Source organism: Centruroides vittatus, unplaced genomic scaffold (genome assembly GCF_030686945.1).
Source record: "Centruroides vittatus isolate TY-2023 unplaced genomic scaffold, ASM3068694v2 contig_487, whole genome shotgun sequence".
NCBI classification, from domain to species: Eukaryota; Metazoa; Arthropoda; class Arachnida; order Scorpiones; family Buthidae; genus Centruroides; species Centruroides vittatus.
In genome coordinates, this window is record NW_027122275.1 from 817,629 (window position 1) to 871,472 (window position 53,844).

Here is a 53,844-nt window from a genome sequence, read left to right on the forward strand (position 1 = left end):
TTTTTCTCTTTTTCTTTTTTAAATATAATATAATAATAATATTACAATTAATGTAATCATTAACTGTTTTAAATTTTAATTAATTAAATTATTCTAATTGTTAAATAACTGTAATTTGTTTATGTCAATTTATTTTGAATTCCGTACAATTTTTTATAAAGAGAAATATTGTTAAATGATATAAATTTATTTTAATAAATCAGATTTTTATATTTTTATAATAAATAAAGTTCTGAATTAAAATTTAAAATTTTAATTGTTTTTAATTAATTTAAATTTTTGAAATTTTAATTAAATTCTTAATTGCAGTTACATGAAAATTTGATTATTATAATACAATGCTTAAAGGCAATTAATCTTTGTATTACAAATTTATAATCTGTGTCAAGTTTATGTAATTTTAATTAGGAATTTATAAACTTATTTATTTTTAAAATAATATAGAAAAAATTAATCATAAACTAGTTTATAAATTTTAAGTTTTTAAATTGCTATTTCTATAAATTGTAATTAAATTCTTAATTATAATAATGTATAAATTATTTTTATAATTTACTAAATATTTTATAAGTGTAATTGTATACAAGAACTAAGAGTTTTCTATTCAATCTCTGTGAAAATTAAGGTTTTATATGTTTTTAATTTTAAAAAATGGCGTAGATATTCATAAAAAATCATTTATTTATAAAATTATATCATTTTGATCATTATTTCTTCAAGTTTTTCCCTTCTCTTGCCTCTTAGAAGCTAGCAGGAGTAATATGCATCAACGTATGTGCTGATGAATAATGCATCTCGATAGCTTACATAATTAAAATTAAGCTTATTTAACATATTACAATTAAAAATGATTGGAAAATTATATTAATTGCTTAATTATTTATAAAATAAAAAATGACATAGTATGGAAGCAATAAGCACCACAAAAGCCGGATGAAACCAATTCACCTAAAACTTGACCAAGAGGACAGGTGAACATTCATCCTATCGACCCCTTTTCACCCTATTAATGACAGATTGGGGATGGCAGGTGGTTCTGTTCCCCACACGACAGGAAATGACCCTCAGTTAATATCGTGAGAGTCGATCGTGTCGTTTTCGTTATACTAATCTATGTTTTCCGCTAACACCACGCATGGCCTGGTCGACAAGGTCACAGTACAGGGTTAGATGTACCGTATCATTTACTACATGATCGAAACTGGGCGGGGGGAATTGGAGAAAAAGAGCAGAAACTCCCCCTTAGTATCAGACTCGACCAACCAACTTTCTTTCGACTTCATAAATTTTGGATGCAGTCCAACACGATAAGTGGATATACAATAGCTGTGATGATATTGAGAAGTTTTGCAATAAAAGTGACCGAAAACGAGAGCCTGAGGTTGAAAAAGTGAAAAATCGTTTATAGATTAGATGGATTCGAAGAAAAAGATTGGACCTATGCCAAAGTGTAGATAAGATGATTAAATTCTTTTAAAGATAGTTTCCAACTCGATGTAACGTTCTTGTTGCCCTACTACAACCTACCACTCTCATTTTTCAACTTCTTCTACCGTCTTTTTCCTTTTTTTTTTCTTTTATTTTTCTTCTTCTATCTTATATAGAGTCTTATATAAAAATGGGCCTTTGGTAAATAGACTTAATATCTTATTTTTATAGTAGAAAAAACTTTATATATTTATTTTTTTTTAGTTTTTCTTTGAAGGAGTTACGCGACTATTACCGAATTTTATCCTTACTGTAAATTGTCAGATGTCATAAGCCAATTCGTAGAAAAAACCTAAACATATCGCCAAGAGGTCTACCACTTCTTAATCTCGTCAAACATTTCTAATCTTATTTACAACTTATGTTTTGTTCCACATGACTTATATAAAACATATATAGACTCTACAGAAGAAAAATTCGAAAATTTCTTCAATATTTTTTATCAGAAAAGGGAGAAAAATTATAAATTTCCTTTTACATCACTTATATTTATGTTATGTAAAGTGAAAAATTTGATTTTATATAAATTCATATAAGTACATATATCTAAGTTCAGTTATTGAAGTATGTTTACCGATATTATTTTTACATTAAAATTCTATCAATTCGTTTCATCTAAAGATGCGAATCTATAGAGAATCTCCATTCATTTATTTATTTCTTCCACCTCTTTTCCCCCTCCTCCTCTTACTTTCTTCTCTCTCGTCTTCTTCTTCGTGTTCTTTTTAGAACTGAATTATTGTGATTTGGTTTAACGTTTCAAAATCTTCCATTTCGTACAACAAGTGATGTATTTGACTGAATTAGATTTGTAATCCGAGCACTCGGGAAAAGAGAAATCTGCTTTGCTATCATATCATAAATTCTGCTCTTTCGTTCCACTCTAAGCCTCCATCTACTGACATTTATTTATGACGAGGCGTACTCCTTCTCCTTTAGACATTTTCTTATCGCTCTAATGTTCATGTTTATCCGGCTATCTTAGATTTATTAGAATGCTTTCTAGAAATCGTATCAAGTATGCCATGAATATGAAGTTGGGGTACTTTACCTGAATGTTTATCATTTGAGGTGATTGTAGAAAGGTTTATTAATGCTATTATTATCTGGAAATTACGTTAGATTTTTAAAAAATGATCGCATTTTCTTCGAAGTAAATTATCCTATGACATATACTGAGTTTTACCGCTCTGTAGCTAATAAAGTACTTTTATAAAGTCGAAAATTTTGATTTATTTCTCTTATTTTTAATCTTCTCTTTCTAGTTTATGGCTTACTTTTGTAAATTAAATCATTTTAAATGTTTTAACGCAAACATTTTCAAATATTACTTTCTATCTGAAGAAATATTAAATTATTAATTAATATTTTATACACTATATTATTTATAAATAGTTAATATGTTATTTTTTAATACTTTTTAATTAATAAAATATTTAAAAAGTACTATTTTTACATCGATTTTAACGGGATTTTGTTTTGTAATGTCATAGCCTGTAAATTCCTCTTTCCTGCAATACGAAGAAATATTGCAGCGAAGCCAACATTAACGATGTCTTTTAAACCAATATATTTTTCTAAATAAATAAATAAATAAATAAATAAAAATGATTTAACACGTTGTAAAAATTGAATATATCTTTTTAGTATCAAGGAATTTATTTATTTTGAACAAAATTTTCGAAAAATTCTCTTCTTAAATGTATTTTCTTTACCGATTTTCGTAAAACTTTATTACATTGGTGTTATAGAAAAAAACAAAGTCGATTTTGTTAATATTTTTTTAAAACGATGAAAGTTTAATCTTTAAAATAACTTCTGGAGACAATATCGAAGAATCAAATGCTGTAATTTTTTGGATAGAATGTTTTCCAAACATTGTATTGAAGTAAGGAAGGAGAAATGGTAAACGGTGAAGAGAAAAAGCTATAAAAATCCTCTATAGTACCAGTTAAGGATAAATTAGACGGTGTGAGGTAGGTCATTAAGTCTGTGGCTACAAAAATGCAGCTGAAAACGATCAACACCAAAGCAATCGCACATTTACAAAGAAAGATTGTCTCACTTCCTTTCTCTCTTTCCCTTTCTCTCTCCAGGTTAAAAGAATAACAATAGCTAAAAAAAAATCTAGGAATAAATTGTTAAAGTATCATTTTATTTTTCTATGAGAAATACCAAATTTAGTGGAATTTTTTTTTCGGTATTCTAGCAAACCTTTCTACTATTTTTTAAGCATGTTTCCCATAAATAAGCAAGCGAAAAACCATCGAACGAGATATGTTCAAAAATACTTCGTTTTTTCTTCTTCTTCTTGATTTATCCAAAATTAAATTTTAAAAATATATAAGAAGAAAAATAAATAAATTTATATAACAAATAAAAGTTCGATTATTTTTGAAAATATTCAACGAAGAAGGGAGGAAAAATAGGGCTAAATGCAGTTTAAATTAAAGAAAAAACGCATTCAACTGTATAGAATTTGTATTTATTTATTGCTCGTTTAAATCAAATGCTCAAACTTAAAAAAGAAAAACAGTATCTATGTTAACAATTTGCTGTTTTTTAATAGTATCGATTGTTTTTTTTTTTAATATAAACAGAAGCAGTGCAGAGCAAATATTCGATGCGTGATCCTATCTGCATACATTGATAAGTATATTTATTTATCGTGGTGTGTTAGCAATCGATCCTATATTTGTACAGTTAAATCAGAATTTAATCATTATATGATATCTCTATGTATTTATTTAACTTTAACTACGCTTTCTGATGTTTTTCGTATGCTTTAAGCGAGCTTATTTGCCATAAAAATCTCTTTTTTTTATTAAGAATTAATAGTGAAAAAAGCATAAAATAAATAATTTAAAAAGGAGAAATAACATAAAATTTCCTATTTCAAGCTTAAACTAAACTTAATTCTTCTTTTTGTTTCTATATAGATATAACAAGACAATATAATTTTAATCTCATCCTCCTCTTCACCTCGTATTTGCTTCAAACTTCAATTTTTTATATATATTTTTAAAGATTTATATGTTTCGTTCATGTCAACAAATTTTTTTATTCTACTAGTTAATGTTTTTCCGCATCTAAAAATTTTATTTTAGTGAAAATACCATTTTAATCATTAAATTAAAATCACATTTCGCTTCTCTAGTGATGATAAGTTTGTCGCGTATATCGTGATAATTCCTAATAAAAAGTGATTTTTGCTTCAAAATAAATAAATTAATACTCTAAATACGCTTTTAAAACTTAAAAATGATTTTAAAATATATGATTTTACCTATAAAAGGTCTATAAATTATTATAATACTCTTTCATTATATGTACCTCTTTGACACTTTATGGCGATACATATAATGAGAAAGTGATATAACAAATTTATATAGCCTCTATAAATAAAATTGTATATTTAATAATCATTTTAAGACGTTGAATTTATTTATTTTAGTAAAATAAATCTGTGTTTTAATCATTAAATTTGAATCATCTCTAGTTTCTTTGGTAGCGATAAGTTTATCACGTGTATCGTGATAAATCATAATAAATCAAAGCTTTTGCTTCAAAATAAATAAATTTAACCTTCAGAAAGGCTTTTAAAACGTTAAAAATGTTCTTAAATATATATAATTTTACTTACAGAAGGGTTATGGTTTGTTATATCATTGTATCATTATATGTATCACTTTGACATTTTGTAACAGAATTTTTATCGTTATTTTCTTCATGAATATTTAATTTGTTGTTATATAATATGAATTAATATATTTTCAAAGCAGAATTCTCTTCTAAACACATAAAAAATGTAATTTTTAATAATTTATCAATTACAATTTGCATTAAGAATAATTTACATCATTCTAATTTTCGTTTTACCTAGGTGTGACCTAAAATTTCAAAGTAATTTGTTTTTGCAATTATGGAAACGTTTCCAAAACAATTTTATCTACCAAAAAGCATATATATTTATCCTCGATAAAGAGAAAAACATTTTAAATTATCAGCAAAAGCTTGTGAAATCGTAATTCTTCAAGTACTTGACTGATAAATCTTACATAATCTTAAGTAACATCTAGCTGTAACCATGTTGATAAACATAAACGATACTTAAGAATTACATAAAATAAACATGTTTATTATTAAAATAATAATAAAATAAACGTTTATTATCATAATTATCCTCTTTATTAACCTCTATCCTTCGAAGATTACAGATTTTTTTTCCTTCTTATCTTGTATCTTATAATCTCTAACTTTCAAGTTCTCAAATTTTATTTTATAACTAATTTACACTTAAATTTATCAGCTTAAACAGGAAAAAAAACTATAGTTTTCCTTAGTTAAATTTATGCAGTGTAGTTTAAAACAAGTGGATGTATATACTCGCGCTATCATAATTAAGTGATAAATGTATATATTTCTTGCATGTTTTGATAGTTGATGCTTTAATCAAACCTTGGCAAAGGGGAAAATAAAAAAAAAATTGGAGTTGTTGTGAATATTAGAGCATCTGGTAGAATCTCTTAATGTGCTTGTAACACAAGCTCGGTGATGAATGCCCAGCTTTTCCCCGGAGGAAACAAGATTAATAATATTACGACGGCTTGCAAGTCCCATTAGTTCGGATGTTCTAAGCAGTAACAATATTTAATCCACTGCACTAGGGGGTTGTTGAACAAGCGATAACAATCTACCTTCAATACACCAAGCCTTTATCGTTCCCTGAACGTAGATGAAATCGGGAAATTGAGCGAATGAATTATTATTGGAATTTGTGAACTTTGTTACTTTTACTTGTTTAAATATAGTTATAGTATATAATGACTCTCGTTGTATGCTTTAATAGTGAATATTGAGAGAATTTATGCTACCGATTAGAATTTACAACTTTATTTTCGATCTAAGGAGAGCGCTTATCACTTCTGGTTGATTTTCTCCTTAAAAAAAATACTATTTTTCATGTTTAAAAATAGTATTTTTTAAAATATATTAATATATTTTCTAAGAATAAGTTTCATATTTTGTCTTCGATTTGTAGGAAATTTGATTTGAAAAGATGCTCGATAAGCTGAACTTTGTAATTTTAGGAGACTTAATGATGTTAAACATATTTCTTAAATAATTAATTAATAATTAATTTGCTTTAATAAAATTAAAATACATTATAAAGTTATCAAGAGATTGTCTCCGTCTTAACCTGGAAAATTTACGGTTATCTTTTTCATATTATTTAAGAGTCGCGTATAAAAATATGTATTTTTATTTTAAAAATCGTATAATTATTTCAAAAATAAAAAGTAATGTTACGAGGATTTAACCTTGATAGAAAATCTTCATATTTTATGAATCAATTGCGTTAAATTTTATGCTTTTACATAAAACTATTCTTCATAATCTAGAAATTTAACATAAAAATTGCTCAATTTTCTTCGACAGAAATAAATTATGTAAAGATATTCAAACGTTCCATAATAAATTGATGAAAATATAAGTAAAGCATTTAAATAAAGTCAAATTTTTATACAAAAAAAGAAAAGAAAAAGAGCTGTTAAAATACAATTCGTTGGACGAAAAAATAAAAAAATAAAGATAGATTACTAAAATTTAATTTATTTCTTTTGATGTTATCCTTAAAAAACATAAGAATTAAATCTTAAAAATCTTCCAAAATTCGTTACAGGATTTCTGTTAAGTCGATTCCAGTTAATCAGCTCTTATTTATTTATTTATTTATTTATTTATTCCGTACATCAATAACAAAGCATCGTTTAGGAGAACGTGAACGTATGCAATATCAAACATTCCGCTAATTCTCTTAAGAATAAAAATAAAAATTTAAGAGTAGTGAAAGGAAAGAAAGAAAAAAAAAATTCAACATTTATCGTTAAATTTTAATGAGAATTATCAGCAAGAATTAATTGTTGCATATACGTTAATTAAAGAGATTTTTGCAGGTGTAATCTGCTTAGGGCAATACTCCTGTTTGGTTGGGCACCACCTGCCATATCAGATAATCACGAAGCCACGCATTCGTGCAGTTTGTCGATAAAGATTGTATTGATTCGTCTGCTTACAGAGAAACTGGTTGGAGCAATATCATTTAACATGGATACAGCTACAGAGATTGGTTTTTTCGTAGAGAGTAAACCATAAATAGACCTTTAAATCTTTAAAATGTATCTTAAAAGTTCACATCTCTATAAAATATCTTCATGCTTTATTAAAGTTAAAAAAACTCGAGTATAATGAGGCAAAAAACTCAATTAATTCATTTTCGACCTTATGTATATTAATAATTTTACTAATTATGATTATTACTTATGCCTAATTATATAAATACACATCAAAAACACCCATAGGAGTAGATAACAATGTTACTGTTTATAGACATTATTTATGCAATATATAAATTAATTTACAAATATATTATTAATAATATAAATAAATGAATGTAATACTATTCTGTTTGAGATACAGTGACAACAATAATCATACTTTTATTAATTCTCCATTCATAAATTTGTCATTATTTATTCAGACCGTGTCATAAGCTTATTACTTGTAATTTACTAAACTTCAGCATATTTATAAACTTATATCTATAATTGTGTTTTCTTAATAATATATCTTATTAAATTTTTGGCAAAATAAAACTGTTTTCTTTTAATTAAATTTTATTAAATGCGTTTTATAAGTTTAATTTAATAATTAAAGCAATTTTTTTAAAGGAGTGGTAAAGTGTTTGCTTCTCCTTTAACCTACAATACATTAAGGAAAAGACACCTTCAAAGGGGACTTTTTTAAAAAAGACTTTATTAATGCTTTATGTTATTTTAGAATAGAAATTTTAAATCAAAATAGTTTTATTTACTAATTTGTTTTTTTATATTTAAGATGATGTAACAGGGTGATTCCTGGGGTAAGTTATAAAACGTCATTAATTTCAATCAAGGGAGAAATCGTGTAAAGACAGCTAGCAAGAGCCCCTTTTCTTGATGCTAGCTCTCTGTTTCTCCGCTAGATGGCAAGCGTGAGTCAGAAGGGATATTGCTACATTACGGGTATCATGATTGTAGTATGAATATTGCATGATCTTCGTCTAACGTATGGTGCCAGACCGCAATTTCTCCATTGGGATTCACCAAGACCCTCACACACCGGGGATATGAAAGGGGTGTCCTTTCTTCTTTATCTTCTGTTTAATAATTGGACATTTCGATGGATAGAAAAGTCTGTTCGAAGTTCACTCCTATCGTTTCTTCCACCTTTAATTACTTTAATAATCTAAAACCAGTTGTAATCTTGTTCAGAATCAAGATGTGATCTTCGGGTTTTAATGATTAAATTGTCATTTTGATTTTAATTTCTTCACTGAAAATGGATAATGATCTATTTGACTTCTTAATATGTACTGTACATTAAAAATTTCATTTAGCTATAAACATGGCCTGTGTTTAAAAAAACAGATAAAAATGCTCTTTATCCAGAAGGATAATCCTTAAGAAACGAGATATTATATTTTCCGCTGATGAAATGATTATTTTGTTTCTAAAAATGGATGGTAATGATGTTTACTTTATTAAATATACATATTAAAAGTTTATTCGAGTAGATAATAGTTAAAGAAAGAGCAATAAGATCGTCTTCTTTAGTAGAAAACAATTTAGAGGTAAAAACGACATTTCAGAAGAAATAGCACCAATTCGAAAACGTGATCGTGTGCAACAAGAATCATTCCAGTAGTTCCCTTACACGTCACCAGGGACGTTAGGTGAACATGAAGTGGCAGAGCAATAGTGATTCCATGTTTGCCAAACATTCCCCACGAGACGAAGGAGGTAATGAAGTTAAACCAGGGGCCTATACTACCAAACATCCATTACTTCCCTTAATGTTAATTTTTCATTCGGCGGGGACTAGAGAGGTGATATTTTTACCTTCCCCCTAGACATCACATGTTAGTGTTCGGTAGGGGGAAGGAATTGTTTTATGATGTACGCTTTTCCAACTGTCTCCGCCCATCTTTGCTTGTAAATCCGACCGACCCACCTCGGGCTATTGAATTAGTCTCTTTCGTTTTCCCCAATGCCGTAACATCCGGGATTTACTGAGATACAGTCACGTGAACCAAGCTCAAGTTAGGTTATTGGTTGCACTTTTGCCAATGGGAATACAAATGTTACATTTTTGAATTGAATTCTTGAAGAGAGGGAATGATAATCTTCCCTTTTTTACTTCCTTTGTTTGTTTAAAACTCCACATAATTAATTAATTAATTAATTAATTAATTTTAGTATGAATAAATGACTTAATTCTATTACTGATTTCTTAACACGTTTAACATAATCTTGAGATTTTAATAGTAGAGATTTTTGTTATTTCCTACAATTTTTACGTTTCAAACAGCAATCAATTGCTGAAATCTCTCTAAAGCTACATTTCAGTACAGAAAAATTAATTAAAATTTAACTAATTTATTGAAAGATATGCATTAATCATTAAAGTAAATATCATCATCCAGCTTACATTTTAATCATCTGTACCTTCAGCTATTTCTATTTTTATTAATTATTAATCATTAAATAATTATTTTGCTTCTTAAATATATTAATTGTTTTCTAATTATTGCCTAAATGAATTCAGACACTTCTTTATTGTTAGTTGCATATCTTAATTGCTTATTAATTATTAATCGTTTATCTTAATTATGCATCTTCTAACCATAACCTTAATTATTTTTTTTAGTTTCTTATTTACTTTATCTACTTCTTAAACATTAGATTATTATATATTCTAGCAAACTTTAACTATTATTTACTCTTCCTTAACAGTTATAACATGATAATTATCTATTGTAAACAATAAACTTAATTTATATAAATTAATTTATACTCGAAATCCACACAAAAATCCACGATTATTTTATTATTTACAAGTTTACAAGCATTTAAAATGCAACCAAAAGAAGAAAAAAAGACGAAGAAGGTAGATGGAAAAGAAGAGAAAGAGAAGAAGAAAAAAAAACCTGTTTAACTTTTCCATATAAAAAATAAACAGGTGAACCTATATAAATTTTACAAATAAAGGGGGAAAAAAGAAGGAAAGAAAGAAAGGTAGCGAAAAGGACATTCATCTGACAAAAAAAGGACGGATAGAAGAAGGAGAGTAATAGCTTTTGTTAGAGTTTTTGGTGCACAGGACCTAAAAGTTCATGTGTTCTCCCCCTTCAATTCCTCCATCCTTTCTATAATTCAACAGTTTGCGTACGTGGTACGTTTTTGATGTGAAGAGAAATCCCAATCTTCTGACGTGTCTTTTCTCTTTGTGTCGACCGACCTCGTCCCTTGGGATGAGATTGTATCCGCCGGACCAACCAATCTGATTATCGATAATGAGGTTGTTGGGACATACCGGTCTCCACTTTGCTCTCCTCTACCAACTTAAATTCTAACTGCACTTACTCATTCTCATCCTAGCGCCATCTCTCGATGAGATTTATAAGCATTAACGTTTGTATATATACACTCTATACTTTCATAATTAGTCACGAACAATTATTCTCTTCCCTTTTCCCCATGGGATGCGGAGGAGCCGATCTGTCCACTCTCTAATCCTCTAGAGAGGTGTCAATCACTGCGTTAAGTTAACTAAATAATACGATAACTAATTATAGTCGAAAGTGATTGCTCTTATGATTTAATGCCACCTGTTACCGTTTCTTTTTACCTTCGTTCCACATTTTACCTGCTTTCCAATGCAGCATTTTGTTGATAAATTTAAACCAGTTAATGCTCTATTTATACAATACATGGCGAGATCACTTAAAAATTCAGATCTGAATTAATAATATTTAATTTTTAAGCTAAAGTATAAATATACTTTTAAGTCAAATTACTCAAAATAAGTTTAAAATTATTTCAGTTTAATTTATACACACCAGTTATATTAGCGATTTAAATTTTATATCATTTTTGAAAAAACATTTCAGGAATTTTCCAATTTTTTTCTTTGCAGACTTGTTAAAAAAATAGAAATTATTTCTTTTTTTATAAACAAGAAATTCAAACGTTAAATAAGTGAATTAATTACTATAAAATTTTTATCTTAATTAGAAAAAATTATACCTAATAAAAACTGAGAAATGAGACCACTTTAAACGTTTAATAGTATGTGAGATACATTAATATATTAAGACATAATTCGATAGAAAGGATCAAGTAACGAGCCAGAGTTGGAGAGTTTCTCCTTCTGGTATCATTCATCACACCGAAATTAGCTTCTGACTTCCCAATTTCCCAAAGGGGGAAGGAAGATGCGAGCTAGCAATTCTTCATTCTTCATTACTGCCTATTTGTCTGTAGTTGATTAGTTTAGCAAAGCCTCCATGCACCACAAAACATGTAACTCTTGCAATTGCAAGAAGTATCCTTGATTGAATAATTCGACCCTTTTTCGATCCATCGTTTACTCTATACAAAAACTTCCTTCTCCTTCTTACTACTTTAATGGCCGAGCTAGAAATGGGAATAAACTGCTAACTGACTTCTTCTTCTTCCTCCTCCTCCTCGTCTTTTATTTATTTATTTTTTATTTCTATACTTTTTTATAAGTATTTATATAAGTGAATTTGTATAAACTTCCTTTCTGTTCATTACGCCTCTACTTAAATTACATTAATAACTGGTGCGCGTTATACACAATTACGGAGTTTTAATGCTGAATGCTGCTTTCACATCCCTAATTTAATGTAAATTATAGTATTTTTTAATAAAATAAATAACTTTTTTCTATTTAATTCAGACATAACATGAATTATATTTATCTTATTTGCATTTTCTTGTGTGTAATTATAGTTTATTCTATCTTTTTAAGATACTATAAATATGCATACGTGCGAATTACCTAGAGTAATTTAAAAATTAAAAAAAAGTACGTTTAAATATGGCAAAGCTCTTTATATTGATTTCTATGCACTATAAATTACATTTTTCTACTCGTAGATAAACATATATAAGTGAATTTATATAAACTTCGTTTCTGCTGATTACTCTTTCACTTAAATTATATTAATAACTGGTGCGGGTTATACACAGTTGTGAAGTTTTTTTTTAACGTCAAGCGTACTTTTAAATCCATAATTTAAGGAAAATCACACCATTTTTTAATAAAAAGTAAGTTTTTTTAAAGATTTAAATCAAAATTTTTAATACACATCAGTAATTGTATTTTATAGATTAATATTATTATTTTTCTTATTCGCATTTTTGGCTTAAAATCTTGTGTATAGTAATAATTTATTCTAATATTTATATGTTTAAAGGTATTATAAGTCCGCACACATGTGAATTACTCAAAGGAATTTTATTATGTGCAATATAAAATGAAAAAATGCATTTAAATATGATAAAAAAAATTTTATATTGATTTTTATGCATCATAAATTATATTACTGTTTTACGTGTTATAAGAAGAAAATAAGCTTTCTAATTACTAGAAAAATTATTTATAATATTTTTTTTTACTAAATTTCTGTGATTTTTTGTGATAAAATTCAACATTAATAACGTTTAAAAATTAATTATTTTAGTTTTGGCTTAATATCTTGATTGGTAATTAAATTTGTGCTATTAATTTATATGTAAATCAAATATAATCATACATACCAATGAATTACTGAGAACAAATTCATTATATTTAAAACAAAGCAAAATATAACGAAAAAATAAAAATAATGTAAACATTGCTAAATATTTACTCAAAAATCAAAATTTAATATTAGAAAAATAAAAAAATTAATAATAAAATGTCTTATAATTGAATATATAAATAATATTTATTAAATATTATTTATTTAAAAGCTTTTATCACATTTTTAATACGATAGAAAACAGAAGGAAGTAAAAAGTATTTTATTTTTCTTAATATTTTTAAGTTATTATTAAAACATTAAACATTAAAGGAAATTAAATAAAAGTGTAACATTATTTAATTTTTAAAAGTCTTAATAAATTAAATTAATTTTTAATATTTATATTTTAAATATTTATTAAATACTTTATGATGTACTGTACAGTATATATCAATATATTTTTTAATGTTTAGATAACGGAGAACTCAGTTACAGTTTTTAACGACAGATGGCAGCACGTATCAATTGCCAAAAAATGTTTACATACCTGACCCTTTTTTTTTAATATTTATTTCTTATAACAAATAAAATATTTTAATTTTTAAAATATTAATTATCAAATTATTTACAATTAAATTTTTTTTATTCTAAAATTCAATTTAAAGAAGGAATAATTAATTATTCTTTGATAAATAAATTATTTATTTATTTAAAATTATTATAAAGTTTCATTTAATAATGCAAATATTTTGAGAGTAAATGAAATATTTTTAAATTAATATTATTTAAATTTTTAAAAAAGTTTTTTTAATTTAAAAATCAATAATGATTCATTTTCGTATTATTTTTTTAATAATAAAAAATTATTATTTTTAATACAAAATATCTAATAAATCTAATAGAAAATATGTTTAAAAATTACATTTATATTCTACTAAAAAAATCAATTTTAAAATATTTAAAAATTAATATCTTTAAAATAAAAACATAAAAAAATAAAAATAATAATATAAATAATATATTCAATGTTAATTTGACGTTAAAATATATATTTTTTTAATTTAAAAAATAAATTTTTATTAATAAAAATATTAGAATAAAAATTATAATTTTTTTTTTATAAATTTCACTTTAAAAAATTTATTAAAAATATATTTTTTTAAATTTATTTATTTACTTTCAATTTTTAAATATTAAAAAACAATTTTTCCCCTCTTGTTTTTAATAAAATTTAAATAAATTTCTCATTTTTAAATAATACAAAAAAATATTTTTACTTAAATTGTTTCTTTATTTTAATGCATTTAATAATAAATACATAACTTTTTAATTTATAAAATTTATTTAAAAATAGCGTATTTGATATTTTTAAGGGTACATATTAAAAAAAAAAACTACAACTTTTTAAAGAAATATACAAAAACCTCGATATAGCGCACTCCTAAATAGCGCTACCCGCGTAAAGCGTCAATGAAAGAGTTTTCGCCATTAATATTGAATAGAGAACTCTTCAATATCTGTAAATTATTAAACGTACGATGTCTCTTATAAACGTTATCGCCGATATTTCAGATACTTCGATTTTGCGCCACACTTCAATATAATACTAATTTCAAGGACGATAAATCGAAGTTTTACTGTGTACTAATGAGATTTAGTAATAGTATTTGAGGCGCTATTTAGGGGAGTGCTACATAGAAAGGTATTTTTATAGTTTGAGATGATTCAGTTTAGCGCAACACTCGATTTAGTAGCATTTGAATGTAATTTTTGTGATTAAAAAAATGTTTTGTTTTTTTTTACTCATGTAAAGCGAGAGGCGTGCAAATTTTTATTTTATTTTATTTTTTAATTCAATAACAACAAAGGAATAAATGAAGATAATTATGCTTTAGAAGAACGAGATTTCTGTATACTTTATATAAGAGGTCAGCATTTAAAATAGTCAACACTCACGACATCTTTGTCTACAATTTTTATCATTTACGATTGTTCAAAATCATCGGCTGTGGATGATGATGACGATGATGATAAAAAAAATATTTTACTTCCTCCTATTTTTAAATCTTTCGATATAAAATAAATATTTGCATTTTTTTATGAATAAAAAACTATTATAATTTATTATTATTTTTTTAATTTACGGTTTCATTTCCCTTCACAAATATTAAATTTTCGTGTTTAGGTATAATTTTACACAGCAAAAAAGTTATGCTTTACTGCATTCTTCCATATGGTTCAATGCCTTAGGGTCAAGGTTCTTCTACTCCTTCTAGAATCATTTTGGCCTCGATATTAGGCTCCAAACTTGTTTAATTTATGATTGTTAATGTTTGTAATGATACATAAAATGTTCGCACTATACATGTATAATATATTTTTAATATCAAAATTTATACAAAATGTAAGGGTGTATAATTACAAAAAAATGCCATATTTTATAATAAAAATATATTTTAAAAAGTCTATATACATGTTTTATGAGGTTTAAATCTAACTGAGGTTCCTTCTGAAACACGTATTGAGTACGATGTTACTCGTAAAATAATTTAATTTTATTAGAAAAATTTCTGATTATGACCTTAAATATTGGTTTATAAATCTTCTATGTTACCTTCGACACTTACAGTTACAGTCTGTCACCGATAACCGGGCCGAAATTGCGCTTTTTTTTACAAGAGAAAACAACCAAGTTCCGTTATAACGCCACGTCGCTTATGTTCTGTAGTGAATCGTTATCTGATTCTTCAATAACGAGAGAACTCGGACGGTGTAAGTAGGTGAAAGAAGATTGATTCAACTTTTCAAGTATGCAATGATCGATGGTTAAATCACCCAAAGATTTTGATTTCTTTAGTAATTTCCTTTGAGGAGGTTTGTACAAACCATTAACGGTGCCATAAAGGGCAACGCTACGTCTCCTCCTATTATTCAATTCTAGATCTGATAACCTATCCCTACACCTGATGGTGCCATAAATGTTAGTTGGACAGTTCATTTGCCATGCTAGATATTGATTAAAGGTAGCAACGTCGAATTCGCTCTTGTGTCCATGAAATTGTCCATACAAGGCCTCCATCTGTCTACAAGTATTCCAATTATGTTTAACGTCTTTAAGATAAGAAGAATCTAGAGATAGACTTCTGTTGATTCGTTTATTTGGATCATCCTGTATAGCGCACCTGTACAGGTAATCGTTACCTGAGCTATTGTTCTCCTTTCCGCACGAAACAGAGCTTAAATGACTATATATAGTTCCCTAATGGTTTAAAACGTAATTAATAATGAGCCATATGTATAAAAATTTGTAATGATTGATGCTTAAAATATTATTAATTAAACTCCTTACGACTTGAAAGTTTTCCAATCTGTGAAGCGTTCTCTTCTCCTTCCTCCAACTTCCGTATAAAAGATGGATACAAACCACGCACAATACCTTAAAATATAATTAATTTTTAAAATATTAATTTAAATTAAACGAATTTAATTAATATTTAAAGATAATTTATTAACTTACATTAAGTACAGCTCTGCAGACGTAGAATACGAATTCGGCTAAACCGTATGGAGTTCCTAGGTCCTAAAATGCAATTAAATATGCAAATTTATGCTTTTGTATGGTTTTTTTTAAATGCTTTTAATTATTAATAATATAAATGTTCACCCAATAATAAAGGCTCATATATAGAACAAGGCCACATTCTGGGAAGAAGAAGGCTAACATCACTATCAACCATATGAGGAGATATTTACAATGTTTCTAAATAAAAATAAATAAATAATATATAATTATAATAAACTGAAATAATATATAATGAGTTCAACCATCTCTCATTAAAATATTACGGTCACTTAATTAAGATAATTTACTTTTTTATTATATTTAACGCCTACACCGCCCAATTAAATAAGTTTCGCTACTATAAAATACACCACTTACTCCAAATTAATAATTATTATAATAAAAAAAAAGCCAAGTGTTTAAACTAAAATATAATTATTTAAATTATAAATGTATGGCTGTCTGTCCGTTAACTGTTTTAAAAAAACATATACGCATATATAACAGGCGTTATCATAGTTTCATCTGGTGTACGAATTGACTCATTAAAGTAATTAGCTTTTACCATTTTTAGAGTGAAAAAAGTATCAAAACAATTAATTTGATGAGTTTAGATGGTAAAAATGATCAAAAATAAAGCGCATTCGGCCATTTTTTAGTGATAAATTATACTTAATTAAGTAAAGTGTGTACTTATATTTTTGCAGGTCACTCATTAAACTCCATACATGTAAATTTGCTTCATTAAATTTAATACCAACGTAAAGTATTTTATTTATTTTTACTTTTCCGACTGTTATATATAACAGAGGGAAAGTTTTAAGCATTATTTTAGACTTTTACATGTCTTCTTTATTTTAACCCAATTTATTGTCTTGAGTTTGCATTTAAAATAGTCAAAATTGTAATTAACGTAAACTAATGCACTGTGTTCTATGCAACTTAACGTGCGTTAAACTTGGTTTCTACTTACATTTAATGAGTAAATTTATAAAAACATAAGTTTAAATAATAATAAACATATATTAAACAATTAAAATGACTTTTGACAACGAAGCGATCTACGAATTTGAATTTTAACGAAGTATTTTCGGGTCCTGTTTTGATATCAATTTCTCAATAATTTCGATCATTTGAATAACAAATATGTCTTAAACTTGTTTAAACTTGAACGTGTTACAATTTTTAAAATCTCTCTTAATTAAGAACGAAGGAAATTTTGAAAAGAGCTCCACATTTTGTACCGGAAAGAAGAGGGGCCCACATTTTCACCCGACAGAAGACACGTCTCATCTCTCTTGGACGTTAATTGGGGCCCACTGATAAATGTTCTTAAACCTAATTTTAAAAAAACTTCAAAATGTATCCCAATTTACTTCTGAGAGAGGTGATATTTAGCGAAGTTAATCGCAAATATGGGATCCTAGCCTTCTTTGAAGTCGATAATTCAAATAAAAACATCTGTTTTTTTTTTTTAGCTAAAGACTAAACTTTGAGACCCTTTTCTGTTCAGGGCCCTTCTAGCTCCTCTAATTTGGATGCCCTTCGTAATTTTAACACAGTAAAGTGATAACGCAGAAACTGAATATACCTAAATACCGTATACCTACACGTAATATATATGTATTGATAAATTGCATTTTGTAAATTAATTTATTTGAAATTTTCTACATTTCCTCAAAATAACAACAAAAAAGTTTTATGTATATACATACATAAATGATATTTTTCCACTTTTGTAGCCATTAATTGAAGCGTAACGAAATCATACTTCCCACCTATACAGCATATCACTGCACACGATTGCCATCGTGACGCCATGTTTTTCCCCCTTTTTTTATTTTATTTTTTTCATTTATTACGCCATATTTCTCGACGTATGTATACAATAATAATATTCTTTACGTAATAAACTCTTTTATGTTTAGCAGTAAAGAGAGCGGGTAGTTTTTTTCTCGCAGGGGGGGATGGAGGTAGGAAAACTCCGTTCTCGTTACGTTACGCTCGAGCAATGGCGAGACTTTCCCACCGAAAAGCTGGCGGGTCACGTGACACAGGTGCCCAGATACGTGATTTGAAGATAGAAATATCAGTAATGTCGTTACTTACAAGCATCAGACCCACCAAAAGGAACAACGAGACTAAGAACGTGCAGAAGTATCCGGCAGTTAAGATGTAAGCCGGTGAAGGTAACTTATCTGCAATAAAATGTTTTAAAAAATTTAAATATATATGTAGAATTCTGTATATTTATGCTTATTTTATTGTTTATATTTACCTTCTGCTTCTATAATCCATCCGAGTTCCATCCCGAAAGCTGTTAAGTAGGTCACCTGGAAAAAATAGGTATTAAAAAAACACTAAAATTTAAGGAAAAATGGTGAAGAAACTCTGTAATTTTACAACATAATTATAAAGAAAATGCTTTTTTGTGTATTTTTTTTTTTTTGTTTTTTGTATTTTTGTACAATGCTGTGACTTCTTTATAGCTTCACGCGTGCAAACTCAATTACTAGAAGTTTAATTTTAAAAATTCTTGGCTATGACGTCGAATAAGACTTTAGCGAATAGAATTTAAAATATATTGATACGTTACAATTCTCGCGAGATTTTTTCATTCTCATCTCGTCGCGTGTCGCGTCGAGAAGTAATGCCATTTTTATTGAAAATATATATATATATTATATATATATTCCAGCTTTGAAACGCCTAAAACTATTTTATTTTATGAAAAAATGGACATAATAATAATAATAAATTTTAAAATGATTTATTATTATTTTATTTTATTTTATTTTTTTGTTAATTTCTCTTTACTGAAGAAAGCAACTAAGCATTGTTCCCTCTTAACAAACCGGAAACCGCTTTATTATGAGAAAAGTTTAATAATAAATTCCAAGATTTTCGCTTAAAGCGGATGTTAAACTATGATGTCACACATGTCTTTAACGAATCGTATTTAAAATATATCTATACGACTCAATTCTCGCGAGATTTTCTCACTCGCATCGCGTTGCAACGGAGTTTTTAATTTAAAAAACCGCAGCTTTAGTACGTCCAAAATTCTTTTATTTTATTAAAAAATAAAAAGAACATAAATAGCTTTAAGATGAATTTTTTTAAGTAAATTTCTGTAGTGAAAAAGAAAGCAAAGATTGTTTGCTCTTAAAAGACCGGATACTGCTTTATTATGAGAAGTTCTTAGGATGTCAGCAACCCTTCGCTACCATCAATCACCCCTTCCAGTGTTAAGAAGAGGATTCTGTGAGGTTTTTTAAACATAGAGCTACCGAATGGCAACATTTATGAATGGGAGAGATCTCACGCTAAGAAAATGTCACGTTTTATCATCGTACAGAAGACTCCAACTACTTCGACCTTAATTGACTTATAACCCTTGTTTGAATGGCATTATCTTACTATTGTTATACATAATTAAAAGAGGAAGAAAAGGTTATTGTCCTTACTATTAAATAATTGAAGATATGGTATAACTAAACGAGGAACAAACTTACGTCATAGAAACTCAAACAAAGCGCGAAAAGTCAGTTTATATCCTCAATTTCATTAAGTTCGATGGTGTTGTAACGTTTAAATGTGTTTGTTAAATTAATTAACGTATTTTAAAAATACAAGGTTAGAAAGTAATTTCCCTTATAAAAAAAGTCGAAAAAACGCTTAATTATTTAAAAATATAAATACAAGTTATCCATCTGTCAGTTATAAATCTCATTTAAGAAAATGTAAGGTGACCTTTGCTGTAACGTTGATCCTCGTTACTAAATACTGACCTTGAAAACATCATTTAATGAAGGGAATCTCCGCTTCAGCCTTTCTTTCATCGTAGGATTGATTTAATAGTTACGCAAAGATAATTATTTGTAAAAAAAATATAAGCCTATATACATATTTTAATTTATTAGAATGATTTCTCTCAAGACACATTCTTTATATATATATATATATATCATTATACATATCACGTCAAATACTTCAAAAGCGAGGACATATCAAGAAAAAAACCCCTCTAGGGAAGTAAAAGAACTGACCTTACCACGTGACTTGGGTAATGTTGACCCATTTGAAGTGACTTAAGTAAGAAGAGGGCATTGTTAAAGGTAAAGAAAGTCTTAAAGTTGACAAGAAACAAACTTCACACAGTCGAATATTTCGTAATATATATTTTAAAACTGTTTTATTTGTTTATTTTTTTATTCGTTTATTGATTTGGCAAGGTCATGTGATCTTGCTTAATTAAATTCTAAGGGAAATATTGTCAAATTCTGGGTCGTTAATGTCAATAACCGGTAATACTAGATAACTACAAGATTACTATGTGCCAAATATTTGTGTGTAAAGAAAATATTTTTAACTGTAAATAAACGAGTGTTATACAAAACTGAAAGGTGCCAATGCATTTAAGAACGTATAAATTATATATATATATATTTTTTTTATAGAAACAATTGTGATTAGATAACAATAGGAAATAATTTTAGTTTATTTTAAGTAACGACACCGAAAGAGAACGATTATAGAAAGAAATAAAGGACGGAGAAAAGCTTTAAAAACTTTTGCTACTTTCTATCATACGAGCGAAAGTTTTATTGTGTTTATCTTTCTGCTCAATTAAATATTAATATAAAATTTATAAATATTAAATCTTTAACCGTAATTCCGGCAAATTTACATGTTACGGGTCATGATATCGCGACCTACCACCACCCATTTAATACCTTTAATATTTTTGTAGCCATCGTAGTAGTAATTTTTCTTTTTTATAGCCAAATATTCTAATGGTGAATATACCTTTTCCTTGTATACAAATTGATTATTTGGACCATAGAAACGTTTACATGCTACATACTTAATGTTAGTATTGGTTATAATCATGTAATTCTATTGTATTATCTTCTTATAATAGGACAATGCCCTTATTAATGATGATAAATATTGGATAATAAGAGGTAGAAAAATAGCTCCAGATTATTTTTCCGATAAATTATTTAATTGTGCGAAAGTTTAAAAATATATTTTTTTTTTTAAAAATGCATGTTATAAAGTGAATTAAAATAGTTAAAAATTAAAATTAAATTGCTTAATATTTAAAAAAAAACATAAATAAATTATTAGGTAAAATATTTTATTAACTTAATTTCTTTACTTTTCTATTTATATTAAAAATTTATAAATTTTAAAAATCAATAATACAAAACTTAGTAATATAAAAATAAAATATTAAATTAAAAATTTAAGTATTAAAGAATTTAAAATGCATAGAAACTTCACTGAATTACGAGCGAATTTTTTTAATGTCGGGGGAAAAATTAATATATTTATCAATAAATATAACATAATAAAATCTATTTAAGTTTTTTATAAAGAATAAATTTTCAGTAATATTTCCACGTGCATTATTATATTATTAAGTAAGAAAAACTTTATTGATACGCTATAATAATAATAATTACTATTACGCTAAGAGCTTACACCAAAACACTTCGTTCTGAGTATAGGGCTTTATATAAGACTTATATAAGAGTTTTTAACATATTAAGAAAATTTATATTTAAGTAAACACATTGGAATTATAATCTTACCGTTGAATAAATCCCAGTTAAAATACCACCCAAGTATGGGGTGCAGCAACTTAGGAGCTTAATCCATACTTCCAAATCCATTATCGCTCGTTAATCCACATGACATACACAAACTGATCCACATATGGCTCGTACTTATCGTAGTCAGTTGTCAACAGTGTCGACAGACAAACCAACGTGTGTCATGTGACCATAATAATAATAAATTTCTTGATCATGCGCATTGATGAAGAAAATGGCGACGTGCAGATATTTTTCTTGATTTTTTTTCGTTCCTTCCTTCAATTTTTTTATAAGTAGACGAAGGCTGATATATTGTTAATTAAACTAGAAAAGGTAGCTAAAGGCATTAAAGTTAATCTTGGTAACGTGACCTATTTAATCTTAAATTGCATTTTTGTTCTCGTTTAAAACTTCGTAAAAATAATTTATGATCAAATATCCGTATATTTCCTTAAACATATAAGATAACAATAATAATAAATTAATATAACACAGCAAAAATGTAATAAATAAAATCGACTAATTTTTTTCACTTAAAAATTTATATTTTAAAAAAAAATAATAATAATAGAAAATTAAATATTTTCTATTTAATTTAATATTAAATATTTTAAGTAAAAAAAAAACTTTATTTTATAACTTAAACTGTTGTTGTGTATTAATTTACATGTGCTGCCATCTTGTATCGCTTTATAAAATAATAAAAATAAAATTTTTATTATTTTATTTTATTTTAAAAATTTTATAAATGTTTTAGTTTAAGAAATTAAATAAAATATTTGTTTTATGTTTTAAAATTTTATAATTTAAATATATAAACGTTATAATATATTCGTTGCAGATAAAATTAAATGTTATGTAATATAATAAATTTATGGTTAGATAAATTTCATTTTATGTAAATTGCTTGAATTCGAAATTTAAATATCTGTTTTATTCTAAAAATTATAATTTAATATTTTTATATCAGGATATAAAAAATTGAATAAATTACAGTTTTATTTTAGATTAAAACGAGAAAAAAAAATATTATTAAATTTAATTTTCGATACTGATTGGTTAATTTAAATTTACGAAAAACCAATGAGAGAGCGTTTACGACTTTTGAATTTTAAACCGAATTAAACTCATTTCGTGCCACGTTATTTGATATTTTTTTATGACAATTATTGAAACTATTTTAATTAAACAAAACAAAGTTATGTGCGTGTTTAAAACGAATTTAACTTTTTCGAATGATGTGTAATGTTAACAAGTCAGTAACCACAATGTTGAAAGGGGGAGATCGTGCAGATGTAACTTTTCCTCACCTGCTCGGCTGAAAAGCTGTACGACGACCTAATTCTGTGCGGGTCGTTACGAAAGAATCATGTTGTTCGATTGTCTCGAAACTATTTTCTTTGTCAAATATACAAACATCTGCTATTGGATACTAAACACGAACACGTGGATGTTCTTACATAAGAAATTGCAATGTACAATAGAAGAATAACTATGGACAGTATTGTACTTTAGCACAGTAGCCTACTAGCCTACTGTTTAAACAGTAAACAGGGGTTCAAATTTGCTAGAATTCAAAAGATTTTATTGTAGATCTGCTTTAATTGTCTACAATATACAGATTCTTGTTTGCTTGAATTGTATATTAAAAATTAAACTTGGCCAATAGAAAACATTTTAATTCTTTATTGGTGAATGGAAAGAGAATTCTTTATTCTTGTGAACAACATAGTGAGAAAGAAAATGTCTAATTATTTATATTTATATTCTTATCCAACCAATGAACAATCGATGGATCATCGACTTCTTCATGTGACTTGCTGAATTTATATTGTAACATAATAAGGATCTCAAGAACAAATTACGAAATGAACTTCTCAAATTCTATAAACTTATCCAAGGCCTTTCAGAGCTCATATCTTTTGAGGCCATCAATAAGCAGGCCTACATTTAAAAAAAAATTAATAACTATTTCCCCTTAATAATAAATAAATGCGATGAATAATTTGTAACACATGTTTTTGAGGCAGTAGTAAATATGAGGACCAGACAAAATAGCTCTATTAAAAACTTGTTGCCAGGTAAAATGGAATCAAGTTCTGTGAAAGCTTCGGAAAGTCACTATAGGTGGATAGAAGCAGATGATATGACTTTTCGGTGACACCTGATTTGGGAACATTTTGAAAGATGAATTCTTGTAGAGAATAAGTCCATAAATCGATATAATGTAAGATTAGGAAGTTGCCTCCATACTGTTATCTCCCAAATAAATGATATTAATTTTATAAAGGCTAAACCGTAGTATAGGTTTTTTCATTAACTTTCTTCTATTGAACAAAACTAATAATTTAAATTATAAAAAAGTATTTTTTTTAATTAGTCCTCGTATAAGAAAGATCATTCATCACTGTCTTAGCAGGAGAAAGTCATTTAAGGTATATCCTCAATTCCCAATGAATGTTTTCGGGTTCTGTTTCTCCAGAGAATTGTCAAAAAATCATATTTTTAAATTAAAAATTTATCCTCTTTTTGGATCCGGATATTCCAGAATTTATCTTCCAGGAATAATGATATGGCGTATATTTTATTTTAGACATTTGATATGGATAAGCTCTAAATCTTTATTTTTAATGAAGTGAAATGTAATCATAATCAAGAAAATCCCTATTTTACGTAAAATTTAATTAATATTATATTCTCCGAATTGAAGAGCTGAAATATGGGAAAACCATTTCTTAATTAATTTAATAAAATTAAAGCATTTTATATTTATTTTTATCAGTCTTCGTCTATTGATCTTTAAATTCTAAGATTTCCGTGTAATTATTATGATTTTAACACAAAACTTAATAATTTCATACAATATTAGAGTGATAATTACTCACCTTATAATTTAATTAAACACCTAATAAAAAGTACTATAAAGTCAAATGTAATTATGAATACTGATATGTTTACAAGAAAACAAATTTGGTTAAGATATACAGTAGAGACTCGTTAATCGGCACGATTTTCAGTCGGACTGTGTTGTGCTGAATCGGACGTTTTTGATATTAAATTTACTTCTAAAATATAATTTTCATGCTTTTATATTCTTTAATACATTTATTTTGTACAAAACGCAGAAATAATTTTTAACGATACGATAGCCTCGATTATTATTATAAAAATTTTCGTTAGGTTTAAAATCGACGAAAATTCAACACGAAGCGACACGCAACGGAGAAAAATTTGAACATCGGACGGGTTAATATATTTATTCGTACATAATCGGTAATCCGAACAACCCCAGTCCCCAATTGAATCCGATTTTCGGTTTGCTACTGTACTATATATATCTAATAAGAAATAATATAATTACAATAAGGCTGGCCTTTGGTGAGTAAGAACTTGTTCGATTCATATGATTCCAATTAGCACTCACGTGTTAAAAGCTAAATAGTTCTCTCTAGTGTAAATTGTTTAATCAAATTTAATACAGTTCAAAGACAAATAGAATTTCAAGTAAACTTTTAAATAATTTTGATTCTCATAATCAATAAATTATAAATATTAATTATATCTTTATTTTTTTTATTAATTTTATTCCTACAGATACATATGTTTACAAACAAAAGTGCGGTCTTATATTTATGGTTGCTTCTGGTCTCATCTTACCTTTGTTTATTCAGCAAGATGACTGCTTAATAATTACGTGCAATTGACTTAAAATTGCATAACTGTTCAATCCGCACTTCACGTTAAAACATAAAGAGTTTTTTATTCCGAAAGGGTGAATTTAAAATTATGAATGTTGAGCGCACGATCATTTGTAAACTAAGATTTATTAGCGATAAATTATATCTTACAATTGCATTCCGGAATCACTTTAGAATAGGTCTTCGTCACGACATTCGTCTGGAGGAACCATTTTATAGCCTGAACGAATTGACTGCATAATTCCCGCTATCTTTCTTTTCCCGTTCTAAAAAGGGGGATGTTGTTAATGAGAACAAAAACGATTGTTAAAGAACAAACGATCAACTGTAGTGATTTATCGACTACATTTATCTATTATTGGTGTCACATATACCTGCAACCGTTCTAGACCTACCACATTGCTCTACTGAGAGGGAAAATTGTAGTCAAGTAAGAAATAACTACTGTATATCAGATAACGTTAAATGGATAGATCTACGTAAGAGCGATAATTGAAATATATTATCCTAAATATTGTTAGAACTATCAAAGATATTTTAACTAAATTTTATATTTAGAATGTTGATTGAGTTGGTTTAAAATCATTAAAATTTTATTAAAAATTACTCAATAGTTTGAGATATTAACTTAAATTCACCGCTGCAAATTTAAGAAAAACATATGGTATAATACGTTACAATCGTTTTTAGTGTATGTTGGATACACAAAACATTTTTTCTCTCTTCTAAAACTCTTTGACTCGTAGAAAAATAAACAATTCATCATATTTTAGACAAGTTAAGTACAGAGACTTTTCTGCGTACAGAATGTAAGCAAGGGCAGATGTCTTTATCAATTGATTTGACTGATGAATTTTCAAACTCTCCGACAGATTACATTGTTGAGACAATAGTTGTGTAACAACATCTGTCAAACACTGAATCGCATTGTGGCAAAGGGTACATCAGCTCGGACAATACCCGATAATAAAAAATCTGTTCTGTTCAATCGTGCGTATTAAATCGGATTTAACAAGATAACGAAAGAAATTTAACCCAAAACAATGTTTTTCATGCTTAATAACTAACAAATAAATGTATTTTTAAAGTTTAATGTACGTTAAATTCGTTAATTGCTCATAAATTAGTGTATAATAATCGAAAGCGCGAAGGTATTCTCATGCACATTTATGATGATAAATATGGTTAATTAATGAATATTTTCTTTATAAATTCAAGCTCTGTTTTTAAATTTAAAGAAGAAAATTTCATGCAAACTAGGACAACTCTCTACTTGACACACGTTTGACAAATTTCTCTATCGCCCCACACTTCAGTAAGTTGTAAATCAAGCTATATAACTGTCAACAAAAGTGCTTTTACGACAGGCGGCTGAAGTTAAAAGGGAGAAGTCTGATGTATTAATTGATGTCCAGTTCTACCCAAGGAAGAAAACGACGTGTAAATAATTTAAGTAAATAGTTTTTAATTTAATATAAAAAAATATTAATTATACAGTCAATAATAATAAAGATGATCTCTTTCTAAATTCCTGAGACTTCTTTAGGGTCAATCCTAGACTAAACTATAAGATTTCTTGTTTAATCTGTTGAGGACAACTATCTATATTGGTAAAGAAATGATCTACGTCTGCTGTAGGCATCATAGATGTCCCAGTTAAGATCGAAGGATCCATCAACCAATTGGGTATAGGTTGTTGTTGCATCATTCCCATATTCGGCTCCATAGATTTTGCTCTTTCTTCCGCTTTCTTTTGCATTTTCCTTTGCTTGGCTCTCCTATTTTGAAACCATATTTTCACTTGACGGCTCGTCAGATTCAATTCTTTAGCAATTTCAGTTTTCCTTTCTATGGTTATATACGGAGACTGAATAAATTGTTTTTCCAATTCAGTTCTTTGAAATTCTGAATATACCACACGATACTTGTCTTTGCATTTACCTTTCGGTGAGTCTAAAAAATTGGAAAATTTAAATTTTAAAATAATATTTTACGTTAGATTTACGTTATCAAGGTTTTCTTGCGAAAAGAATTGTGCCAAGTATTGATTAGATAACAATATTTAACATTTTATCAACAACAATCATAAAAATGGCAAATAGAAAAATGAAAAAATAAAAAAAGAGCTAAATTTTGCAGTTAAAAATGCATTTTTCATGGTTGCTGCTAGATCAGGTGGAGTAGACCACCTGCCATCAGGTCAAGGGTCATTACCATTAGTCGCGACAACTCTGTTAAAGGCCGAAAATGCTCCTAAGGTTTAAAGAATATGAAGTATTTTTAATGAATATTAGGCAAAGAGTTACTAAATAATGCAAGCAATTTGGTTAAATGCTCGTTTGAATAATCCTGACTTCAATCATTTACAGTTTGAAGCATGTCGGAGGACATCAAAGTTCTTCAGAAAATTTTGATAATAAAAGGTGTTTAAAAAGGATCTAAACAGGTAATGAGCTAAAAAAAAAAATTTATTTAGAGTGCCGATAAGTTTAGTGAAATCCATCATAGGCACATCAAAAGAGCGTCAGTGTGTCTCCTGTGACCGCAAAAAGGCGCTCGCCAAGACGTCTTTGACTATTCATTCGGGTTGATTGAAGTTCAAAAACTCGCCGCTGTCATTAGGGTCAAATGGGAGTAGAGACTGCCTTAATGGAATTATACCCTGCGGATTTTCAGTTTAAATCTATTCTGCTTTTGTGTATATCTGGTAATGCATATCTGTAATTAGCAAACCTAGCCAGAGCCGGATTTGAGGCGATTTGAGCGATTGATGCCAATCGGGCCCCGCGCTTGAAGGGACCCCACATCACATCAAAATTTATATATTTAAAAACAGTACATGTTACAAAAATAAATATCTAGATATATTGTTATGAAAAATAAAACAACATATTTCAATATGTAAATTAACTGTTAATTAATGTTATTTAAAATTTGAGGGGCCTCGCAAAAAAAAAAAAAAAAAAAATTCAATCGGGCCTCTTAACTATTGGATCCGGTGCTGAACTTAGCTATAGTTAGCTTATAAATTAAAATGTGATTCGAATGCTCAAACTGTAAATAGTTTTCTTGCGACGTCAATATTCCGTATGAATATTCTAATTTCCTTTTGTTTTAATCACGTATAGAATTAGACTGTATATAAAGATTAAGGTAAAGTTATTCACATATAAATGAATGATTTAAATAGTAATTTCTACCAAATTCTTTTCTAAAAAACTATTTTTCAAGAACAAAAGGTTAGAACTTTCATGAAAATTTCTACTGAAAATACTCTAGAGATTCCAGAATATGCGGATTATGCCAATAGAAACAAACATTCTAATAGAATTCAGGAGTTAAAATGAAAGGAAAATTGAGAAAAAATTACAAGTAAAAAGTTTAGAATTAAATTTAAAAAAGCCTTTAGCAACTCACCTAAAGCACAACACTCTTGTCTATGTTCAACTTTAGAATGCTTGTCATACATTTCGTAATCTGAACTTACATTACTGCAGTTAGCTTCGTTGAGGACAGACGGGCTGACTTCCGCATTATTAACAATATTTCCAGATAACGGTATATGAGGTTGAAAATTGTAAGGATCGTAAGCTAAAGGTTCGTTTTCTGCCGGATAAGTAGGTGCACAGTTCGCTTCTGCCTGATTTGTCCAAATCCGTTGATCTTCGCTTTGTTGCACGCGACAGTGATATTGATGAGCCCATGCTAAATTTTGTGCACTTCGATCCTGTGCATCGTTACACTGATTATTGTAGAAATTTGAACAGCTCGAAGTAGGAAACATATTGTAATGATAATTGTGGGATAATACCATAATTTTAATTCGTTCCGCTAAAATTTCAGTAAGAACCACGCAGAGTTCGTTAGAATTCACTAAAGGGGCACTGTGACGCGTGTCAGGTGACTTATGTATAGATGGGGGACAGGATACGTATTTGGACTAGTGACCAATCACAGGACACATTATCAACGTCACATGTAAATAACTGACTTTATCTTTAGGGTGATTTTTTTTTATCCAGAATCAAGGACTTTTATAACAAATATCTTATCTTATGGATTTACAGATTTTAAATCTTTGTAAAAATGGTAACTGAGATTTTTTATTTATTTATTTACTGATATTAGATATGAATTAGTATAGGTAATTGTAAGATATATAAGAAGAATATTTGCTTATAATTTCCATAATTTTTTTAGCTTATTACCATGTTCTATATTTTTCATTAGTTATAAATTTTATATGCCACAATTCTTATGATTTCCACGTTATTTGTGTCATTTACGTAGTTTATTTTTGTACATATAACCAAATGAATAATTTGATTATGAGTTATGCTTATGGCTTTACAAAATTCAATAGATATTTTATAGTTATAACCCACAGCAATTAAGTTATATTATAAATGTACTCAATTTAATTATATTACGATAGGTCTACTGTTTTAAATTATTGTTTGCTTTAAAACATAGACTAAATTGTAAATTTTAGTCGTCTTTATGCCTTGAATTTGCAACGCTTGCAATAATTTTATACAAATTATACAACTTACCTCTTTGATACAATTGCCTCACAATTATATCCAGTACATACTTCTAACATAAACATAACTCTAACAACTAACTCTACCTCACTCTACTCTACTCTAACACTACCATACAAAGGAATATTAATTACTTTATGATTTATAGTTTTGCAGATTTAGTCTAATTATTACAAAATTATAAACGAATATTTATCAAAAATTTGCATGAATTCTTATAGTAGTATGCATAATTTGGATAAAAATAATATATTTTTATATTTAAATTGACAGGTTTTCATTAAAACTTCAAGTAAAGTAACGTTTAGCGTGTTCTAACGGTGTCTAAATTGCTTTCTGAGGTTTAGTAATTCAGTTTCAGGCTTATTTAAGAGGTTATTTTGATCAGTTTAAGGTATTCTCATAACGTGTTTGAATTGTGTGCTATTTTAAAACCTGCTTTAGTAGCAACGAATTATCTTAACAACTAAATTACACAACCGATATTACCTTCTTACAAGTAGTAAATAAACCTCGGTTGGTCAGTTTAAAGTATTAAAATACTAACAACATGGGAATGTAAAATGACTTTGTTTTAGCTTTTTATGCTTAATTTAAACCTAGTTATTTAAATTTCCACGTTGTAGCGTATAACGATTGAAAGTTGTTTGTCTATCATCCCTGAAAATCATAAAATCTATTATATTATTGTAAGAAAATTTAACTTGTAAAACTTGCTTTCTGAGTTAAGCATAATATGTTAAAAAGGAACTCTACTTCCTACATTCTAGCCCCTTGTATAGGCGTGACTCAACCGTCTACGCTTGTCATTGGCTTTGAATTTTTGAAGTAAACAGCAGACGTACTCATAAATAAGCATAATTAGCTTCTATCTTGATGAAACCGTGTTTTGTATTTTCTTTCTTCCTTCTTCCTTTCGGAGACACAATGTAGTGACGTGGATTTAAAAAACACTGGGCGAATTTTTCATCCTTTTATTCAGTTGGAACGCTTTTTTTATACATTACGCGTTTCGGGCCGATGCCCCTCTTCAGCCAACTAAACAGTAAAAGCATTTTTTACATAAGAAATGGCTATAGACATGTACTGTGTATTTACAATAAATGCCGCGACTGCATACATAGCTGATTTTTGGAGGACATTACCTTCTAAATCCTGGTGGTAAGAGCTTGTATACCATCAAAAGGTGGACCGTACCTCATTCGCAAGCATAGACAAAGTGCGAATAGTCCAAGGGCACGGATCTTCATAAAATTCCATAAAAAGTTTTGGTATCAATCTGTGGAAACATGTCTAGTTATTCTCCACGGATCGTATTTATAAAATCATACCTGAGATTCGTCTACCTGCATGTTATCTAGGTATTCCTTTGCATAGTGTCTAGAGTTGTGTTCATATGCCGCTCTCGTACTCCTCCACTTCAACGGCGCAGTACGATCTGTTTCCGATTTGCATACGTTTTGGCTAAGTACCGGTAGGGTGGGTATTCCTTTTTAAGGGGTTTATTTCTTTTCCAATAAAAATTATTCTGGAGCTTAGCGGCGTTTTTTAGAATTTATTAGTGCACAGCCTGTGGCCGTTACTATTTTTTCCGCTTTTGGTTTTTTTGATATTTGTCACTATGCAAATGACGTAACTTCAAGTCTTAAAACAGTTTTCTATATTTTATAATATTTTTTATAGTAATTTAATCCAATTTTCATTGATTTTTACGCTTAGATTAGTATTTATACAGGTCTTATTTTTGTTTTTATTTTTAATAATTTCTACGCTTTCTTTGAATTTCCTGTTGTATGTCTTCTTTTCTCTATGTAGAACGCTTATTTTATTATCATCAATTTTACAATTATTTAACACACAGTGGTCATGGAATACTGAGTTTAGTCTGTTGTACTTTAAATCGGCTATATGTTCTTTCACTCTTATTTTAAGTTTTCGTTTTGTTTCTCCTATATAGAAGTTGGTGTTTTTACAAGTGCATGGTATCTTATAGACTACGTTTTTCATATCATCTTTTTTTTAACTTCTGTTTCTTTTTTCTTTGTTTTGCTTTAAGTCTAAATAACAAATTTTCGTATTTTGGAGCAAGTTTTATATTATTTTTCCTCATATCTATGTCGATTTCCTCATAAAGGTTCCTAATATATGGGAAGCTGATATATTTTACTTTCGGTTTGGTTTTTTTATCCTTTGTTTCAGTTTGGTTATTAGTAATTAGCTTCTTACATGAGCCAAAATTATTCCTTAGTAAACTTAAAGATGACAGCATTTTCAGGACCGATTTACACATAAAGCGAGCAAGCGAGCATAGATGAAGTCCTCGAAATTTTCTATTTATTATTATTTGCTGCAAGGTTTATGTTATAACTAAGAGCCACAACGAGTAAGTTCAGACCTCAATATACCAAATGGCTTCTGTATAAAGAGAATCTTCGACAGCATACTTAATCTAACAGAGTTTTTGAGGCTGTTCCATAAATGACGTCCAGGGTGGGAGAGGGATTACGACAAGTCAAACAAGGGAAGGGAGGGGTTGAGCTTCAGTAGACGTCCGTTTAATTCATTAAATTTTATACAGTTTATGCATTTTATTATATTTATTTCGAAATTTCTTGTGTGTTTCCTTTCTACTTATCATATTTATCATTCGTAAACTGATAAAAGTTTTAAGGGGGTCGAGTTTTAGACGTCCGAAAAGGGAAGGGGGTTACGGAAAACTTGGCCAAACTGGGACAAGGAGAGGAGGAATAAACATTTCAAGAAAAATTCTAATGTAATCCCTTATGAGTAGCCCCTTAAGATAAATAAAGATAATAGATAATCTTCGGAAGAATACAGTAGATGTGGAAACAAGATAAATTTAATGGAGTAAATGAAGTATAAATGCACAAACAAAGCGTGGGTGGTCGTGATCACAACGTAATTGCAAACTCTAATCGGGTATATTAACAAAAACCAATCATTAATGTCATAAAGAGTTACTAGACATATTTTCCTTCATTTTTTCAGTACTAGAAAGTTTTAGAAAAGCATTATTCATATGATGAAGTGATGCGTTATTAGTCATTACAGGAACATTAACATTACTATGAGCTATTAATGCGGCCTCGACATTACTATAACCCATATAACGTAGCATTTGCATTGCGTTAGGCCATATAACGTCGAATTTGCATTACAATAGGCCACGTAACGTAGAATTTATATAAGTACAGTACGTGTCATAAAACACAGCATAAGGTGCGAAGTGTGCTTCGGTTGCGTAACTTTTTTAAATATTCAAATATATATATATGAACTTATAGATAATTTACTAATCATTTTATTATTTTACGACTCTTAAATCATATACGAAATGAATTCTTATCGTTTCTGTCACTATTCGCGTCATTTGTTTGTAAGTTGAAAGCTTGCCGACTTGATATAGGATACGGTTTAAATTTTTGTAGTTGTTCCGGTGGTACAAATAGAGAATTGAAAATCCCTTGTGTTAAAATCTGTTAACACTGCGGGAGTGAAACTATCTCCTGTGATGTTTAAACCGACAAAGAAAAATCCCTCCTTCGACTGCCGATGAATTAAATTGTAATGAAGCAATCCCCTATTTTTAACTGTTTAAGCTTTAATTTTTGTTAAAATAGTGTAACACTAAACATAGCATTGTCATATTTTTACACGTTGTAGCCTATGATGTGATTTAAACGAATTTTTCTTGTTTGTATCATTTTTTATTAGTCTCAACTTTAAAATATAGCAAAAATATGCTGTAAAATTTTAATTATTAAGCATAATTTATAGCTTATCTCACTCAGATTTAAGTAAAATATCGATAAAATTGAGTTCGTAATAACAGTTATCTGTGATTTATAGGGACTGAGCGTAATGCGAGAGTAAAAGAAGTTTCGATTTCTAGGCTAAACTTCGACCCTCCAAAAAAGTATTAATAATTTAATTTTTTATATTTGGTTTCGGAGGTCTCTTGGAGATGCTGTGGATGTTACTAAGTTCACATTGTTCAAATTACACGTTAAAAATGTTATTTATTTATATACGAATTTACAAATCGGCATAGGATCTATCTCAAATCTACCGAAAGTAAGCAATTTCCTTAGGCAATTGTTTATTCCCTGTAGGCCTAAATACGGATATAGGTGTGGAGAGGAAAACAAATGGGATTGGCTCATTTACAAATTATGGGACTTCTTTCTGAAATACGAAAAACTGATAACAGTTATCGCTTCATTAACATTAGGAAGAAATTCTTTCTTTCTTTCTTTTCACAGTTTAATATGGAGATTTTAGCCTTTGCGGCTCTTTCTCCGACCAACGTTGATAGTTTCTAAGCGAAACGACCAGTGAGGCTAATGTAGCGCTGCAGCATTAGGAAGAAATTTAAGATATCGTAGTTTAAATGGGTGTCTACTTGATAGCCTATCATTGTCACATTTATCACGATGAAATAACCAAACTCTTTATATGGTTTTCGTTTTAATGTTTGTTATATTATAGTATTTGATTTATATAATATAATAGAATGGTTAGAAGTACTAAATAATCTTAATCTTTGCTGTTATTTTTTGCCGGAGTAACGCCGGGCTTATCTGTTAGTTTATGCTAAATAGTTATTTCTAGTAACAAATTATAATAATCTGTATGTTTTAAGAGTGCATTTTATGAATAAAGAATCGTTCTACCTATTTCATTTGTTCAAAAGGCCTGCTCTACTCCCGTGCCCCATACAAGAGCTCGACATCCTTGGTTTTCTATATTCGTAAAATCCGATAAATTATATGCGATCTGAATGTTGCAGATATTGTTGTACATTTTGTACTAGCAAAAGTTGCTACATACTTTCCATTCCTTTACTCACGCCCTTTAATCAGAATGAATATATAGTGTTAAGGGAAAACTAACATGCCGTATTACAAGGGTCGCGCTGCATACTGTCAAAATCGTCCCTTACGGACTGTCCATAAATTACGACCTGATTTTCTTGAAATCTTTACTCCCCTCTTCGTTGTCCAAGTTTCCGTAACCCCCCTCCCTCTTCGGACGTCCCCTTAAAACCTTTATCGCTTTCTGAATGATGGATACTATAAGTAGAACGAAACATAGAATAAAGTTCTAAGTAAATATAATAAAATGTATAAACTGTATAAAATTTAATGAAATAAAACGGACGTCCACTGATTCTTGAACACTAGATTACAACTATATAGACTACTATATACGCAGATCAGTGTTTCGAATGGCGTACCTATTCTAACACTTTCAGGGCGATTTGGTTGGATGTTCTTTCATATCCGCTTAAAGGTGGTAGAGAGTCGTTAATCTGAACCCCGGTAATCGGAACGATTTTCAGTCGGACAGTGTCGTGCTGAATCGAATGTTTTTGATACTAAATTTACTTCTAAAGTATAATTTTCATGTTTTTTATATTCTTTAATATATTTATTTTGTTTGTACAAAATGAAGAAATAATTTTTAACGATACGATAGCCTCGATTCTTATTATAAAAATTTTCGTTAGGCTTAAAATCGACGAAAATTCAACACGAAGCGACACGCAACGGTGAAAAATTTGAACATCGGACAGGTTAATGTATTTTTTCGTACGTAATCGGTAATCTGAACAAATCACTAATCCCAACAACCCCAGTCCCCAATTAATTCGGATTAACGACTCTCTACTGTATATGCATGGGTACAAGTCTTTCTTTTTCTTCACCATTCTTTCATCTTTTGGAAAATCTACAATAAATCAAGACATAACAAAAAGCATGTTAGACTTGAAATAATATATCTCTTGTACGCTTTTAAAACCGTTAAAACCTTGTAAATTAATAAAACGTTTTTTTATAAACGTCAAAAATACACATGATTTTCTTATGTTCTTATGCATGTTATTAAAAAGTTACCCTTTTTTTTCATTTATTTTCTCAGATCTTTCTCGTCTGATTTGTTTATGACTAATTTAAATGTATTTATGGTCACTTTTACATTGGTTTTTATTATTACAATTTTAATTTGTACTAGCTTTGTACTTTTAATACCGAAGAATATTTAATACTGTGCAATGTTTGAAATATTTAGTTATAATTTGGTCATTTCACTTAGCGTGGATATGTAAATTAGCACGAGATTGTGCGACGTAAGTGAAGAGGTGCTATAAAAGCCCGTGCATACCTTTGTTCAAAAACCATGTGTATTTTTGACGTTTATAAAAAATAGGTTTCCTGCCTATGTTCTGCGCTACTGACGGAGACCTATTACGGTAAAATAGCGAACTTTGTAGTTGCAAACAAAGTTATGACAAATGGCAAGATTCTAGGATCGTATGAGGGGGGAGGAAACCCTTCCAAATTGTAGACTCCCCTGCGCGATCAAATATTGTCTAATGAACCACAAACCCCTACGGGCGACCCCTCACGAGATATAGCCCCAAAATCCGGTCGCGAGGACTATACCTGTGATTTCCGGTCACGCGACACCTACGTAATGTACCAAAATTTTGCTTTTTCTCTCGCACAGGGGTCTAGAATTTGAGGGTTCCCGCCCCTTCACACGGCCCTAGAATCTTGCCAAAAGGAACCACGAAATATTTATAGCGTGGTAGGTTGTTAATACTTCTTACAATAACTCCATAGGGGTAGCGTTTTTTTTATTTTTTTCCGAATAAAAAAAGACCTAGTTAGAAGAAAGGCATAGATTAACGCTGTATGCAGGCTTTACTTTTATTTGTCTATCTTCGTTAATTATAAAGGCATTTTTAAGTTTTGATGAATATTTTATTTCCAGTAAGTAATAGTCTCTGATAATGCAATCTGGAGAACAGCGTAGCCATGACAATTCTGGGCAATGCGCTCTTCGTTTAGCAGATAGAAAACTTTACAGATATTATCAGTATATTATATTTGGATCAGCTGAAGATATCTGTTGGTTTGTTTTCCTACATCTTTTTTTTTTGTTCCAAAAAATCTAAGTCTTATTGCTTGTTTGCGTTCTTCCTTTTTTAAACTTGCTGGTTTATTCTAAGCTTGTAGGGAACTTGTTCTTGATTCTATTTTTCTTCTTTACTAATAAAAAGTAAGGCTTGCATTGCATCCACCAAGAAGTCCAGCCCTGCATGAGCAAAAGACATTAATCATTTTCCATTGGTCATTAAGCTGAAAAAATAATATATGGCCATTGAGTTAATACGTTTATGTTGATTGTTTTATCACTTTCCTTTTCATCCTATGTTGATTGACAGGAAATATTGCATGTACTTTCTTCCGTTGCAATAAATATTAAAGATTTTAAAACTTTTTATTAATCAATTTCCAATGCCATCCATGGAGCAAGAATACCCGAACATGTCGGGTATTACCGCTCAATGGTTAGGCACTGTCACTCATAATTTAATTTTAAGATTTACGTAGAACAATAGTCACATTTATAATTATTTGAGTTCTACATTTCTAGTCTTTGTGTGACCAATTTTTATGTAGGTCTTCTTAGATTTTCGCTTTCTAACGCTTCTAGTTTGTGATTTTCTAGGAGTAGCTGTTAGAATTTCTGAACTCTTTATTACATATACTCAATTTTCGTCATTAGTATCGTTTGAAATATAAGAAATGGAGGAAATATCACCTAAAAGCATTGATTTTTAAACTTACCTTACGCGAGCGTCATTATCCTTCATTGCCATATTGGATTCTGATGCTTTTTTTTTATTGGCCTAACAGCATATTATAAATTAAACAAGAATGGGAAGCTAGATATATGTAGTTTATATACGTAATGATTAAAACTAACAGTTTAAAATAAAGATGTACTTATCCTCAGTTGAAATTTGCAAAGTTTTCTGAGATCACCTCAAAAACAACACACGAACGAAAGAGAAAACCTACTTCTGATGATTTATAGACTTATGATGACATTTCCTACCTGGCCACAACAATCAGAAATTCAAAATTCCATTCTGTTTCGAGATACCTAAGTGAACGAGATTACTCGTCGAGGGACACTGTCAACTGGTCTAATGCTAACTGGATGATAAAATACAAAATTTATTGTTTTCTATATAAAAATCACCATTTAAATTTATATATTTAAATAATATTAAATTTTTTGAGTAAATTTAAATAATATTTTTTGAGAAACGAATAAATTACATATTTATTGTTAGAAGCTGTCCGTAAATGACGTTCAGAAGGAGTGAATTACGACAAATCGGACAAGGGAAAGAGGAGGGGAGGAGTCGATCTTCAGTGGACGTCTGGTTTATTTCGTTAAATTTTATACAGTTTATGCATTTTATTTTATTTATTTCAAAATTTCTTGTATTTTTTGTTTCTATTATCTATTATTCGTAAAGTGATAAAGGTTTTTAAGGGGGGGTCGAGTTTTGTTGGACGTTTGAAGAGGGGAGGGGGTTAAATTGTTTCTTACATAAAATAATTAACTATGCTACAATATTATAAAGGAGCTTCTTGTCACGAAAATTGTTGAAACTATTATGCTACAATACACATTTTCTTTTCCTAAGTTGGAAATAACTCGTAAATCGTAGTTCGTAACTTATAACTCGTACCTCGTAAGTATTAACCATATATATATATATATATATTACCAATATTTACAAAAAATAAATAAATAAATAAATAATATTCGCCAAATCGTATACTTGCTCAGAGTGCAAAAATTTGTCGCCACTTGACTATCGCCGAGTTGTCTACCCACGCTGAGCGTATTTCCGTACTTTTTCCTAATATTTGAGAGGTAAGGTAACACAAATTCTCGATTCTAAGAAAACTTAATTTACTTACAAGACAACTCGTACTTTACATTAATACTATAATACAAATATTGACAGTCCTCACTGTGGGGCGCCTATTTAAGTATTCGAATCCTCTAAAAGCTTAAGGCTGTTTCAGAATTTAAGCTTTGCCCCAGGCAAAGCTTAAGATTACTTCAAAATTTAAGTAGTTTGCTCTTTAATTTGCAAAGTTTAAAGTTGGTTTAATTGCTATATTTAAATGCAATGGGGGCATTATCAGATCAATTGCAATAGCTCGTAAGTAATAGTCTATAAATTGGTCTCGTGCGCTTTCAATACTCGACGAAAAACCCATTAAAAGTGTTGAAGATGCGCACCATTAATTTTGCCCATTGTTATCTGTCCTTGGTTAAAAATTTTCCATGAAAAGTTTTGCTTACTCAGCTATTTGTTACTAAGTCCATGAAATCTTGAAATGTCTAGTGCAGGGATGGGCAATTTGCGGCCTAAGTTAGTTCTTTGTGAGACCCGCGTGGCGCAAAATATTAAAAAAAATATATAAAAGTTTAAAATACTGATATCGAGCGATCCATAGTCGTACTAGATACAAAGTACTGTACATGGCTAGTAGTTTAATCTGACACTTCATGTAGAGCTACAAAGTTTAACACTGATTTAGGCTACTTTAATTTTATGCCTGAACAGTTCATGCCAGCTGAGAATTCACAGCTTAAGAATTACATGGATCAAGTGGATCAAAATTACTATTAAAGTTATGCTAATCTCTAACCTTGCTTACGTAGATCAGTTTGACCTTCTGGTGACCTTATCATGAGAGCCACGTTTAACTTCTCACGATCTTTCTGTATAGACTTATGCTTTAATTAGGCCTACTTAAATCATAACTTTGTGAACTGTTTTAAATTTTGTAATTTTGGTTTAGGAATCATGTTTTAATCGTACACTCGTGTCCAAAATCAAAGCGACACACACAAATGTACATGACAAAAACACGGAAACGAATAACCTTCCATTGCAATATATCATCCAAATGCCTTCTCTGATAAACTAATGATGTATAAAGAACATTTCCTCACTGTTAGAGGTCCTAGCAGACGATTGTTTGTCGAAACGACTTGTTTGTATAGTGGCATAGCCCATTAATTTAGTTGCATGAATAAGCTGCTATTGTACTGTACCTCATTTGCAAGATACTAGCCCGATAAAATGGCACTTTGCTGATTTACATAAGTTTCACTGGTTTTGTGTTCGTTGCTTTAGTGGTTCAGTAGCTGAGAACCACAGCTCTATCTGATGATTGATTATGGATTTATTATTTAATTTTATGATTAATTATAAAATTATCTATAATATAATTTAATTAATTAAACCGTAAAAAAACGCTGAATTGTCTCACAAGTTACACATTAATCCTATCAAATTATGATTTTATTTAGCTATTTTCTAGACGTAAATCAAAATTTGTATTTTTAAATACAACTTTAAAATGATTTTCTTCAATCATAAACAGGACATTTTCCTTATAAAAAATGCGTTAATAATGAATAGGAAAATTTATTTCAATATATATATATATATATATATATATATATATAATATTTGCATAATTACAGTTCAACATAGTTTCGACCTTCATCTGATTATCATTAAAAAAATATCTCAAAATGTAAATTATGCACATAATTTTCATATTAACAGGTCATTAACTGGTTTAAAATTATTTTAATGTCATGCAACCGACGGAAGTCGCGCTAACTTTTGAAATACAGATTACTTTAAGTATAAACATATTGATCCTAAATTTACATACAAGTTTTCCATTTATCTCTGTACATATCGGTTATAATAAGGAGTCAATGCGCTTGAGTGATAACTTAAAAGATAAATTTCTTAAAATATTTAACTCTAATGGCAACCACGTGCTTTGAACAGATGTTTGAACTGCCGACAAAGTAAATGGTCTTCTGCACAATTTCGTCCTTTCATTCTTTTTCATAACGATCCAGGCAAATTAGGTTGCAATAAAACTGTTAAAAGTCGAGCAGGTGAGAAGCTTCCTTGCATCTGCACTGTCACACACCCCCATTTTCGGTTGTCTTTGATGTGTTAAACTGTGCAGTGAGGAGCATCAAACAAACAGCAATGCTTCTTAACTGTCAGTATCTTAATCTTTCTTTGTAATACGGGGTATATTTATATGCTCTCGCTACTACTATACAACTAGAAGAGGACAGGAGGAGGAGGCAATATAAACTGTTAAGTTATTATATGTAAAATTTTCTTCTTAATTGATTGATAATGGTCGAAAGTTAATTTAGGTGGTTTTTTCTTTATGTAATTGAAGAAAATTGATGCAACTTCGCAGGTAGATAAGTTTTCAAAAGGATAGTTACTTACTTCGATAAATTTCTAAAATGACTTTAAAATGTTATATTCGTAATAAGAATTTTAAATGTAGGATGGCATCAATGTGTTAGTAATTATGAGATGCGGAGGAAGATGAAACAGATGAAGATGCTACTAATATATTACCGGTAAGTCAACTTATCGATGTTTTAAAAGTATGGAATTTTTTTGGCGATTATTGACGTGAATTCTCGATGTTTGGCACTTGACACTGTCAACACACCACATTTTGTTAAATAAAAATGACATGAAAAAATTTCGATTCTTCGTAGTAAAGATAAACAAGTTTTACTTGGATACCTTCTTATAGTTAAACGATTACAAAATTCCATACTTTAATACATTTTTATAAAATTTAAAAATTATTTAGCTTTGCAATTAAAATGAACCACGATTAATGAATTCAAACGTTTTAACGATTTACATTTTTTTTCTTTTTTTTTCTATTCCGATTGTTCGAATGAAAGTGAGATTCTTGTATCAGTGTCGTAGTTTCAATACGCAGAGCTTTGTGTTTGCTCTGATAGATGGTGTTGTATGTCAGAAAGCAAGCTGTTATCGTCGAAAAATGTGCTGTTTGCACGTGGTGAATGAAGTTTATTGTGAATACAATAGTAACATTTATTTGTTCAGCCACATACTTTACTACATTATACAAACTCAAAACGGTCATCAAGAGAAAGCGACCCGGCGTGTTATCAAACGGGGTTATTCTATTGCAAGACAATGTAGGCCCGCATGTGGCAACAGTGTGCTAAGATTTGCTGCGGCGCTTCCGCTGGGAGGTCCCTGACATCCCGTTATAGCCCCTACCTGTCACACTACGACTTCAGCCACCGAAAAAAGCTCGCAGGGGCTGCCGGTTCGCTAACGATACCGAGGTCCGAAATTGCAGATTGATTCCTCAGCCAACCGCAGACGTTCTTGGCTCAGGGTATACAAAATCTAGTGATGGGGCACTTCTTGATACGTAGCCTATTTATCATTATAACTTTCTGTATGTTCACATATTCCAACCAATAAATCAATATAGAAAAAAACCAAAAGTCTTACTTTCATTTGGGCGACACTTATAGTTTAGAAATCATGCACTTGTGGATGTGACTTACTAAGTTACAATGTAATTTAAAAAAAATGAATATCAAGTAGTACGAAGAAGACGTGTATTTAAAATAATTTAGAATAATTAAAATGGAAAAAAAAAATTATTACGGATGCAACGTGGTTTACTACAAAATACATAAGCTGAGAGGTGATGCGGAGGATGAAAGATGAGACGTTTATTAAAGGTAAAAGTTTCAGTTTGATTACAGAACGTTACTACAGTATTTAGTTGCGTTAATTACAAATGACAAATAAAATAACTAACAAATTACGAATTAACCTTCTAAATTAGTTTGTATTGTTTTCTACGACTTTATTAATCATTTACATTAATAATGAGCATATAATACAGAAAAGGTTACCTAAATCTGCCTTCGTAAAGTAATAAGTAATAGTCTGAAGAATCATTTCTAAACAGTTTCGAAGAAAAAAGGAAACAATTTTAAATTATTTTATTTATATGCTTAAACGCAGGGCGTATCCGGGAGTGCTTATGGGAGCACCCCCTTGATATCAAATCAATCAGTTTTATTACTTTAAAATAAAAATAATAACCCATATCGCGTGACTTCTCTTAGGTAAGATTAGGTAACTAAAGTAAAGTAATTGAGTAACATTCTTCGAGAAACGACAGGTAGCACGTGTCTTACCCTTTGGAATCTGTTTTGAGCAGCATCCATATTCTCAAAATCCTGTTCTTGCGTGGGGTAGTAGGAATGAGGCGAGCCTTTGATAACATCTATCATGAATATCTTTGGAATATCATAGAGCACAACAATACAGGGAAGAATTTATAAACTGGATAAAGCTAAGCTACGAGAATGCATAGAACCGATTGCTTATTAATAATAATCTGAATAATCTGACGAATAAATTTGAAGTGGGTTGCATTGTTCGTCAGAGGTGTCTCCTATCTTTGCTACTTTACGTTATGAGTTTAGAACCTTCACTAATCTAAAGTCTAGCTCCTCGTACTGAAGGTACCACCTGCCAAACAACAAGAACACGCAAATTGAATATTTGTCATATTACCCTTATTCTCACCAATTTAAACATCATTGAAATTATAGAAACGGACTATGTCATTGGTTTGTTTATCCAGCTGTATTAGAGCCGCATTACCAGGCAAAGCGCCCAATAAAACTCCTATTGCTAGACTTTGAGCAGACTTCTGGAATGGCGATTACTTCAACGAAATACAGTACACAGGTCTTTGACTAGGAGCATGGACACATGTACCGGTACCAATTGTCATGCTGGCTTTACTTGGAGTAATATGAATTTAAAAATCCTAGAAATTGTAATAGGAAAAAATACCAGCAGGCAATGGGACGACGTAATCAATACAATTAATAAAACGTCATTTTATTGGAGTGGAAGAAATCTTAAATCCTTTCTAGTTTCTGTTAAAAATCGACCTGTCGCAAAAGCTGCATTGATAGAATTATAGCAAAATTTATATGGTCTTCAAACCATGAACCGATGAGGAGATCCACTATTCATAATACAAAGAAATCCAGCAACGAGTTGCTTGACTTTCCCGGCAACATTTGGTGGCGCCATCTGTTATCATATTTTACTTAAACAACTTTTTATAGTTTTAATTATTATAAAATGACAAAAGTTTCATTTTGAGGGCAGTGTTGGATTTTATGGAAAACTGTCAACGCTAATAACGAGTATAATCGTCATTAAGTCTGACCTACTGAAGTTACACATGGCCCTTTTATCTCCCCAATCCCTCGACCATTAATTACCAAAATTTAACAGTATCAATCTCCCCAATAAACAAATCACCCTGCAAAATTTTATAAATTTTCGACAAAAAGCACGTGTTATTAAGCTTCAAACAGGGTGAACAAAATCGTGCCACGCGCGTACACATTCATACATACAGAAATTACTCCTGAAGTTTTTTGCATTTCTCGACGTTTCGAAGTGTCCTAAGTACAAAAATTAAAAATCTGGGGGTTATTTTTTGCTGGATCGCCATACTTTCCCTCTGTTATATATGACAGCCAGGAAAGTAAAAATGATAGATTATCCTTAATTGACATATCTTTCAAAGCAAGAGTTAGCTTAATCAACTTGATTAATAATTACATAAATCATACACCTTGGACACCTTAAAATATAAAATATACACCTTGGACATATATAGCTAAAATCCTATTACAACCGCTAATTCCAAACATAATTGTGAGTACAGTTACCTCTCCTATTAAAGGTAGTCGACGATGTTATAAATATCTAATAGACTACTTTAACGACAAGACGATTTTTACTACAAAGCCACAAAAGCTTAAGTGAACGCTCGTAATACATGTAATTACAAGGCCTTGTAGTACTCAAGTCACAAATATTTATGCTTGACCAACAGTTGCTGAACAATAAGATAACCAATATCGTATTCAAGCTACCAAGAATGTCATCAACGAAGCATTTTCTGGAGAATTTACCATAACTGTCTTCCAAACAAGCAAACGGAAAATGAACAGAAATTGTCAGAGCATTTTGAATTAAAATAATGTGATATATAGTTAATCGGGGCCTCCTGCCCCTAAGCTTTCCACATATGGGGTTTTCCAAGCTTTTCATTTCAGATGGATCGATCTGTAAGATCGGATCAGTCTTTGTCACGTGATACAGATCTCTTCTATCTTGTGTTTTAGCTGGCGGAAAGTATACAAGTAGGATCGAATTGCAGAGATTGATCAGATCGCTATAGCTCGTTTGTATACACGATTTGAACGTTCAGAGTAATTCTTTAAATTGTGTACAGTAGAGGAATAGAAAATTTTTTAAATGTTAGATTGGTCATTCGGTGTGTTAAACTCTTACCTAAGATAACCTTTGTAAATATAAATCAAATACAATAATATAACAGAAGGGTTAGAAGTACGAAATAATCTAATAATCTAAGTTTCTGCTGTTATTTTTTGCCCGAGCAAGGCCGGGCTCATCTGCTAGTAACTTATATATGAGCTTGCTATTAGTTATTTACATATTATAACAATAATTAACAACTCTCAACTTACTCAAAGCGAATATATCGATGCTGTTTGTATATATAATGACCTTGTATGCTCCATAGAACAGCGTCGTGCCCTAGGGTGCAAGACACTGTTTTCTATGGATGATTACACCTTATCAGGGGGTAGAAGAGTTCTGACAGATACTTTCTCTGGAAGACTAAACATCATTTTTAAATCTTTTGTCTTCTTCATTGAAAGCCACGTTCTCTAAAATAGAGTCGTTAATCTGAACCCCGGTAATCCGAATCGCCGGTAATCTGAACGATTTTCAGTCGGACTGTGTCGTTCTGAATCGAACGTTTTTGATACTAGATTTACTTCTAAAGCATAATTTTCATGTTTTTATATTCTTCAATATATTTATTTTGTTTGTACAAAATAAAGAAATAATTTTTAACGATACAATAGCGTCGATTATTATAATAAAATTTTTCGTTAGGCTTAAAATCGACGAAAATTCAACACGAAGCGACACGCAACGGAGAAAAATTTGAATATCGGACAGGTTAATATATTTTTTCGTACATAATCGGTAATCCGAACAAATCACTAATCTGAACAACCGAAGTCCCCAATTGATTCGTATTAACGACTCTCTACTGTATTAATATAAATGACCGATATCAAATTTAAATACATAATGATGTACTGTACTGTATACATAACATCTTTCAGTCGTAAATCCTTAACTTAAGCTTGAACGTTGTAATATCTAGATTACAAATAAATGGACAGGATAGTGTTTCTTCTTAATCATTTAAGTCGCACTTATTAAGTGAAACGAGACTTAATGTATTTTTCGTGGGTGTGAGAGGAGAGACCGTTTTAAAATTCAAGGAATGAGAGCAAAGGATAAAAATTGTCTCCACATAGGAAACATTCTTGGAATTAATACAGAAGTAAAAACATTACCGATCAGAGGCTCGTAGCTTTAACTACACGCTAATATTCTATTAATTACGATTCTTACTTAATTAAATATAAATGTTACAGTAAAAAACCCGTTTTTAGTGAAAACGCGTTTTAACTAGTTGAAACTAGTTTTTACTGGATGTCATTGTTAAAACTCGTTTTGTCTAGTTAAAACTAGAATTTACTGCTGTAAATGTTTTGATTTTAGATAAAACTAAAATCAAACATTAACTTTTTAACTTTTAACATTAGTTAAAACTAATTTTAGCTACATAAATATGTTTGGGGGAAATAAATAAAGTGATAATTGGGATTAAAACATTTGTATTATTTAATATGATATTTATTGAAAATATTGGTCACACATCTGTGTTATTAACATTAATTAACCCTTTGTCCCCGAAGGCACCGATCGATCGGTACCCTGGCTTTTTAAGCAAAACTTCGAGGGTACCGATTCATCGTTACTTTGGTAAATATCGATTTTTGTAAAATTTATTAGCAACAGATATGATCTCGTTCGATATGAAGTGAATAAAGTATAATAATTCATTATATTAGTTGATAGCAGTATAAAACTTTGATTTCAAACAAATGTTTGATATAATGTGCGATAATTTCACAACGAATAAACATACATGCATAAGTGTTATATTGAATTGTACAAAACAATATTCTACGTCTTTCTGGCTCAGTGCCAGCAAACAACTATGTAACTAGACAATGTTAATTTTCACAAAATGTTACAAATTATCAAATTTATGTGTCAGTTCTGATATATATTATTTTTTTTCTTATAAATTTTTCTAATAAAATGCATTGAAAAATATCGTATTTAAAACTAAAGATATTAATAAATGTAAGTGATTTTTTTCATATAGATATTATGATAATTTGATTTTTGGTGAACTTTTAAAATAATATCGCCTGACTGACCTATATTGCCTTAGGAGGGATCGCAAAATAAACGTCAGCCTAATAATTCAGCTTTTAAATTTCTCTCAAAATCATTTTCTGTGAAATGATCAGAACAAACGTGACAAGAATCAGGATTGAATTTATCTTTTCGTTTGCAATTATGGATCCATTTTCTTCTTATTATTGAATCTTTAGGAAATCTAAAATAACTAACTTTCCTGTTTAATAACTGTTGCAACTGTTATTACAAGTTGCAACAGCACATGATGCTCCTGGCATCTAAAAATAATAATAATAATAAAATTTAGCTATTTTTTTAAATTTTCCCAAATAAAGCTAATCAAGATGTAATATTTTGAAGTGGAAAAAAGTAGTATTAACATTTCTTACATAAAAATTACGATAGAAATAAATAACACTACAATAAATTTATACTATATATAAAACATTTTTATATTTTGCATTTCTATGCATTTTACGTGAATATGCATATTTTTAAAAAGTTATATTAATTAATAATAAACAACTTGAGATGTAAAAGAAAAATACAGTAGAACCTCCATTATCCGGACCTCTATTACCCGGATTTTCGATTATCCGGATTGTTCAACATAAACAAAAATTGTACGAATTTGCTGATTTGCACTTGGCAACATGCGACACTGTTTATGTACGTACGTGATGGAATGCATAGAACAAAATTTTGAAAAGACCATTAGTAAATTTCAGTAACAGTAGAAAGTGGTATAGGAGACATTACGGAAGCAATAGCACAAATTTCAATATGTGCCGAATGTGACGAAGATGTAACCGAGTGGTTAAATTGAGATGCGAACGATCCTGGATTCCAAATTTTGAATGATGAGGAAATAATTAAAGAAATATCTGCCTCAGATAAACAAGATCGAGAAGGCGAAAAGATTTGCGAAGTAAGAGATATTGGTCCTACACATTCTGAAACTTTTCAGTGCTTAGATGTCGCCGTGAAGTGGTTTGAGAGCTAAGAAGAGTGTAACTCAGGACAACTTATATGTCTTAAAAGTATTCGCGATTTAGCAGCTTCAAAAAGAACAGCTTTAAACAGCTTTAAACAAAAATCGTTAATTTTTTCGATTATCCGGATTTTTCCTTATCCGGACTACCTTTATCCCCAATTAGTCCGGATAATAGAGGTTCTACTGTATTATCTTAAAAGTGTTACCATCCCGTTAAGGAGCCAGCTTATTTGTAGTCGTCATTTCATCGTGCAGATACTATTTTTATACGTGCAAAAAACTATTCTTAGTATTTTAAAGTATTTTAGTAATAAATATATTTTATCCGTAATCAGATTCTGTAATTTCCACAGAACCAAGTGTAAAGACTACAACAGAATATCAAACGGTTTTAGGAATAATACTTTTGTTAGGCCTACTTCCGTACAATTTTTATCGATATAATTATCAACATAATTATGTTTAATAGTACTAATAACGATAGATATATTCACCTTCAAAGATTAAGAGTCTAAAAAGTAACAAAAGTAGTGAAATTTCAAAATTTTCTTCCTTCGCTAACTGTCGCTCGAATACTGATGACGTGTATCCGGAATCTGGCAGGAAGTGGCTAAACCGGCTGTATGATACTTTAGGACCTTGCGCATAACCAACTTAACGTTGCACAAAGAGAATTACCCTAAATGAGTCCACTCACCGGCTAACTTTACCAAATTGTGAATCAGCTCATGTCCGTGTGATTCTTTTCGAACTATAGCCTATAACAACGTTGCCAGATGTTTTTAGTATTTGTAGCCAAAAATTTTCTAAAAAGTAGCCCAAAAGTAGCCAACTCAAAAATTCTTTTTAAATAACCCGAGATTTGGCAATAAAATAAAAACACACTATTCGTGCTTTTCCAGCAATAACTTTAATCACAATAAATGTTTTCGGCCAATTTACAGGCCTGTGAATTGATCGGAAATAAGCATCGCATGACTCAAAATACATGCATACCCTGTAATTTACTATGTCGAGAACACTCATTTTATCTGCAAAGTAGATTGCAACGAATACGAATTATGCAACAAATGATCTTGTTAAGACACACTATCAAAAATTAATTTTTCTATGTAATATTCTTCATAGTTATTAATTTGCTATTACAAATGATTTATCAAACTACTATTATTTAATTAATTTAAAAATTAACTAATAGATTTCTTTATTAAGCCAATACACACTGTATTAATAATAATAGATAAAGAATTATATAGGGGTTATAGGCAAAGCATCGGGTTTCTGTATAGATGTTTATATGTAGATAAAGAATGCCTACCTCCCACAGTACAGAAAGTAGGTAGACTACAGAAACAAATTAAAATATTAAAAACAAATATTAAATTTATCATCGAAAATAGCATTAGGAAAAGTTAAAATCACTTTTTAAGCATCTTTTAAAACAGAAAAACAAAAACCAAATTGATGAAGGGTATTGATGAACATTGATGAACCAAAAAATGCACATATTAGTTTAATAAGAAATCTCAGTCAACTTTCAAATTAAATAACTGTGGTTTGATAAGTTATTTGGAGTAGGAAAATTAATATTATTTTTTCTACTTTTATTATTCAAGGATTAATCCGTCTACATTATAGTAATAAGTAGGCCTATTAAAACTTTATCACAAAAAAGGATATTTTAAAAAATTACTTCTACAGACACTTTCAATTTTTACTTAGAAACAGATAAATTCATTTATTATAAAGAAGACAAACAAAAATTTATTTGAAAAAAAACAAATATTTGTTTTATTTGGGTCTCTACTTAATAAAAGAAAAACGACGGAACACCATTTTAAAGTGCATTTTTATTCAAATAATATATTTATAAATAATATGTAGCCAAAAATGTAGCAAAGTCAAATTTATATAGCCCAAAAAGTAGCCAATGAGCCAAATGATATTTTTTACGCCAAACTAAAAGAAAAGGGTAGCCAAATTTGGCGCAAAGTAGCCAAATCTGGCAACGCTGGCCTATAATTAATATTCAACGAATGGCCTTACCGATTCACTTAACATAGACGTGAATCAGTTTATTGGCGATTTAAAATCTCTAGTTTCTTCAGTTTCTACATTAATAATTTATATTTTCAATAATCATTTTGCAATTCTATTCGAAATTCTTACATTAAACACCCTTAAATTAATTCTGATAATAATACACCCTATTTAAAACGTCCGGTCGAAATCTGAATCAAGCAATGAATAAATGAACAGTTTTATAATAAATTTAATAAAATAAAGTTTTTATTCGAATTTTATCATTTAATTATTAAGCACATAAATTTAAGATATTTTCGTTTTATCAGAATACCACTTTACGCCACTCTGACATCATTTATATAGTTTTAGCAATGGAAAATGACGTCAAATTGACGTATAGTTTACACTAACTACACTACTGTGATGAATGCACCTTTCACGTCTGACGTCTCAAGCATTTATTCTTGAAACATTTAAGAATTTATTTAATAACTAGCTTATGATATCCGGCTTTGCTCAGGTTTATAACCTACTCGTCGCAGTAACATGAAGAAAACCCGGAAAACTCCACATGGCAATTCCATTAGCGATGCTCGAATCCACGACCAACTGTCGGTGTTCGGTAGTTTTTTCCACTCGGCCATCGGTAGCATTTATTAGAATTAAAAAAGTACCATTCAGAAATGAAAAAAAACCCGAGTTGTTAGATGCGGAAAATTAAATACTTATATAACACTGTGAAAGCTATCTGACAGTAAGACTAAACATGTGAATAAAGAGTCCACATTACGCAGACTACAACTACAACAAGTCACCATGATAATAAATCAGGAAAACGAGCACGTCATAGAAAAAGGCCTCGAGCTTTACTTTGTACCTTAAAGTCATTGCAACTACAATAATTTGGCTCACTTTTAAGCAATACTAGTGAAGGAACCTTAATGCACAAAGAACAAGGAACAAAGATATATATATATATATGTCAAAATGCAGCTGATATTTAATTCAATTTAGTCGACACTTCCGTAATTTTCATAAAAAAACTCACTTTTAATAAACAAACATATTCTATTTGTTTTGGTTGTTTTGATCTTCGAACGTGTCTTCGGATGATTATGTGCATAATACACTTGTGTTGTCAAACATCCTTAAAGATTATGCATAAACACCACACAGACATAGTTAGATAACTAGACGCACGCCTTGTCGGTATATTTATAAACAATAGTTTGTAAAACACATCAGGAACATTACATTAAAAGGTAGATAATTTTGTTAGTAAATAAGTAACACCGGAAGTACTTGTTTACTAACAAAATACGCTACTTAATTCTTCAGCCATACCCCTTATTAGGTCCTATATTAATATTATTTGGCAATTTAATTATTATGCCTTTTTGTCCTTTCTAACACTATTTAAAATTTGCTTTGTATACTAGTACATTCTATATATTAACAGGACTTATTATACTGGAAAAATTATGGATGCAGATATTTAGTCATACAGATCAAAAATAATGTTTTTTATTTAGTTCACCCTTTTTTTTTAAAATTATTTGGCAAGTTTTATTTTATCGAAAATATCATCATTGCCATTATAATAGATGATATTATCAATACATTAATTACGAAAGCGGCTTATAAAACACATACTAACGGCAATAACGTTGAAGTTTTGGCTATGGTGATTAGCCAACCACGCGACATCTTACTCAACTGACAGTTATACGATTCGTAGCACGAATTCTTTTTCATTCATGCTTTATCATTTATTGCCAGTAAATCTATTTTTTTAATTAGCTAAAATTTCTCCTTAAATTTATTATTGTGTCTATTAATAAAAAAAAAGATTTTATTTAGTTTTAGATTTTTAAACATGTTTTACTGTCTGAGGCACGTTTACAGTGGCGCGTTATCCTATGAGCCAACAGGGAAATTGCCTGGGGGCCTCCATCAATAAGAGCTCCAAACCAATTTTTTATAACACCCCCCTAATTCAAATTTGCCTGGGTCCCGTGAAGCTATAACGCGCCACTGCACGTTTACTAGACTATACTCTAATAGTCACTCAGGGAAAACCCTTCCAAAAGGGAGGTCATCTACGCCCTATGCACCCTCCTAAATCAGCCCTTGGATAGATGGATTGGTCACATTGTCTTCATTAGTTCTCTTTAGTAGACACACCGACCTGACATACAAAATAATGAAAGGATTATATTTTTACTATGAGGTAATTTTCCGACGTCTAATATTGCTGGTAATTTTTAATGACTAAATGAAGTGGAAGGCTTAAAAATGTAGTCAGTCTATATCCATTATGATAATTTGATACTACAAAATGCATAAGTTAAGCAATTATATAGCAATCCCATCCTTATTTATAATTCTCAATAGATTAAATGTGGCAAATTATTTCGTATATCTTTTCAAACCAATATGATAGGACCCCATTTGATTCAGAAATATTCTCAAAATGACCAAATATGATTTAAGGCAGTGATTCTTAACGGGGGCCGCGGCCCCGTGGGGGTCCATAAGAAGTTTGCTGGGGGCCGCCAAATTATGCAAAATTTCCTTCAGAATATCATAAAAAGAAAATTGATGCATAACCGAATATCTTATTGAAAAGTGAAATAAGAAAGAAAGTTTTCCTATTTAGTTTTTTTATTATTTATTTCTTATTTCTTCCTACAAACAACTTTGTTAGTACAGAAGAAATAAATGCAAATATGCTACTTACACCTCAGTATTTACTTCTTTTATTCCAAAGTAATTCTAAGAAACTATTAATGCTTGGAATTTTAAAAATAATTATGCAAAAATAGTAGGTTTAGTAGTTGGCTTTGAAAATTTAAATATTTTTTCAAAAGATTACAAGTTGTGGGTGTTTTAGTTTAGTTTTAGCATCGACTTTGGATCGAATAATAGTGCATTTGTTTCTTATATTGTGTGTTTAGTTTTAATTATTTATAATTAACCCATAAAAATGAGCAAAAAACAGAAAGGAACGTTAGAAAAATTTTTTTAATGTAAGTAATCGCGGACCGGGACCTTCAAAAAGAAAATATAGTGAAGAAAATACTAGTGAAAGTTCAGATGATGATACAGTGAAAAATGCAACGGAAAAAACCACAAGTCCT

At 29.4% G+C, this 53,844-nt stretch overlaps 2 protein-coding genes across 4 annotated transcripts; both read right to left on the minus strand.

The window, feature by feature from the left end:
- Positions 1 to 15,532: 15,532 nt before the first annotated feature.
- On the minus strand, positions 15,533 to 22,520 carry LOC136978088 (uncharacterized). Of its 3 annotated transcripts, none has more exons than XM_067273746.1 (7): positions 22,283 to 22,520; positions 18,961 to 19,015; positions 18,792 to 18,880; positions 16,785 to 16,880; positions 16,638 to 16,700; positions 16,470 to 16,556; positions 15,533 to 16,379 (listed from the first exon to the last, which is right to left on the minus strand). In XM_067273746.1, the coding sequence occupies exons 1-7, from the start codon at positions 22,361 to 22,363 to the stop codon at positions 15,819 to 15,821; spliced, it is 1,032 nt and encodes a 343-aa protein (XP_067129847.1). In that variant the 5' UTR covers positions 22,364 to 22,520; the 3' UTR covers positions 15,533 to 15,818. The 3 variants fall into 3 exon arrangements, with proteins under 3 accessions (XP_067129847.1, XP_067129849.1, XP_067129848.1); XM_067273748.1 differs by lacking the exon at positions 22,283 to 22,520 and adding an exon at positions 19,151 to 19,219; XM_067273747.1 differs by lacking the exon at positions 22,283 to 22,520 and adding an exon at positions 19,086 to 19,219.
- A 4,672-nt stretch (positions 22,521 to 27,192) lies between these two features.
- On the minus strand, positions 27,193 to 29,858 carry LOC136978051 (homeobox protein CHOX-CAD-like). Its single transcript, XM_067273694.1, has 2 exons — positions 29,401 to 29,858; positions 27,193 to 27,936 (listed from the first exon to the last, which is right to left on the minus strand). Exons 1-2 carry the CDS (start codon positions 29,795 to 29,797, stop codon positions 27,548 to 27,550), a joined length of 786 nt encoding a protein of 261 aa, XP_067129795.1. The 5' UTR covers positions 29,798 to 29,858; the 3' UTR covers positions 27,193 to 27,547.
- Between the last annotated feature and the right edge of the window lie 23,986 nt (positions 29,859 to 53,844).

What these genes read in the sequence shown, in the direction of transcription:
- LOC136978088 (XM_067273746.1), bottom strand. Translation starts at nt 22,363, where the DNA reads ATGGATTTGGAAGTATGGATTAAGCTCCTAAGTTGCTGCACCCCATAC. An exon ending in ATGGATTATAGAAGCAGAAG is followed by an intron (nt 18,881 to 18,960) that starts GTAAATATAAAC and finishes ATTTTATTGCAG; the next exon opens with ATAAGTTACCTTCACCGGCT. An exon ending in TTTTGGTGGGTCTGATGCTT is followed by an intron (nt 16,881 to 18,791) that starts GTAAGTAACGAC and finishes ATTTTTATTTAG; the next exon opens with AAACATTGTAAATATCTCCT.
- LOC136978051 (XM_067273694.1), bottom strand. Translation starts at nt 29,797, where the DNA reads ATGGTATTATCCCACAATTATCATTACAATATGTTTCCTACTTCGAGC. An exon ending in ACAAGAGTGTTGTGCTTTAG is followed by an intron (nt 27,937 to 29,400) that starts GTGAGTTGCTAA and finishes CCAATTTTTTAG; the next exon opens with ACTCACCGAAAGGTAAATGC.